Source organism: Ranitomeya variabilis, chromosome 2 (genome assembly GCF_051348905.1).
Source record: "Ranitomeya variabilis isolate aRanVar5 chromosome 2, aRanVar5.hap1, whole genome shotgun sequence".
Lineage (NCBI taxonomy): Eukaryota > Metazoa > Chordata > Amphibia > Anura > Dendrobatidae > Ranitomeya > Ranitomeya variabilis.
The window spans coordinates 51,092,046-51,164,134 of record NC_135233.1 but is presented as its reverse complement, the minus strand read 5'-3'; the positions used below and the strand labels follow the sequence as shown (position 1 = coordinate 51,164,134).

The following is a 72,089-nucleotide window of genomic DNA, read 5'->3' as shown; positions in this document are numbered from 1 at the left end:
GCTGCCTCGTTTCCTGCTAGGCCTGCTGCCTATTTAACTCCATCTGGACCTTTACTTGTTGCCTGCTGTCGTTGTATTCAGTACTGGTTCAGATCTCTCTGGGACTTCCCTTGTGACCTGTCTCCTCGTGGAGAAGCTAAGTTCATGCTAGTCCATTTTTGCTCATTGCTATTTGAAAATGTTTCTCAGTATGTTATGAGTTCAGTCCAGCTTGCTTATATGCTATTTGATTGCTAGTTGGAAGCTCTGGGGTGCAGAGTTGCGCCCCTCATATCGTGAGTCGGTGTGGGGGTCTTTTTGTATTCTCTGTGTGGATACTTTTGTAGTATTTTATACTGACCGCACAGATTCCTTGCTATCTTCAGACTATTTAGTTATTAGCGGGCCTCATTTGCTAAAACCTATTTTAATTTCTATGTTTGTGTTTTCCCCTTAAACTCACCGTTATTATTTGTGGGGGGCTGCTTACACTTTGGGGAAAATTTCTCTGAGGCAAGTGAGGCTTGGTTTCTCTCTAGGGGTAGCTAGTTTCTCAGGCTGTGAACGAGGCGTCTATGCCGAGTTTGGAACACTCCACGGCTGCCTATAGTGTGTGTTGATAGGATCAGGATTGCGGTCAGTAAAGTTCCCACATTCCCAGAGCTTGTCCTTATGTTTGGTTTACCCATCAGGTCAGTTCATGTGTTCCTTACCACCAGGATCATAACAGTACAGCAGGCCAGTAAAGTGTTAATGCATCGCAAAAGAGGGATAAGAGAAGCTCTGAGGGTTTTTTTTTCCTCTGCAGTGTGTTTAGCCTCTCTCCTCCCCTTAATCTCTGGGTGGTTGAGGACTCAGCTGCAGATATGGACATTCAAGGTCTGTCCTCTTGTGTGGATCAGCTTGCTGCAAGGATACAAAGCATTGAGGATTATGTAGTTCGCAGTCCTATGTCAGAACCTAAAATACCAATTCCTGAGCTGTTCTCTGGAGATAGATCTAGGTTTTTGAATTTCAAAAATAATTGCAAATTGTTTCTTTCTCTGAGACTTCATTCCTCTGGTGACCCTGCTCAGCAAGATAAAGTAAGTAAGTAAAGTTCCCACATTCCCAGAGCTTGTCCTTATTTTTGGTTTACCCATCAGGTCAGTTCATGTGTTCCTTACCACCAGGATCATAACAGGGCGCATTACACTATAAAGGCCTATGGGGAGAACATTATACTATACAGGCTTATGGAATGTGCTTTATACTATATTGAGGACTATCTGGCACATTATACTATATGGAGGCTATCTAGGGGGCCATCATACAATGTGGAGATTACAGTGAAGGGGCCATCACACAGTGTTGGGGCCATCAAGCAGTTTCGGGGCTACTAAGGAGGGAGACTCGGGACATTCAATATTAAGTGGCCACTTATTGTTATAGGGGAACTCAGGTTACTGCGACTATCAAAGGAGCACACTGGTCACTATTACTTTTTTTGGGGCAAAATATGGGCTCTGTTTTCTAAGGCACTTGCGCCCAGCATTACTATATTATAGAGGGTTGCTTTAGAATTTAGAAGGCACAGAGAACCACACAGCGGGAGCAGTAATAGGGTCACATACGGCAGCAACGGCTCAGTATTGGGGTATCAAGGGCAGTAATAGAGTCACATACGGCGGCAGCGGCTTAGCACTGGGTTTCCAGTAGGATGAGGAGTTTATGCAGGTTAGGAATAGATGGTGATGGGGCTGAAAATGTGAGATGTGAAATGTGTCTTTGTTGTAATTTCTGCAGACGAGTCCTGGGTGGAAGAGGTTGTGTCGGTCTGGGCCAGATGGAAAAGACCGGAAAAGTGAACGATTCCATCAAAAAGAACGTCAGCAGTAAGTCACCATCTGTAACTGTGCAGTGATCTGTTATATGTTCTGTAGGGCTGGTATCTACCACTGACCATATGGCGGTAATATCCATATTGGTCTTTATATAGAGATTATCTTCAGTAATAGCGCTGTCATCTGCTGAGGTTCTCCTCCAGTATTAGGGTGCGTCACCCAGTCGTAATCAAGGTTACCTGGTTAGGGGCCCACTCAGAAGCTTCGTCCCCCAGAACCAAAACCCTAGCTACGCCTCTGAGAAATGAAAGCTTTATTACATTAGCCTAAATTTATACATCGGTAGAAGCTTAGCTTAATAGATAATGCAGCCATCGTCTAAACCACGATTCTCTTTTTTTTTTACGCCAACATAGTTAAAGACCCATTACATTTTTATTGTTCTAAGGACTTCTTTTTTTTAGTATATTTTTTTCATTTTTTGGGGAATTTTATTTTTGTGGCGAGCAGAATGTGAGGTAAACAGCAATTTCATCATGGTTTTTCATAACGTCTTTATAGTATTCATCTTGAATTATAAATTGTGATTTCTGTTTTTTTTTCAAATGTGTCGATACCTAACATGTAGAGTTTCATTTATTTTTTTATTCATAATAGCCCATAATATGGTATTTTATACTGCAGAGAATTGAGAATTGATTTTTTTTATTTCGATTCTGACCATCTGATCGCTTGATTGCTTCTATGATACTTGCTTCTGTAGAGCAGTCTGTTATGCCTGTCAATGAACAATGACACAATTCCTATTAATGAAGCCTACCTCTGGTAGGGCCTAGTAGTATGGCAGACCTTAGGGTCTTCATTAAGCCATAGAAACTCATGAGCACCAATGGAATCGCAAAAAAGCCCCCTCTGGTTACCCACTTAAATGTTGTATTATCTAAGGAGTGGCCGTGATCGAAGCTCACTATTAGGCCGGCGTCACACTGGCGAGTTTTACGGACGTAAGAGCGCAGAAACTACGTCCGTAAAACTCGCATAACATACGGCACAATTATTCTCAATGGGGCTGCTCCTATTAGCCGTATATTACGGATCCGTAATATACGGCTTTCTACGGCCGTACAAAATCGCAGCATGCTGCGTTTGTCAGCGTACTGCGCAAAAAAATCGCCAATGAAAGTCTATGGGGGCGAGAAAAATACGGATTCCACACGGACCAGCAGTGTGACTTGCGAGAAATACGCAGCGGTGTTAGTGAAAAGTCGGTAATTCAATTGCCGGCTTTTTATTTCTCCTGCACAAACCCGACAGGATATGAGACATGATTACATACAGTAAACCATCTCATATCCCCCTTTTTTTTGCATATTCCACACTACTAATGTTAGTAGTGTGTATGTGCAAAATTTCAGCGCTGTAGCTGCTAAAATAAAGGGTTAAATGGCGGAAAAAATTGGCGTGGGCTCCCGCGCAATTTTCTCCGCCAGAGCGGTAAAGCCAGTGACTGAGGGCAGATATTAATAGCCAGGAGAGGGTCCATGGTTATTGGCCCCCCCGTGGCTAAAAACATCTGCCCCCAGCCACCCCAGAAAAGGCACATCTGGAAGATGCGCCTATTCTGGCACTTGGCCACTCTCTTCCCACTCCCTGTAGCGGTGGGATATGGGGTAATGAAGGGTTAATGCCACCTTGCTATTGGAAGGTGACATTAAGCCAGATTAATGATGGAGAGGCGTCAATTATGACACCTATCCATTATTAATCCAATTGTAGGAAAGGGTTAAAAAACACACACACATGATTGAAAAGTATTTTAATGAAATAAACACAGCGGTTGTTGTAATAATTTATTGTTCTCTCAAATCCATTTGCAGTCCCTCGCTTGGCAACATAATAAACGCACAAGATACATACCTTCTGATGTACTGTCAGGTCCAACGATGTAATCCATCTGAAGGGGTTAACTAATATTACAGGCAGGAGCCCTGCTATAATGCAGCTGTGCTCCGTGCTTGTAATTCCCCTGCGAATGAATGAAATGTAGGTCATTGACCTACATTTCATTCATTCGCGGTGAGGCGCCCTCTGGTGGATGTCCTCATATGACCTGGAGCGTGGGAAAAAGTTCCCAGGCTGCAGTTCATGAGAACATCCACCAGAGGGCGCCTCACCGCGAATGAATGAAATGTAGGTCAATGACCTACATTTCATTCATTCGCAGGGGAATTACAAGCACGGAGCACAGCTGCATTATAGCAGGGCTCCTGCCTGTAATATTAGTTAACCCCTTCAGATGGATTACATCGTTGGACCTGACAGTACATCAGAAGGTATGTATCTTGTGCGTTTATTATGTTGCCAAGCGAGGGACTGCAAATGGATTTGAGAGAACAATAAATTATTACAACAACCGCTGTGTTTATTTCATTAAAATACTTTTCAATCATGTGTGTGTGTTTTTTAACCCTTTCCTACAATTGGATTAATAATGGATAGGTGTCATAATTGACGCCTCTCCATCATTAATCTGGCTTAATGTCACCTTCCAATAGCAAGGTGGCATTAACCCTTCATTACCCCATATCCCACCGCTACAGGGAGTGGGAAGAGAGTGGCCAAGTGCCAGAATAGGCGCATCTTCCAGATGTGCCTTTTCTGGGGTGGCTGGGGGCAGATGTTTGTAGCCACGGGGGGGCCAATATCCATGGACCCTCTCCTGGCTATTAATATCTGCCCTCAGTCACTGGCTTTACCACTCTGGCGGAGAAAATTGCGCGGGAGCCCACGCCAATTTTTTCCGCCATTTAACCCTTTATTTTAGCAGCTACAGCGCTGAAATTTTGCACATACACACTACTAGCATTAGTAGTGTGGAATATGCAAAAAAAAGGGGGATATGAGATGGTTTACTGTATGTAAACCATGTCTCATATCCTGTCGGGTTTGTGCAGGAGAAATGAAAAGCCGGCAATTGAATTACCGGCTGTTCACAGATATCGCGCTGATTGAAATCTAAATACAGAATATATATATATGTGTCACAATGACATATATATATATATATATACTGTATATATGTTTTTCCGAACATTTGAGCACATAAATCCATTAGATGTCGGTTTTGCAAGCCTGCGCGAAAATCTCGCAGTACGGATGCCATACGGATTACATACGGAGGATGCCATGCGCAAAATACGCTGACACACCCTGACTACGGATCACTATTTTGGGAACATTTCTCCGTATTACGGCCGTAGTACGGACGTATAATACGTGGCGTATTGTCTTACGCCAAGTGTGACGCAGGCCTTATACCTGCTGTTAAAGGACTAAAATCTGCTGCTGCAGAGTAAGGCTATGCCCACATATCCATTAAATAAATCATCCTTTAGAATGGATCCAATCAGTTGACGAAAAAAATTGTGCACATTTGTTTGTATGGCTAAAAAACTGATTTCAACTGGATCTTTTTTTTTTTTTTTTAAATTGAAGTCTATGGAAAATGGATCTTTTAATTAATCATTCGTTTTTCTTACATTTGAAAAAGCTCCATTTTTTCCCTACTGGATCAGTTTCAAATGAACGCTACCGGATGGTTATTTAACTGATCCATTTTCAATAGATTTGAAAAAAACCAAAAAAACCCAGATCCGGTTCAAATCGTTTTTCTTTAACTGAATTAAAAAAAAGTTGTGTCTGCACAACTTTTTTTGCCAACGGATTGCCGCTGGATCCGTTCTAATGGATGATTACTGGACATGTGAAGATCGCCTTACATTACAAGCCGACTTTGTCCTTTGTGTGTTAAGTACCAGTTGCCAGCACCGTAAATTGACATTAAAGGATTGAATCCCTTGCATCAATGTAGATTTGAAGGCTATATTGCTGACTAATGAAGCCAACCACTAGAGGGAGCCACTGAGCCTGCCGAATACTTATTTTTTTAATCACTAAAGTCAAGTATTCAGTGAGGCTCTTAAAGGGAACCTGACAGGTGATACATGCTGACAGATCCACTGATAGCATGTATCAGGCATTGACTGCATGACTTCGCCCAAGCATGTTTAGTGAACATCATTTAAAAGTCCCCAGAAACCGGGCTGCAGTCAGAATAGTCGAATAAGTGGTTCCTGTTGACTTCTCCCCACCTGCTGCCAGTGACTGACAGGTCTCTTCCTATACATGCACACATGAAGAGACCTGTCACTCCAAGGCAGAGGGTGGGGAGAAGCCACGGGGGATCAACTAGTCTTCCCTGCAGCTTGGTCCCCAGCAACTTTTTAAAAAGTATGGTTCTTCTCCGAAATGCAGCAGAATTTCAGCGTCGAAACATGCCTGGTCATTGTCTTATATATATATATATATATATATATATATATGAAGAAAAAATTTCCAAATCTTGAAAAATATTATTTTAAGACATGAGATTAAAAATTCATGGTGATGGATGAGATAACGTTCAGACAAGTTCTTGATCACTGAGTATCATGTGGATCATGTAGCATGTATCAGCTCTCAGGTGCCCTTTAGCTCCCTCTAGTGGTGGCTGAAAGAAGCCTAAATATTATAATTTTATTACATGTAAATGTGGAGGATTTGGAGCTGTGTATCAGGAAATATAGCTCCGACTCACCCTTCCGTTTGGGTTTAAACTACATTGCGACTTTCAAAATCTAACTTTTGGCTTCCAATAAGAAGTCCATTAAAGATAACCATTTATGAATCAAGACACAGTAATTCCCATAGTCATTCCTTGTAGTAGGAAATACACAGTTCTTACCGCATAGAAATATCACGGTAGAAAATTGCTTGGCAAAATACATATTTATGGCTGTAATCTTTCCGAGCGCATCAGATCCTCCCATACTCAGCACTTAAAACAGGGCTGAATTTTAATCTAAATGATAATGTTATTATTTATAAATTCAGTGGCCTTTCCAGACAGACGATGATCAAGGGATGGCCTATTGTCGATCACAGGATCACCGTGTCACAAAATATTCTAGTTTACCTTTCATTCTAAAGTACTGTATTTAAAATTTTAATTTTACACGGGTTTTATCAGATTGCATATAAATAGCTATTCTTGCTCCACACGTTATATCAAGTGGAAACGACGTTCAAAGTTCAGGTAACCGGTATTGAAATGCGCGGAAGGCGGCTTTAAATTCTTATGAATAAAATTATAAAATTTGCAGAACACGCAAAGTTCCGCTGGCGACAGTTTGTATTTTTACAGCCTTGTAATTAGAACATTTTTAACTAATTTGTTTGCATTTTGCATGAGCAAGTTAGGCTTTTGGATTGACTGAGCATAATTGCAGCATTTTCTGCCAAATGCAAAATTACCCTTTCTAGTTTAAACTGGAGAGAAAAGTAAATATTTAATAGACATCAATATCATTGAAGCTTTTTGTGTGTTTTTTTTTTTTTTTTTGCTTTGTCTTACTCCCAACGGTTGCAGTAAATGAGATGTTCTCTAAAACAGAAGAAGAGTTAATGAATTGATTCTCTTTCGATTTAAGCAAAAAAGCAGAAAAATACAAATGGAAGTTAATCTTCTCTTAGTTTACATTTAGAAAATGCTGATATTCATTCATGTTTAAAGGGGATCTGCTTTTTCTCCTATCCTGACTGCTTATGTAATTTCTTATATTCACTATTAAATGCTGTTAATTAAATTGTAAAGTTATTGTGTTAGTCCTCCTGGAAACGTTTAAATAAACTGACAAATGGGTGTTACCATTTCCATTGTCAATAGGGTGTGTCCCTTCATATAGGAGCTAAAGTCACCGTGTTATTCCTCCCGGAAAAAATACATAAACTGACAAATGGGTGTTACCATTTCCATTGTCAATAGGGTGTGTCCCTTCATATAGGAGCTAAAGTCACCGTGTTATTCCTCCCGGAAAAAATAAATAAACTGACAAATGGGTGTTACCATTTCCCTTGTCAATAGGGTGTGTCCCTTCATATAGGAGCTAAAGTCACCGTGTTATTCCTCCCGGAAAAAATAAATAAACTGACAAATGGGTGTTACCATTTCCATTGTCAATAGGGTGTGTCCCTTCATATAGGAGCTAAAGTCACCGTGTTATTCCTCCCGGAAAAAATACATAAACTGACAAATGGGTGTTACCATTTCCATTGTCAATAGGGTGTGTCCCTTCATATAGGAGCTAAAGTCACCGTGTTATTCCTCCCGGAAAAAATAAATAAACTGACAAATGGGTGTTACCATTTCCCTTGTCAATAGGGTGTGTCCCTTCATATAGGAGCTAAAGTCACCGTGTTATTCCTCCCGGAAAAAATAAATAAACTGACAAATGGGTGTTACCATTTCCATTGTCAATAGGGTGTGTCCCTTCATATAGGAGCTAAAGTCACCGTGTTATTCCTCCCGGAAAAAATAAATAAACTGACAAATGGGTGTTACCATTTCCCTTGTCAATAGGGTGTGTCCCTTCATATAGGAGCTAAAGTCACCGTGTTATTCCTCCCGGAAAAAATAAATAAACTGACAAATGGGTGTTACCATTTCCATTGTCAATAGGGTGTGTCTCTTTATATAGGCACTAAAGTTACTGTGTTACTCTTCCTGGAAAAGTATAAATAAACTGACAAATGGGCGTTACCATTTCCCTTGTCAATAGGGTGTGTCCCTTCATATAGGCACTAAAGTTACTGTGTTACTCCGAAAAGTGTAAATAAACTGACAAATGGGCGTTGCCATTTTCCTTGTCAATGGCGTGTGTCCTTTCATATAGACACATCAGTGCCGGCAGTTTCAGAGTGTGTTTGGAACATTAACTATAGAAATTATAACATTAATTTGTCATTCAGGAGGAACAGTACAGCATAGAGATTTTTCACATGCAATTAAGGTAGTCACTGATACAAATATGTCAGGAGAGCTAGGAGATCCTTCCTAATTCATAATGTAAAAAATGATTTTGATAGATTTTAAGATGATAATTTCTAAATAATATCTATTTTTTTATAATTCCTAAGAGGTGATTAACAAATTATACATTTTCTTAAAGGGATTGTCCATTACTAGAAAGCTCTTCCTAATAACTCCACTCTGCTGCACAAAGTAAAACAGCTGCCCCCTTACCTCTCGTAACGGTGCCTTTCTCCCATGTCACGTCACCACTATGTCACAGTGACCGCTCATTGGCTGCAGTGATTGCGTGACATTGCTTATGTCACCTAACAATTTTTTTTTATTTTATGGAGCAAACTGGAGTTATTAAGATTTTTTTTTTTTCCAGTAGTGGACAACCACTTTAAAAAGAGAGAAATCTCCAGAAAGAAAAAAAAATGTATTCACTCTCTAAAATAACTCCATCCACTTTGATACCATAAAAGACTAAGCATGGGGATTGCATGAGGTGCTCCCCCATCCTAAGTAAGTCTCAGGGGGAATTGTATTAGTACAGTGTATAAAGGATTAGTCTGAATTATAGGCTGGTTTCACACATCCATAAAATATAAACAATTCTGACAATGGAGTACCCAATCCGACTGTGGGATGTCCCAACCAAGTGGTGCTTGAAAGTTTGGAAATTTTTCGCAATTTTTCACTTTCCTGCATAGATTTGAACTAAAAATACATCAGATTTTCACACAAATCTTAAAAGTAGATGAAGAGAACTGAGTCAAACAAATGAGTCGAAAATATTACATTTTGTCATTTATATTGATTAAAGAAACCAGATGTGACTGGGTGACCTGTTTTATTCAAAAAATAGGAATCTACCAAAGTCTGATCTTCACAACACATTTGTAGAGGTGTATCATGGCCCGAGCAAAGGAGACCTCAAGAAGAAGAGTTGTTGATGATCATTAGGCTTGAAAAGGTTATAAAACCACCTCTAAAGAGTTTGTACTTCCTCAATCCACAACCAAACTGATTGTGTACAAATGGAGGCAATTCAGGACCATCATTACTCTTCCGATTAGTGGATGACCAACAAAAATCACTCCAAGAGCAAGGCATATAATAGTTATGAGGTCTCAAAGAAACCCAAGGTAATCTCTAGTCAACTAAAGGCCTCTTCTTTCATTAGCTAATGGTAATGTTCATGCATTCATCATTTGGAGGACACTGAGCAACAATGGAATGCATTTCAGGATTCAGCCATTGCTCTTCAAAAATTACATCGCTGCCCATCTGCAGCAGTTTGTTGAAGATCACCTGGACAAATCAAAAGGCTATTGCAACAATATTTTACAGATGAATGAAGCCAACAGAGAGCTTTTTGATTTAGATGAGAAGCAATATATTTGGAGTTAGGAAAACACGGCATTATAGTATTATAATCTCATACCTTCTGTGAAACATGGTGGGGGTAGCATCATGGCTTGGGCCTGATTTACTGCAATTGGGCCAGAATTGATGGAACAATGAATTCCGAATTCTAGCAAATTCCAGCAAATTCTAAAGTAAAATGTCAGCATATCTTACCATGTGCTAAAACTCAAGAGAACGTGGGTCATGCAGCAAAACAATAATCGAAAGCACACAAGTCATTCTACCAAAGAATGGCAAAGTTAAGGATTTCATAGGATTACAAGTGTATTAGCAAAAAATTATACCAAACAGGTGATAATGCTAATCATTTTCATATGTACAGTACAGACCAAAAGTTTGGACGCACCTTCTCATTTAAAGATTTTTCTGTATTTTCATGACTTTGAAAATTGTACATTCACACTGAAGGCATCAAAACTATGAATTAACATATGTGGAATTATAAACTTAACAAAAAAGTGTGCAACAACTGAAATAATGTCTTATATTCTAGGTTCTTCAAAGTAGCCACCTTTTGCTTTGATGACTGCTTTGCACACTCTTGGCATTCTCTTGATGAGCTTCAAGAGGTAGTCACCGGGAATGGTTTTCACTTCACAGGTGTGCCCTGTCAGGTTTAATAAGTGGGATTTCTTGCCTTATAAATGGTGTTGGGACCATCAGTTGTGTTGTGCAGAAGTCTGGTGGAAACACAGCTGATAGTTGTACCGAATAGACTGTTAGAATTTGTATTTGGTAATAAAAAAGCAGCTAAGTAAAGAAAAACGAGTGGCCATCATTACTTTAAGAAAAAAAGGCCAGTCAGTGTGAAAAATTGGGAAAACTTTGAAAGTGTCCCCAAGTGCATTGGCAAAAACCATCAAGCACTACAAAGAAACTGGCTCACATGAGGACCGCCCCAGGAAAGGAAGACCAAGAGTCACCTCTTCTTCTGATGATAAGTTTATCCGAGTCACCAGCCTCAGAAATCGCAGGTTAACAGCAGCTCAGATTAGAGACCAGGTCAATGCCACACAGAGTTCTAGCAGCAGACACATCTCTACAACAACTGTTAAGAGGAGACTTTGTGCAGCAGGCCCTCATGGGAAAATAGCTTCTAGGAAACCACTGCTAAGGACAGGCAACAAGCAGAAGAGACTTGTTTGGGCTAAAGAACACAAGGAATGGACATTAGACCGGTGGAAATCTTTGCTTTGGCCTGATGAGTCCAAATTTGAGATCTTTGGTTCCAACCACCGTGTCTTTGTGCAACGCAGAAAAGGTAAACAGATGGACTCTACATGCTTGGTTCCCACCGTGAAGCATGGAGGAGGTGTGATGGTGTGGGGGTGCTTTGCTGGTGACACTGTTGGGGATTTATTCAAAATTGAAGGCATACTGAACCAGCATGGCTACCACAGCTTCTTGTAGCGGCATGCTATTCTATCCGATTTGCATTTAGTTGGACCATCATTTATTTTTCAACAGGACAATGACCCCAAACACACCTCCAGGCTGTGTAAGGGCTATTTGACCAAGAAGGAGAGTGATGGGGTGCTACGCCAGATGACCTGGCCTCCACAGTCACCAGACCTAAACCCAATCGAGATGTTTGGGATGAGCTGGACCGCAGAGTTAAGGACCAACAAGTGCTAAGCATCTCTGGGAACTCCTTCAAGATTGTTGGAAGACCATTACCGGTGACTACCTCTTGAAGCTCATCAAGAGAATGCCAAGAGTGTGCAAAGCAGTCATCAAAGCAAAAGGTGGCTACTTTGAAGAACCTAGAATATAAAACCTAATTTCAGTTGTTTCACACTTTTTTGTTAAGTATATAATACCACATGTGTTAATTCATAGTTTTGATGCCTTCAGTGTGAAGGTACAATTTTCATAGTCATGAATATACAGAACAATCTTTAAATGAGAAGGTGTATCCAAACATTTGGTCTGTATTGTACATGGGAGGGGGAAAACTTTTCAAGATGGGTGGTGGCCATGGCGGCCATTTTGAAGTCGGCCATTTTGGATTGTGTTGGATTGTCAATGCAGCCCTCTTCTCCCACTCTTGACACACTGATAGCAACACCGCAGAAGAAATGCAGCACAGGCTTCCAGTATCCATTGTTTCAGATGCTGCACATCTCATACCTTCACAGCATAGACAATTGCCTTCAGATGACCCCAAAGATAAAAGTCTAAGGGGGTCAGATTGGGAGACCTTGGTGGCTGACGACCAATCCACTTTCCAGGAATCTGTTCATGTAGGAATGCTCGGACCTGACACCCTGACAATCCAACACAATGGGCAGCAATTTGAACACATTTTATATGTGGTCATAAACTTGTGCATAACTCATGAAAGAATAAAGTTACGCTAAAACCAAGCACACTTCAAAATGGCTGCCATGGTCACCACCCATTTTTAAAAGTTTTCCCCCTCCCATATACTTATGTGCCACTAACAGGAAGTTGATATCACCAACCATTCCCATTTTTTTTAGGTTTATCCAAATGGCCCACCCTGTATATATATATATATATATATATATATATATATATATATATATATATATATATATAATAGTGGACTCCATTTTTAGATTACAACCAAAATTAGTTTCATTCAGTTCTTGCCTTTTCCCCTGCACTGACTTTCTGCACATTTCACTTGCACTGGCTGATTTGACATATTAACAAATACCGTTCCCGAATCTGTTTATCCATGCATTGGCCTGATTGCTAGTTTGGCCAAATAAATCCCTCCTTTGCATTTACAAAGAGGTTGCGCGGTCCCTGATATTACAGTCCTTTGTGACCGGATTCCCGACACCTTCCCTGCTGCCCAAATTAATATTCCACTTCGGAAATAAATAAAACAGTGATTTTTTTTTTATCCCTTTCCGAACTGCACAATTATCATGTTAAAATGCATCAGCCTCTCCAGCCGCACATCTCCGGTAATGATTTTATTTTACATATTGATAATAGTTCCCGAAGAAGGGGCCATTTTTTTTTACGTCCTGAATGCGATTACCATTTTAAAATTGTATTCATAGAAAACATATATTCTCTTCTAAATTAAACAAGGAGCTCTGATAACTTACATCCACATACTAATGAATCTCATTTGCTCCCTTGCAATTCCCCCGAGTTATCTGTGTCACGCAGCCCTCTCGTGAAAGTCATGTTTGTCCTGGAGAGAACGACGAGGGTACTTGTTAAAAGTGCCCACAGCTAGCAGACAAGGTAAGAGGCGAGAATGAAAAATTCATCTCTGTTGCCTGGATATTTTAATTCCAATAGGAAGAACCTATGTCAGTCGGAACTATAATTATACTGATATGGCATTCAGAATGGCCTCCAAATCCACTGTGCTTGTCACATATTTCTTTCCCCATCTTTAAACTATACGAAAATCAATTATCTCGACAAACCAGCTGTAAGGAGCGAATGCCAGCCACTTACTCCTGAAGTGAATAAATTATTCCAAATTCATTACTGATCTGAACAACTCTCCAAGTCTTAAAGCACCAGTCCATTTACCATAGTCAGATCCGAGCAGAATTTTAACAAGTAGAGCAATATCTCTATCTGATAACCGAGTCGCGAGGAGAACATCACATAGAAAAGGTGGTGGTAGTAGTAAGTAGAGCGACGGTATATGAAGTGCTGACTGACAAATGCCCATGAATTAATAGATCTTTACATTTAATGACAAAATTGTTTGTGATTTACCCCGGCATGACATACACGGAGCGAAGGGAAGACGTTCGAGACTGAAAATACCATTTGTGTGTCAAGGATGTTAGCAAGCGAGAGTGATGATAGGCACTGGTGTCTACAGGATTTGAAACCGAGTTGATGTGATGTCATTTTGGCTCTACTGTAATCTGGTTATCTGTTGCCAAGACATCATGTACGATTAGTCAGTTTTTAGAGGACAGCAAACCTTATCAGCTACACTTCATGACATTTCTGTCAAGTTTAGAAACGCGCTTATGAAATTTAAGACGAGGTGTCACATCTTCATATCAAATCCCATTGTGCCACCAACCTAACATCCTGAAGTCTCTTTCTAAAAACATTAATGAAAAAGAAATATGAAATTTCCACAAGATTTGACCTTGAAATACACATTTCCCTTTTCTTTTTTTTTGTGCTTTGTCATAGCAGCTTTTTGACTTCTGAACTGCTTTAGCATCTATACATTGTTTAGGACTGAAGGATGGCTTCTAAGTGCAGACTCTTGTCGTTTCATACAAATTCTGCTGTTTTCTCTTTTTGATAGACTGCCTTTCTGGAAAGACTTTCGGAGGCCTGGGAAATGCAACTGCTTCTCACAGTGGCCGATGTGATATTTAAAAAAAAGCATCTTAAAATATATTGTTGAAGTCTATGACACCGGGAATATGATTGTAAGGAAATTTATGGAGAGCAGAAGAAGAAATCTGTCAGTTGAACAACTCATGCGTAAAAGTCTGTCTACATGAACCGACCGGCGGTGCTAAATGAACGTTGATCAGATGCTTGGTTCCTGTTCTTCAGATGAACACTGAATGATGTTTAATAAATTTTTCAAGGTTTATACAGGATAATGCGCTGTCAAGAGAACAATGAGCTACCGTATGTTCACATAGCCAAAGGAAACAGTTCAGAAAAAGAAAAAATCTTTCAAAAACTCCCCAAATAACAACATTTCCTGTAGCAGTTTTTGCTTGAAAAAATTGCTATTTTTGAAGTCATCACCACTAGATCCTCAGAACATAGGTCACAAAGATGATGTTGATCCCCCTGCACTTGGGATAAATGAGAGTCGTCAAGTGATTATACATTTAGGCTATGTGCACACGTTCAGGATTTCTTGCAGAAAATTCCTGAGCAAAACCAGACATTTTCTGCAAGAAATCCGCATTAGTTTTTATCGTGTTTTTACCGCGTTTTTACCGCGTTTTTGGTCCGTTTTTGGTGAGTTTTTTTAGTGGATTTTTCCGGAGGTTCCCAATGCAATAATATAGTGGGAAATCCACAAAAAATCCGCAAAATTAATGAACATGCTGCGTTTTTTACCGCAATGCATTTTTTTCCGGAAAAAAACGCATCATGTGCACAAAAATTGCGGAATGCATTCTAAATGATAGGATGCATAATGTATGTGTTTTTTCACGTTTTTATAGCGAAAAAATTGGAAAAAAGCGAAAAATCTGCAACGTGTGCACACAGCCTTACTATCTATTCTGCGGTAAGAAATATATGGTTTTTATGTGACATTTTTGTTTGTAGCATATAGACAACAGAAGGGACCCTGACTGGAATGTCAGATTGGGTCCTATAGTCTGGTTATTTCATGTAATTTCTGTGACAATAACCTTCATAGTACAAAAAGTCTTTTATTCTTCCATTAGCAATTCAGGGAAGATGAGCAACGTTTTGACCTCAAAACATGGATAGGTCTTTTTCCAGCCATGACAGTAACAAGGCACAGCCCATATATTTAAACCCCCTCCCACCAATAGGATCAAGACATCAGTTGGTTAATCAAATAGAAGCATGTTCCGATTAATCACAAAGCGCGTGTCAAGACTGTAAAGTCACGTGCATGCGCATGTCCTGTATCTAACGGCATCACATGTGTCAGGGAGCAAATGGTTTGCCATTAACGCAGCAATCAATTGTGACACTTAGAAAATATGTCATTGGAAGTATCCCGCTAGATATCCTCATGTACTCCCGATATCATTCTGGAATTCGGATTGGAATGTTGGCGCCTTGTTCCTGTGCACAGTTTTCATGTCAGACGCCCATGCTAATAGGAATACATGGTTTGCCATGAACAAGTGCAATAATTGCTATTTTCCCCATATGCAGTAAGCATATTCCACTCCTTTTCACTACACTGTCTTTAAAGGGAACCTGTTACGTGAAAAAAAATGTTTTTACCTGCAGATATGGGATTAACCTGCTGCTTAGTAGCATTCTGAACCTGCCCGGCGGTCGCACTTTGCGCCCCGCTGCAGAGAGGTAGTGAATTTTATTCCTCCCAGCAGTGTTTGGCGTTTAGCCATGGGGGGTTCGCGCGTGCGGGTTCAGTCACCAATCAGTAGAGAGCAGTGGCTGTAACTGTCCCCGGCACTGACTGAGAGCTTTCTCTAATGCTGAGCTGCTATCAGTCAGTGCTGGGGGCGTGTGTACAGCCACCGCTCTCTATAAACAAAGCAGTGACTAAAATCGGGTCGGAGATGCCCATGTGACTAAAACAGCAAGGTTACCGGGAGGAATAACGTTAATTTCCTCCTGGAATCAGGGTTCAGAGTGCGGGCATGTATCATGTAGTCAATCATGAGGAAGAAGTAATTTTGTATTTCGAAATGCGTCAATTAAACCACTACCTTTTCAATCATTAGACCAGAATATGCGTCTCGGTTCATCTAGCAGCATGGAAACCATCCACAAATATCCTTTCATTTGATGTCTAGCGGTCACTGACTGAGCCGTGGATCCACTGCAGCTGATGCTCACATTCCATGCTTTTTCAATGGATATATATTCAATATATTATCTTGTATATCGGATAAGAGTTTATGTGCGCAGATTTCTCCCATAGTTCCTTGATCATGTATATGCCTATGATGCTGTTGAGTTTGGGTCAAAGGCCATAAATCACAGACTGCGACACTCGGATATATGAATGCAGCATTAATTTATAACATCTCCTGACTACAATATGCCATTATAATACAAGAGTCTTCTTATATAGAAGAGGGACCTTTGTCACTTCATGGTCGGGAACGACTTCTGCCTTTATAGATATTGTAAGATGGCCACCGGACAGGTCCTCAAGGAGAGATATGAATCATCAAGGCTGGAAGCCTTGGTGATGTAAGCTCAGGAAAGCAGGTTCCAGCACGTATAATGCTGAGAGAGTTAATACGGTGTATCAGAGCTCGGTTTACAAGTAGTAAAAGAAATGGGTGGGACTGGCTGCTCACATATCCCCACCCCAGGGGTGTGTTATGGCAAATAAAAAGGAGACCAGTTGTTTCATTCAGAGTCTGAGTTTGGAAGTGTGTAGACCTCCAGGGTTGCTTGTGTTTGCTAAATGACTCAAGAGCTGGATGAACTCGCATTATGCGTGGACTGTTTTCACTCTGTGCTGGAAAAGGCTGTCTTTTTGTTTGGTTATTCAGAGCAGCTTATGAAGTTTTAGTAAACTAGCCGGGTCAATTTACTGAAACCACTTCCTGTGCCTAAATCAAATGCCGTTGATTGAGTAGAAACCCTAATATTGGTGCTAGAAGCATGGGCACAAATCCTGAGGCGCATATGTGACTGCTGCAGTGATACTGTATGTCTTTGGTTAAAACGTCTGAGGGAGTGAAAGCAGGAAACATGGAGGAGTTGATAAAGCAAATGGTGCAGGCTAATCTCCAGCAGCAACAGTTATGGAAACAGCAGCAGTAACAGCAGCAGTGACAACTGCAGCAGCAGATGCAACAGCAGCACAGGCAGCAGATGGAGCTCCTAACCAAGGCGAGGCGATGACTTGCACATGAGGAATACAGAAAGGAGAGTCTTGCAAAAGATGAGCCCCTGATCGATCATGTCGAGGCATTCCTGACGGTTATCGAATTTGTGATGGAACGGGAGAAATTGTCCCCGTCGAAGAGGGCAAATATTCTGGCTCCTTATTTAAAGGGGGAACTGCCTTACAGGCCTTACAGGATGAAAAAGGATCTTAGCATGCTTAGGAGTGACTCTGACTGACAAACGACCTCCTACACTTGGTTCAAAAGTGATTCCAACCTGAATCTTCATCCCCAGCGCAAATGGTGGAGAGAGTTGTCATGGACATATCTATACACTCCCTTCTGAAACCGATGCAATCCTGGGTTACCCAGGTAGATCTTTGGAATGCTGATGACCTTGTGGGCCTAGTTTAAAGGTACCTGGCAGTTGAGAGTTCCTTGGAGAGGCAAAGAGTTTTAACATCTCTATACTGGGGTTCCCAAAGGAAGGCTGAAACCCAAAGGAAGGGGGCTAAAGTCACATCTGGGGGGCGTCCAAGGCCCCAGGAAGCATCTGAGTTGTTGCCAAAGGCCCCATTAAATAATGTGATTTGTTGACTGGGCCACACTCTGGGTCACATAGTTGCCCGTTGCCACTGAGACTATGGACTGTAGCATAGGATGGTGCTGCATGTATTCTGCATATCCTGCTTGCAGTGCTGTCCCTCAACCAGATGAGGGACCGCAGGCATGTGTGCAAATGATTGGTCTGTTGGACTTGGGATGTTTGTTAACACTAGTGAGGGCCACAATGCCTCACCAACTGATTCCTGGGAAAATGGTGGTTATCCGCTATAGGGGAGGCTAAAGACTACCCTGTGGCCTGAGTCATCATAGACACAAACTGAGGCACCGAGTCCCATGAGGTTGGTGTAGTCAAATACCTTTTAAACTCTGTTATAATAGGGTGGCACTTTGCCTTGTTTTGAGACTCGTCTGGAAAAGTAAGCATGCCTGGTTGCCTGGACAACAGTCAATTTGGTCCCAACGAAACCTCGTCACAGACAGAAGCTGACAGGTTTCCCTTTTGAGTCCTTGGCAACGAGGATGAAGCAGCATCCCTGGAGGCCAAAACTTTGGAACATCACAACTCAGGGACTTAACTCTAAAAGGGGCATTTGATAATGTGACTATAATTAATGCTTTTGCTCAAGAGCTGGGGTCTGACACCCAATATCCATATTTTGCCATCACCGAGCAGAGAGGGGAGGTGATCGAGCAGTTACTGGTGCCAGAGCTGTACAGATGCAGGGTGTTACACATGGACCATACTCATATGTTAGGTGGTCATCTGGGGGTTGAAAAAACCCCAGGAATGGATCCTCTAGCTGGCTTCCCCTGTGGATTACTTCTGTAGCCCCTTAGTAGCATTGCCCATTGTTGAGGTTCCATTTGATCACATAGCCATGGATCTAGTGAGACCCCTGGTCAAGTTTGCCAGCGTGCATCAGTACATCCTAGTGATCCTGGACTATGCTACTCGCTATCCAGTGGCCGTACCACTAAGAAACTCCACCTCCAAGTGTATAGCTTGGGAGTAGGTCCATACCTTTTCTAGAATGAGGTTGCCTAAGGGGAACCTAACGGACCAAGGGACTTCATTCATGTCAAAGGTTATGAGAAAGTTGTGCAAAACCCTGCAAATCACACAACTAAGGCCCTCAGTCTACCAACCACAAATGGATGGATTGGTGGAAAGGTTTAATAAAACCTTGAAGGCCATGTTAAAGAAGGTTGTAGAGAAGGATGGACGAGACTGGGACTGTCTACTGCGGTAACTTTTATTCTCCATTAGAGAAGTTCCACAGGCTTCTACAGGTTTCTCTTCAATTGAACATTTGTATGGCTGACTGTTGTGAATTTGGTTTTTGGGCTCCCCCGGTGGTCACTGGTGGTACTGGACTTGTGTGCTTCACTTTCTCTGTTCACCTGTTTCCATCAGGATATGGGAGTATCCTATTTAGCCTTGCTGCTCAGTTATTCTAGTGCCGGCCATCAATGTAACCAGAGCCTTTCTGTTGCATGTTCCTGCTTCTAGACTACTATCAGCTAAGTTGGACTCTTAGTCCTAAGTTTGTTTTGCATTTTTGTTCCAGTTCACAGTTATGTTATTTTTCTGTAGCTGGAAGCTCTTGTGGGCCGAAATTGCCACTCCGGTGTCATGAGTTGACACATGAGTGTTAAAGTAATTTCGGGATGGTATTTTAATAGGGTTTTCAGCTGACCGTGAAGTTCCCTATTGTATCTTCTTGCTATCTAGTAAGCGGACCTCGCTTTGCTGAATCTACCTTCATACTGCGTATGTCTTTTCCTCTGAACTCACCGTCAATATATGTGGGGGGCTTCTGTCTCCTTTTTGGGGGAATTTTCCTAGAGGTAAGCCAGGTCTGTCTTTTCCTCTATTAGGGTTAGTTAGTCCTCCGGCTGGCGCTAGGCGTCTAGGGATAAAACGTAGGTACGCCACCCGGCCACTGTTAGTTGTGTGATAGGTTTAGCTCACGGTCAGCTCGAGATTCCATCACCCAGGAGCTAGTCTGTAGTTTAAGCTCTCTGACGTTCCCTTGCCATTGGGAACCATGACAGCTGACACCCTTGTGAACTCCTGGATGTAGCGAGGGAGACCTGGGAAGCAGAGTCTACACCCCACAGGAGTGTAATCAAACATGTGGGCCAGATGCAAGAGAGAATTGGCGAGGTGATGTCCATTGTGAAAAAGCATCTACTCAAAGCACAAGAGGCACAGTTCAGTTTGTACAATAGATCGGCGAGGGTGAGACACTTCAACCCTGGGGATTGGGTACTGGTGTTGGTACCTACAGTGGAGAGCAAATTTCTGGCCAAGTGGCAGGGTCCTTATGAAGCAGTCGAAAAGGTTAGTGAACTATAAAATCTACCAACCAGGGAGAAGGAAGCCCTACCAGGTGTAACGTCAACCTGATTAAGTCATGGCGAGATAAGGAATCCATAGAAGCTCCATATTTGGTGGCTAAATCTAAAGATGATGTGAAAGAGGTCAAGGTGGCAGAGTCGCTGTCATGGACCCAAAGTCAACAGTGCCGAGAATTACTACATTGGAACAAAGAATGGAACAAAGACCTGTTCTCAGGTTGTACACGGATCATAGAGCATGAGGTCCCCAAGGAGCCTCATGTTTGGAGGAACTTGAAGCCATATCGGATACTCGAAGTCCGTCGAGAGGTGATCTTGAAAGAGGTGAAGAGGATGCTGAGCATGGGAGTCATTGAAGAGTCTAAGAGTGGCTGGTCCAGTCCCATAGTCTGAGTTCTAAAATCAGATGTAGAATGGCGGTTTTGCAATGACTGTAAGAAGCTTAATGAGTAGTGTTGAGCGATACCGTCCGATACTTGAAAGTATCGGTATCGGAAAGTATCGGCCGATACCGGCAAAGTATCGGATCCAATCCGATACTGATACCCGATACCAATACAAGTCAATGGGACTCAAGTATCGGACGGTATTCCTGATGGTTCCCAGGGTCTGAAGGAGAGGAAACTCTCCTTCAGGCCCTGGGATCCATATTGATGTGTAAAAGAAAGAATTAAAATAAAAAATATTGCTATACTCACCTCTCCGACGCAGCCTGGACCTCACCGAGGGAACCGGCAGCGTTGTTTGCTTAAAATTCGCGCGTTTACTTCCTTACGTGAAGTCCCGGCTTGTGATTGGTCGCGTGCCGCCCATGTGGCCGCGACGCGACCAATCACAGCAAGCCGTGACGTAATTTTAGGTCCTTCAGGATTTTAAAATTACGTTCTGGCTTGTGATTGGTCGCGTCGCGGTCACATGGGCGACGCGACCAATCACAAGCTGTGACGTCACGGGAGGCTGGACACGCGCGCATTTTAAAATGCGCGCGTGTCCTGCCTCCCGTGATGTCACGGCTTGTGATTGGTCGCGTCGCCCATGTGACCACGACGCGACCAATCACAAGCCAGAACGTAATTTTAAAATCCTGAAGGACCTAAAATTACGTCACGGCTTGCTGTGATTGGTCGCGTCGCGGCCACATGGGCGGCACGCGACCAATCACAAGCCGGGACTTCACGTAAGGAAGTAAACGCGCGAATTTTAAGCAAACAACGCTGCCGGTTCCCTCGCTGAGGTCCAGGCTGCGTCGGAGAGGTGAGTATAGCAATATTTTTTATTTTAATTCTCTCTTTTACACATTTTTACATTAATGTTGTTTCGATACCGATACCCGATACCACAAAAGTATCGGATCTCGGTATCGGAATTCCGATACCCGCAAGTATCGGCCGATACCCGATACTTGCGGTATCGGAATGCTCAACACTATTAATGAGGTCTCTAAGTTCAATAAATATCCAATGCAAAGTCTAGATGATACTTGATGCTCTACGGAAGGTGGGGTTTTCCATAAACCCGAAGACATGTGCCATGGGGATGGAGGAAGCTAAAAACTTGGGCTATGTCATAGGCAGAAGCAAAATAAAGCCTCAAATAAAAAAAGTTTATGTGATACAGAGTTGGACATGGCCCCTCTCAAAGAAGCAAATCAGAGTGTATTTGGGCATCGTGGGCTATTACCGTCAGTTTATCCCTAATTTCAGGCTAGTGTCAGACCATGTACCACTGAGGTGGATGCGGGAGAAGAAGGGGATCAATGCCTGAGTGAAAAGGTGATTCCTAGCATTTCAAGATTTTAGCTTCTATGTAGAGCATAGACCTGATAAACTGCATGGCAATGCTGACGCTCTGTTGAGGGTCCACTGTTTGATGGCAGAAGGTACTAATCCACCAGCTTTGGGCAGAGGGGGGTTATGTAAGACAGGTCCTAGAGAGAGATATATCATCAAGGCTGGTAGCCTTGGTGATGTAAACCTGGGAAAGCAGGCTCCAGCACATATAGTGCTGAGAGAGTTAATAGGGCACATCAGGGCCGGGCTTATGAGCAGTCAAAGAGAAGGGTGGGACTGGCTGCTCATATACACCCACACGGTGGAGTGGTATGGCCTATAAAAAGGACACCAGTTGTCTCATTCAGTGTCTGTGTTTGTAGGTGTGTAGACCTCCAGTGTTGCTTGTGCTTGCTAAAAGACTCAAGAGCTGTGATAACCTGAGAGAGTGAACCAGCACTACTGTATGGACTATTTACTTTCTGCTTTCACTCTGTGCCAGAAAAGGCTATTTTTTTGGTTATGCTGAGCAGTTTATGCAGTTTTAGTAAACCATCCTGGAAAATTTTACTGGAACTGCTTCCTGTGCCTACCTCAACCGCAGCTGAGTGAGTAGAAACTCTACAATATGTACACCTCTGATTCCTACACATAAAAGCCTTTGTGTCTAAAAACTGTGCATACAAGAAATTAATGTTTCCCATATCAACCATATACTGTATATATTTCAATTTCCTGTTTTACAAAGTAGGCCTGAAATTCAAAGCAGAGACTCAATTGATTGCTATTAGCAACATCTTCTGTCTACACTAGTTTTTTTTATATGCGACCTATAAAATTACGGTGTTGAACATAAAAGCAAATTAGTTAAATCCACTGGGGTATTGTGCCGGTATTATTTCTAATATTCATTTGGTCAAAGTCAACTAATGGTTTCCACTCCTGGCCTATGTTGGGATCTCATATAAAGCATAAAATATAGCACTCTCCTAGTCGTACAGATTATATGAATCTGATAAAACTTTTTTCTATATAACTTCAAGATCATACATTACACGCCACCTCACGTCAGTGTGATAGACTTTGCCCCATGATTTCCTTCAGGACATTATTTCACGACTTTTTGGAATTATATAATGTGTCATGGCGTCATCCCTTATTCTATAATTCCTAAATATATAGTTAGAAGCCGGATAAATATGACTTCTGCCATCTGGATGACAGATGCAATGCAGTTATTGATGACTTGACAAAGACATAAATGTCTTCTATTCATAGAGCATTCAGTTGGCTTCTCGTCCTGTCTGTGCCATTTTATTATATAGGAGCTCCATACTATTCAGGCTGCATCTGTCAGTAATGACAGGTCAGCCTTCACTGAACGGGATGGAGAAGTCAGAGAAAAGAGTGGTAGGGGTAAATACACATTTCATACCCTGCCATCCTCTTGCATTACCATCATACTGTAGGTACATAGCCAAATTTCTATGTTCAGCAACTCGAAATAGGTTTATTTTTCTACTGACGCATTTCGCATTGCGTTCATTCATGGTGTGTCCCTTCAGGAGCTTATTGGGAAGCAACTGGAGGTTAGATAGCCAAATATAATTTGATTTGTGGTTGGTCTTACTGAAGTGTTTCCAATTTCGCAACTCAGGCCCAATGTGTGACACTGTCATTTGGACCTTAAAGGGTTTAAGTGCTTATATTTTCTACTAAAATCTTTTTTTCAATTGGGTTTATTTACATTTTTAATACTGTTTGACATCTGTAACCTGTGTGTTTTACACTGTCTGTTGCTGGCTGCAGAATGGTCTCATGGTAGGATTTGCAATACTTTTATCTGTCTTTCTCTGAGTTCCTCCAACTGATTTCTGACCATCGACCACATCACAGTTAAGTATGCAGGGAAACAAAGAACCTGTGAATATCAAACAGGGCAAACATTATAATGAAACCCAATTGCAAAATTGAGTTTTAGACCAAAATACAAGAATTTAAGTATAAAAAAAGAAATTGTTACAAAAGTTGGAACACCCTCTTAACCAGTTCAAGATTGGGTCATTTTCCTTTGTTCATGACCAGGCACAATTTAATTTTTTTCTCTCCAGTTTTATAAAACTTTTTGCCTCTTTTTCGTATATACAGGTGCTTCACCCAAAATTAGAATAGTATCAAAAAGTTAATTTATTTCAATTCTTCAACACAAAAAGTGAAACTAATATATTATATAGAGTTATTACAAACAGACTGATCCATTTCAAGTGTTAATGTTGATGATTATGGCTTACGGATTGGTGAAGTAAGTATTGAGCTTTAAAAAAAATTGTGGACGTGAACAACCCCTTTTCTGCTTTCCACTGTGTTACACATTAAAAGAATCATACTTTCTACACAATAATTTCCCATAGCACATACTGAAAATGAAATGATTTTATGGTTGACAGATTACTCAGTACTAAAATTTCTATCCAGTAGGAATTGTCTCTAGTAATTGCGCGAGCCTTGGATCATCAGCTTGCTTTGGGTGGATCAACCTTGTCTGACTTGAAGTGGACAGGATTAACAGCAATGTGTCATCTTTAACAACTATTACTTAACATTTTTTTAGGCAATCCATAAAACCAAGTCTCTACTTAGAGATGTCAATCACTTTCGCTTAAGTTTCTTTTCATATGCAGTGAGGTCAGTGAATCGGTCAAAAGGCAAATGTCGCTGAAAATGAAAATTCATATAATTTCATTTCAGAGGCAACTTCAAGATTTGACTTTGACAGAGGTTCTTAATGTTAAGTGAAAACTATTAAAGGTCCGATGGAGAAACTCCTACTGCACATACGTATTTTTCATGGTTGACCACCAAATGTAACTTTTTCTTTTTTAAACGATGGCCATTCTCTGGTCTTTTTTGCAATATGCATCTGTTAAGGGTCAATCATATTTGAGAAGTTTGTTAAGGTCATCATTATACCACTTAGTTTGACTGTAAAAAGTATATATCCTTATTTTGCCAGGTTCTGAGCTACCACCAAAAAAGCCTCAATTATTACAATTATCACTATAATCTTGGCTGACCTAACAGCCTCCATACACATTAGAAAAAAGTCTATCAAACTCATCGGCTCGCAGGACTGGATGGTCATCTATTGTGTATTGGGGTCCCTCAAATCATCCAGACGATTTCAGAGGCGAGGAAGAATGGCATGATGAATTTCCTTTTCTCCTGGCGTGGCAGCGGCCATTCTCCCGATTGAGGAGATATACATGTTCTGCCAACAAGTGTTTGTCAGACAGATATCTATGGTGTTTGGGCATCTAAAGGTACTTGATCAAACTAGTAGTATAATAAAAAGACCAAGATAGCCTAAGATTAATGACTAGGTCTTAGAGCTCATTGTCTATCTATAAAAGATTATTGATCGCTGAGAGTATTGTTTTAGCTTCAATACAATAGAACATTTCATTTTAGTAGAATAATGGCTTTACTTGGAATCATCATTTATCTTAAAGGGGTTGGCCATGTTTGGGAAGAAAGTGTGCACCGTAGGAATGCGAATTGCATACATGTCAATTAGACATTCATGGCCCCACTCAGATCACTTGCATTGAGCAAAGCAGCTCATGTCTAATTGAAATGTGGCCAGAAATGTGCAAATTGCATACTTGTGGTCACGTAACATTTTCGCCAGACCGTGCAATGTGCACGCTGTGAGGATTCAGAAGTCTGCAGTCACATAGAGTGAATGCAGACTTTCATCTAAAACGTAGACAACCCCTTTAAGTCTAGACTTCTGGTAAGTTTAGCCACTGATGATCCTGTTCCCACATGGCACAGACAGGAATGATTTTGTTTATTTGGTGACTATACTTAATATTATTTGGGGCAGTTTTCTGATTGCTTGTTTTTTTCGTTTTGCTCTGTTTTGCTTTATTCTGCTTTATTCCTTTTGTTTTCTTTTTTTGTTTTCATTTCTTCTGTTTGAGTATCTCTTATTCTTTTGTATGTATTCATGTTTTTATTTTTTTATTTATTTTTTAAATCCCACATTATAATTTGGTGCCATGTGAGAGTTCCCAATTTGACCGTGACTTGGAGACACGACTTACGCACTTTTTAAGCTTTTTTTTTTTTTATTGTTTTTAACAAACTATTTTAATTGTTGCCTTACAAATTGCACTCATATGTTCAGTATAATAAAAGCTTCTTTTTTGTAACCTTGAATGTGCAGCCTTCTATTTGTGGGTGTTTGTTCTTTGTGGTACTAATGTGATTTATTGACACACGAAGGTCTAGGGCTCCATTTCATTATCTGTGGCATCTCTTTGGCTTTGGTACATTAGGTATTCTATTTCAAAGGTAATAAACATTTCATAACAAGCATAGAAAACTAAGCAAAGGCTGTTAAAAATTCATACATTTATTGACAAACCCAAAAAATAGGGAAATTTTAGCTTATGTCTGTAATAAAAAAAATTGGGGGGATGATCTGGGAATTTTTCAGAGCTGGAGACGTTTGTGGAGATTATTGTGATCATAAAATTATCATTTTATAGGTCACAGTAAATGCTTTATACTAGTATTCATACCTCTATTCCACATTAGTCCCTTTCTTTCCCCTTACACCTGTGAACACTTTTTCCTTATGTAATTGTTTTCTATTTGTTGGGTTTTGTTTAAAAAGTATGTATGCCTTTACCCAAATCACTCCTTGAGAAAGCTAAAGGCGAAACGTTCGTCTGAGTTCTCACTCTGTTCAACTACTCATTTGACACATGGTGTTTGCATTTCATAGCTACATCTACTGTACTTGTACCTCAACCCATTGTGGTGTAGTATAATGTACATACAGGGGTTGGACAAAATAATGGAAACACCTAACTTTTTGGCATCATAATCTTCGAACATGTGATAAACATGCAAACCGTGACATATGGTAATGTTTTGTAGTTGATTATTTGTGTTATGTGATATGTGTATGTAAATTAACTGTTTGTTTTGCATAATTGTAAGAACATTGATGAGAACCTGATACCAATGGCAGACCTCTCGGATTTTTAAAGAGGCCAAATTGTTGGTGCTCGTATGGCAGGCGCTAGTGTAACAGAAAGTGCCCGAATGCTTGGCGTGTCAAGAGGTACTGTCTCCAAAGTAATGACTGCGTTTGATAAGAGAAGGAAAAACGTCTGCAGCAAAGCACAGGTCCGGCCGAAAGTCAAGGTTGACTGAGAGAGACCGTCGGACTCTAAAGTGAATTGTGAGAGAGGATCGCAAGACCACAGCTCCGAAAATCACTGCTGAGCTCAATGAACACCTACAGAACCCAGTTTCCACGAAAACTGTTCGTCGGGAGCCGCACAAATCTGGATTCCACGGAAGAGCTGCAATTAGAAAACCGCTGCTCTCAATGACAAATGTTTCCAAGCGTTTAGATTGGTGTAGAAACCTCCAGAATTGGTCCCTCGAGCAGTGGAAACGTGATATTCTCAGACGAATCATTGTTTACCCTATCTCCGACCGAGTGTACGTTTGGAGACAGCCAAAAGAAGCATTCCATCCAGACTGCCTTCTCCCAACCGTAAAACATGGTGGAGGTTCTGTGATGATCTGGGGTGCTATTTCGTGGAGATCCGCTGGGCCAATGATATCCCTTCATGGAAGAATTAACAGCTGAGGTTATTTAGGCATTTTGGGCGACCAAGTGCACCCAATGGTTCAAGCACTGTTCCCGGAGGGGAATGCCATGTTTCAGGATGATAATGCACCAATTCATATAGCTAGAATCGTTAAAGCATGGCACGAGGAACATTCTAATGAAGTTGAACATCTTATCTGGCCCCCACAATCCCCAGACCTCAACATTATTGAGCATTTATGGTCGATTTTAGAGATTCAAGTTAGACGTCGATTTCCGCCACCATCGTCGCTCAAAGAACTGGAGGGTGTTTTAACTGCAGAATGGGCTAAAATTCCTTTGGAAACAATTCACACCTTGTATGAATCCATACCTCAGAGAATTGAGGCTGTAATCGCTACAAAAGGTGGACCTACACCATATTAAACTAACTTTTGTTGATGTTTCCAGGTGTTTCTATTATTTTGTCCAACCCCTGTATATTTATTATCACTCCATTCATAGATTGTCTATTGTACAGGCACTTTATTTAATATTGAGCATTTTTTAACCATTTATGTTATACCTCTATTTATGATCATTTTTTTCACAATTTTCCTCTATGTGACTCTTTCCATTTTTAACATCGCTCTTTATGTCATTTTTTGTATGTTCTAAATAAATTGAATTATAGTAAAAAAAGTTTTAGTTGCTATTTATTCTTTGTAGATTCCGACAGTCCAATAACCACTCACTTTCTAATTGATTGATCTAGTTTTTTGTAGGTAATATTCATGCCTATAGACATTTTTTCCTGTTTTTATAATTGTTTCAGACTTTTTGGTTAAGTTATCCAGAAAAAAATAAATTAACTAATCCAAATTTGGACATTGATGTTCAACATCACCTTTTTTACCAGGTGTAAACGCCACTGGTTTCTTAAATCTGGCGTTTCCTTTCTTTTGTTCCTGCACCTCTCCATTCTGTTTGACAAATCTTGCATTTTAGCCAGGTGGGCATGGTTAACAACTCTTCATGCTGGCCACTCCCAAATGGCTAACAAGACAAGATTTTTCTACAGGTTTACATACAGAGAAAAGAGGAAAATATCTTAGGAACAGAGAGGAGCAGGAGAAAAAAACAAACAATGACAGATTCTGGGAAACAGAACAATTTACACCAGGTTAAAGGTTAAAAAGAATACATGAATGAAGAATAGCAATGTATGCTATATTATGCTTGTTGTAAAAAATGCTGGAACAAACAGGAACCCTGCCCAAGAGTGAACAGTGATACAAGTGTCAATGGCCATCTGGGGTCTACTTAATTGATCTTATTGGATAACATTAAATAGATTGGCAATATCACAATATTTGTTTTTAAAGATTCTTCACATCAAACTAATTATATCATCACAAGACATGTCTAGTTGTCTGGATGTTCGAGTCCAGCCGAACAGTTAAAAAAAAGTTCAAGTTCGGGCACCAGAACAGTACCTGAACCCAAACCCGGATCCCATTCACTTGAATGGGTACCTGAGCATCCAGTGTTTGCCATGCTGTAATGTGCATAATAGTGCGGCAAACAATGCCTCTGATAGGAGGCAAAATCATTACTGACGGTAAGACAGCAGCGGTAAGACAGCAGCGGTTCCCATGCTGTCAAATGACATCGTGAGCCCGCACTGTGATCAGCGGTAAAATGTTTACCTACGGTCACTGGAATTGGGTAATTTGACTACTACTCCCATCAGCTTGCACTTGCTGCCGCTAATAACAGTGAAAGAAGGTGGTGCTGATGGGAGTGTACATCAGCCAGTGCCTGCGCTCTTAATAAATAATTTTAAAGAAACTGGGTTGATTTTTTTTATATCCAGCCAGGCAAAACTGACAGCTGCGGGCTGCAACCCTAAAGGTACCTTCACACGAAGCGACGCTGCAGCGATAGCGACAACGATGCCGATCGCTGCAGCGTCGCTGTTTGGTCGCTGGAGAGCTGTCACACAGACCGCTCTCCAGCGACCAACGATGCCGAGGTCCCCGGGTAACCAGGGTAAACATTGGGTTGCTAAGCGCAGGGCCGCGCTTAGTAACCCGATGTTTACCCTGGTTACCAGCGTAAAAGTAAAAATAACAAACAGTACATGCTCACCTGCGCGTCCCCCGGCGTCCGCTTCCTGTACTGTGTGAGCGCCAGCCCTAACAGCAGAGCGGTGACGTCACCACTGTGCTTTTACTTTCACTTTAGGGCCGGCGCTCAGTCAGAGCAGGAAGCGGAGGGCAGGAGACGCGCAGGTGAGTATGTACTTTTTTTTAGTTTTACGCTGGTAACCAGGGTAAACATCGGGTTACTAAGCGCGGCCCTGCGCTTAGTAACCCGATATTTACCCTGGTTACCAGCGTAAAACATCGCTGGTATCGTTGCTTTTGGTGTCAAACCTGACGATACACGCCGGTCTGACGACCAAATAAAGTTCTGAATTTTATTCAACGACCAGCGATATCACAGCAGGATCCAGATCGCTGCTGCGTGTCAAACACAACGATATCGCTATCCAGGACGCTGCAACGTCACGGATCGTTGTCGTTCTCGTTGTAAAGTCGTTTCGTGTGAAGGTACCTTAAGCGGTCAGCATTAGCAAGGCTGGTTATCAAGAATAGGGAGGCCCCCACACAGTTTTTTAAAATGATTTAAATAAATTACTTAAAAAAATAGTGTGGGGTCCGCCCCCATTTTTGACAACCAGCCAAACTAAAGCAGACAGCTGGGAGCTGGTATTCTCAGTCTTGTAAGGGGCCATTGATATTGGCTCCCCCAGCCTAAAAATAGTAGCTCGCAGCCAACCAGAAAAGGGGCATCTATTACATGTGCCAATTCTGACGCTTTGCCCTGCTCTTCCCACTTGCCCTGTAGTGGCGGCAAGTGGAGTTCATATTTGTCGGGTTGATGTCATCTTTGTATTGTCTGGTGACACCAAACCTATGACTTAGTACTGGACAGGCCTCTATACATAGATATGGGTTACAGCGTGGGACAGAACAATGGACAGGTGTGTGTTATGGTTGTTTTTTATTTTTGTTATTTTACAGTAGACCATGGAATTGGGCATTAGGTGAATATGACTGTTTTTGCTATTTTTAAATAAAAAAGTAAAAGTGTCTTTTTCTTATATCAAAAATAATTCTGGCTGTGTGTTTATTTACAAAATAACTAGAGATTTAGTAATGGATAAGCATATTATACATGCCTCTCCATTACTAAGCTGTGCGCTTGATGTCACCGGACAATACAAAGGTGACATTAACCCCACTTGCCACCGCCACAGGACAAGTGGGAAGAGCCGGGTACAAGAATTGGTGCATCTAATAGATGTGCCTTTTCTGGGTTGCTGCGGGCTACTATTTATATCAAATTGCCCCTTACCAGACTGAGAATACCAGCCCCAGCTGTCTGCTTTGTCTTGCCTGGTTGCCATAAGTGGGGGGATCCCAAGCCATTTTTAAAAATGATATATTTAAATAATTTAAAAAAATGACGTGGGGACCCCCTCTATTTTTGATAACCAGCCTTGCTAACGCTCACAGCAGAGTGCTAACGCTCACATCCACCCGCTATTGATTTGAATAGAGGCGGTTCTGGCCGCTATACAGTCTACTGAGCTGTGCAGCTCCACAACTGAGCTGTTCCAACTGCTGCTGACCCCAGGAACAGTTGATCAGTGGGTTTACAAGTATCGCACCCCCACTGATCAGAAATTGATGACCTATCCTAAAGGTATACCATCGATGACCTACCTTAAGGATAGGCCATCAATGTTAATGTCCCGGACAACCTCCTGAAAATCTCAATTATACAACAACTGAAACAAAATCAGGTTCAATTATAGAAAACCCACCACAAACACAGGGTAATGGATTTAGGGCTCTTCTTCATGCAACATTTATTATTTCCTTTTCAACCTATCAAACCTCAGAAAGACGCAGCTTTTGGAATAACAACCCGGAATGTCAAAATATTGCTAATTTCTGTTTACGTCTTGGTTTAATTGCTGCCATTCTTGATGATGATTTTAATTACTTACAGATGTTCGAGGGCTGAACTCATTTAGCTGATACCTAGTTTTCCTTCTCTAATGTTTTTTTTTTCCTTCCAGTATATTTTACACAGCAATTGCAAGGTTCTTTAATTAAAAAAATGTGCCTTTTGTCTCGGAATTACGCGGAACACACTGGTGCGGTACTGCGCAACGCCTTTAGGCTTATGACCAATTAATAAGCTATTTTAAGCCACTTCCTTGCAGTACCGTGATATGTAACAAAATTGGGCAACAGAACAATAATTTGTCTTCAATTTGGAAAATAGAGCGAGGGACAATAAGGTCACATATCTATTCAAAAAGACAGCTGTAGCCTACGAGATTTCTGTTTAATAATAATAATAGCCTGGTTATAGCAAACCACACCATGGCTAAAATGTGAAAAGGCCTTTTCTGATAAGCTAAAGAGATTAAGAGAAATCAGGCAGATTCTGAAAGAGAATGGTGTGTAAATGAGAGGTTTTATCTAACTCAATCTGGCAGCTCCATTTTTGTTATGGGAAAAATATCTGTATTATTTACTAAGGAGATTAAGACTGAATTGGAAGAGAGGCCGGTTGTTGTGTGGAGATACAGATAAGATAAGGGAACTTTACCTTCCCGCACAAGGCCAAATGCAAGACACACAGGGATGTTATCAGGCTGAGAGCCCTGGCTGCCATATTAAAGGACCAGTTTTATTCAGACTGAGAATTTTTTTTCTCCGAACTAAAATGCCTTTGCTTTCGCTGCTATATCCAGATCATAAAAGTGAGTTTCCATTCTGAAAAAAAAATAGCAAATATCATACAATGGAAAGCAATATAACTCTGGGTATTATATAATAGAAACAACATCAGAATGTTAACAATTTCCAGTAAAAAAACAAACAAACAAATTGGGAATCTATCATCAAATTCTGATGCTTTTCTTCTATATTTTTTAATTGTTTAGTGTTTGCTTTTCATTTTTTCTTTTAATTTTTTTTAATAAAGCAAAAATTAGTTAAAAAGCTATTCATATTTTTTACATTTATTGCTATGGATATGGATGGTGTGAGGCAGTGAGGGGGAACATATGCGAGGGTCGATCCCTAGGATGCGGACGGAGTCCTATTAAACCCGCTGGAGTGCCTTGTATTCACAGCAGAATGCCTGTTAATCACAAGGCAAAATAAAAGAAAGAGAGGATTGGGTCCAAATAGTTGACCCAGTCAGATTTTTAGGAAAACTCATCAAGGGCTTTTATTTTTAGAGGAATTTACAGGTTTGGTAGTGGGGCGAATCCCTCTCTCCACTCCGGGTTTTGGAAGTGGCTCGGTGGCTGCCATTTCATTTAAATATGTCAGTTTTGACTTGGGTGTGTCAGTTTAGAGTTTGCAAGCTGCAGAGCAGGAGGCTCTGTGCACCCAGGCCTTTGTGGAGCTAACATTGGAACTTCAAAGTGGCTGATACACCCAAGAAACACGACGGTGCAATTTCCCACGGCAATAGGTTTTGAACACGGACTGTATTTGTGGAAACTCTGCTGTGATCCTAAGGATATCACTCCTGGTATGTGAGCCTGAGAATAAAGACACTGTTTATGTTGATCTTTTTGTGGTCCCTGCCTATCTGTCGCACTGCACCATCCCTGCTGCACTGCAGTGAATTTATGGATATGACATAAATGCATTGATCTTCATCTACAGGTGCTTCTCACAAAATTAGAATATCATAAAAAGTTAATTTATTTCAGTTCTTCAATACAAAAAGTGAAACTCATATATTATATAGAGTCATTACAAACAGAGTGATCTATTTCAAGAGTTTATTTCTACTATCGATGGCCTACTGAAATGTATGTTCAGTAAATGCACGGAGGTGATCAGACTGTGGCACTGCTGAGGTGCTATGGAAGCCCAGGTTGCTTTGATAACAGCCTTCAGCTCGTCTGCATTGTTGGGTCTGGTGTCTCTCATCTTCCTCTTGACAATACTCCATAGATTCTCTATGGGGTTAAGGTCAGATGAGTTTGCTGGCCAATCAAGCACAGTGATACTGCTGTTTGTAAACCAGGTATTGGTACTCTTGGCAGTGTGGACAGGTGCCAAGTCCTACTGGAAAATTCAATCTCCATCTCCAAAACGCTTGTCGGCAGAGTGAAGCATGAAATGCTCTAAAATTTCCTGGTGGACGACTGTGCTGACTTTGTTCTTGATAAAACACAGTGGACCTACACCAGCAGATGACATGGCTCCCCAAACCATCACTGATTGTGGAAACTTCACACTAGACCTCAAGCAACTTGGATTGTGGCCTCTCCACTCTTCCACCAGACTCTGAGACCTTGATTTCCAAATGAAATGCAAAATTTACTTTCATCTGAAAACAACACCTTAGACCACTGAGCAATAGTCCAGTCCTTTTTCTCCATAGCCCATGTCCTGGATACGTCTGTTTGTAATGACTCTATATAATATATGAGATTCACTTTTTGTATTGTAGAACTGAAATAAATGAACTTTTTGATGATATTCTAATTTTGTGAGAAGCAACTGTACCTACCTTAAAGGACCATGTATCGGGCTCCATCACCCTCTGCTGTCAGTGGAGAGGTGGCCGTGCATGAAGGACTCGCTCTACTTGCTCGGCAATTTTTGGATTTCCCAAATAATCAATGAAAACAGTTACACTCGGCCGCCAGCCACCTCTTTACTGGTAGAATCTGGACAATAGGGTCTTTCTCGTGAGACAGATGTGGTCCCCAGTAGTGAAACCCTTGTCTATTACACATTTATGACATATTCTGTGTACAATATATGAGTAATTATATATTGCCAAATTTAGTGTTTTCTCTCCCTCTACAGTGAATAATGGCCACTGAAACAGCAAAAGAAAAGTTATCCTACCTCTCAATATTTTATAGTGGAACGATGCATGGACCAATGTCTTCATTGATAGTTGGCCAAGAAGTAAGATCTTTGATTAGGAAAGATCTTGGTACCGTGTTAGCCAGTAGATAGAAAAATGTTTATAATTGAGAGTCCTCAGTGGTTGATACCTTTTAATGGCTAACTGAAAAAAGATGGTAACAAATTGCAATTTGTTACCATCTTTTTTCAGTTAGCCATTAAAAGGTATCAACCACTGAGGACTCTCAATTCTAAACATTCTTCTTTGATTAGACATTAATCATTGGCATATCCAATCAGTTAGCTCTTAAAGAGCTATAAAAATAATTTTCCTTTAACAGAGCCATCTGCATTAAAGGTTATAAAAGTTTGAATACTATCCCATTGAAATTGAGGGCACAGGACCACCACTCTTGTGACTTTTGGGGATTGGAGCTGTCACACTTTTATCCGCTATACTATGGATAAAGGTTATTATTATCTATTATTATAGCGCCATTTATACCATGGCGCTTTACATATGAAAAGTGGTATACATAATAAAAAACAAGTACAATAATCTTGAACGATACATGTTGTGAATTTGGATTCTGGGCTCCCCCGGTGGCTACTGGTGGAATTGAACTGGTGTCTTCATCTTCTCTGTTCACCTGTTCCCATCAAGATGTGGGAGTCGCTATATAACCTTGCTGCTCTGTTAGTTTCTTGCCGGTCAACAATGTTATCAGAAGCCTCTCTGTGCTTGTTCCTGCTCCTAGACAACTACTAGATAAGTTGGACTCTTGTCCATGTTTGTTTTTGCATTTTTGTTCCAGTTCACAGCTGTAGTTTCGTTACTGTGTCTGGAAAGCTCTTGTGAACAGGAATTGCCACTCTGGTGTTATGAGTTAATGCCAGAGTTTTAAAGTAATTTCTGGATGGTGTTTTGATTAGGGTTTTTAGCTGACCATGAAAGTGTCCTTTCTGTCTTCTGCTATGTAGTAAGTGGACCTCAAATTTGCTAAACCTATTTTCATACTACGTTTGTTGTTTCATCTTAATTCACCGCCAATACATGTGGGGGGCCTCTGTCTCCTTTTGGGGTATTTCTCTAGAGGTGAGCTAGGACTAATATTTTCCTCTGCTAGCATTATTTAGTCCTCCGGCTGGTGCTGGGCATCTTGAATCAACGTAGGCATGCTACCCGGCCACTGCTAGTTGTGTGTTAGGTTTAGTTCATGGTCAGCTCAGTTCCCATCTTCCAAGAGCTTGTTCCTATATATGCTTATGCTATGATCTCTTGCCATTGAGATCATGACAGTGGCTATTCAGATCGATAGGCGTTTGCGGGAGTGCAAACCAGTGCACCATCTGGCGGTGTCCACTGAGAAATCGCCAGAGAGTATGCAGTGTGATAGAATTCTGTCCCGAAGCGAGCGGCAGAATTTTAGACGGAAAAATGGGTTGTGTTTCTATTGTGGTGATTCTACTCATGTTATATCAGCATGCTCTAAGCGCACTAAAAAACTTGGTAAATCTGTTTCCATTTGCACCTTACCGTCTAAGTTTATTCTATCTGTGACCCTGATTTGCTCTTTGTCATCTATTACCACGGACGCCTATGTCGACTCTGGCGTCGCTTTGAGTCTTATGGATTGGTCCTTTGCCAAACGCTGTGGGTATGATTTAGAGCCTTTGGAGACTCCTATTCCTCTGAAGGGGATTGACTCCACCCCATTGGCTAATAATAAACCACAATACTGGACACAAGTAACTATGCGTATTAATCCGGGTCACCAGGAGATTATTCGCTTTCTGGTGCTGTATAATCTACATGATGATTTGGTGCTAGGATTGCCTTGGCTGCAATCTCACAACCCAGTCCTCGACTGGAGAGCTATGTCTGTGTTGAGCTGGGGATGTAAGGGGGCTCATGGGGATGTACCTGTGGTTTCCATTTCATCATCTATTCCCTCTGAAATTCCTGAGTTCCTGTCTGACTATCGTGACGTCTTTGAAGAATCCAAGCTTGGTTCGTTACCTCCGCACCGAGAGTGCGATTGTGCCATAGATTTAATCCCGGGTAGTAAATACCCAAAGGGTCGTTTATTTAATCTGTCTGTGCCTGAACATGCTGCTATGCGTGAATATATAAAGGAGTCCTTGGAAAAGGGACATATTCGTCCATCGTCATCTCCCTTAGGAGCCGGTTTTTTCTTTGTGTCAAAAAAAGACGGCTCTTTGAGACCATGTATTGATTATCGGCTTTTGAATAAAATCACTGTTAAATATCAATACCCATTGCCGTTGCTGACTGATTTGTTTGCTCGCATAAAGGGGGCCAAGTGGTTCTCTAAGATTGACCTTCGTGGGGCGTATAATTTGGTGCGAATCAGGCAGGGGGATGAGTGGAAAACCGCATTTAATACGCCCGAGGGCCACTTTGAGTATTTAGTGATGCCTTTTGGTCTTTCTAATGCTCCGTCAGTTTTCCAGTCCTTTATGCATGATATTTTTCGCGATTATTTGGATAAATTTATGATTGTGTATCTGGATGATATTCTGATTTTTTCGGATGACTGGGACTCTCATGTCCAGCAAGTCAGGAGGGTTTTTCAGGTTTTGCGGTCTAATTCTTTGTGTGTGAAGGGTTCTAAGTGTGTTTTTGGGGTACAGAGGATTTCCTTTTTGGGATATATTTTTTCCCCCTCTTCCATTGAAATGGATCCTGTCAAGGTTCAAGCTATTTGTGATTGGACGCAGCCCTCTTCTCTTAAGAGTCTTCAGAAATTTTTGGGCTTTGCTAACTTTTATCGTCGATTTATTGCTGGTTTTTCGGATATTGCTAAGCCATTGACCGATTTGACTAAGAAGGGTGCTGATGTTGCTGATTGGTCCCCTGATGCTGTGGAGGCCTTTCGGGAGCTTAAGCGCCGTTTTTCCTCTGCCCCTGTGTTGCGTCAGCCTGATGTTGCTCTACCTTTTCAGGTTGAGGTCGACGCTTCTGAGATCGGAGCTGGGGCAGTGTTGTCGCAGAAAAGTTCTGACTGCTCCGTGATGAGGCCTTGTGCCTTCTTTTCCCGTAAATTTTCGCCCGCTGAGCGGAATTATGATGTTGGGAATCGGGAGCTTTTGGCCATGAAGTGGGCTTTTGAGGAGTGGCGCCATTGGCTTGAGGGGGCCAGACATCAGGTGGTGGTATTGACTGACCACAAAAATTTGATTTATCTTGAGACCGCCAGGCGCCTGAATCCTAGACAGGCGCGCTGGTCATTATTTTTCTCTCGGTTTAATTTTGTGGTGTCATACCTACCGGGTTCTAAGAATGTTAAGGCGGATGCCCTTTCTAGGAGTTTTGAGCCTGACTCACCTGGTAACTCTGAGCCCACAGGTATCCTTAAGGATGGAGTGGTATTGTCAGCCGTTTCTCCAGACCTGCGGCGGGCCTTGCAGGAGTTTCAGGCGGATAGACCTGATCGTTGCCCACCTGATAAACTGTTTGTTCCTGATGATTGGACCAGTAGAGTCATCTCTGAGGTTCATTCTTCTGCGTTGGCAGGTCATCCTGGCATTTTTGGTACCAGGGATTTGGTGGCAAGGTCCTTCTGGTGGCCTTCCCTGTCACGAGATGTGCGAGGCTTTGTGCAGTCTTGTGACGTTTGTGCTCGGGCCAAGCCTTGTTGTTCTCGGGCTAGTGGATTGTTGTTGCCCTTGCCTATTCCTAAGAGGCCTTGGACGCACATCTCGATGGATTTTATTTCAGATCTGCCTGTTTCTCAGAAGATGTCTGTCATCTGGGTGGTGTGTGACCGTTTCTCTAAGATGGTCCATTTGGTTCCTCTGCCCAAGTTGCCTTCTTCTTCCGAGTTGGTTCCTCTGTTTTTTCAAAATGTTGTTCGTTTGCATGGTATTCCTGAGAATATCGTTTCTGACAGAGGGACCCAATTCGTGTCTAGATTTTGGCGGGCATTCTGTGCTAGGATGGGCATAGATTTATCTTTTTCGTCCGCTTTCCATCCTCAGACGAATGGCCAGACCGAGCGGATTAATCAGACCCTGGAGACATATCTGAGGTGTTTTGTGTCTGCTGACCAGGATGATTGGGTTGCTTTTTTGCCATTGGCGGAGTTCGCTCTCAATAATCGGGCCAGCTCTGCCACTTTGGTGTCCCCGTTTTTCTGTAATTCGGGGTTTCATCCTCGATTTTCCTCTGGTCAGGTGGAATCTTCGGATTGTCCTGGAGTGGATGCTGTGGTGGAGAGATTGCATCAGATCTGGGGGCAGGTGGTGGACAATTTGAGGTTGTCCCAGGAGAAGACTCAGCTTTTTGCCAACCGCCACCGTCGTGTTGGTCCTCGGCTTTGTGTTGGGGATTTGGTGTGGTTGTCTTCTCGTTTTGTCCCTATGAGGGTCTCTTCTCCTAAGTTTAAGCCTCGGTTCATTGGCCCGTATAAGATATTGGAGATTCTTAACCCTGTTTCCTTCCGTTTGGACCTCCCTGCATCCTTTTCTATTCATAACGTTTTTCATCGGTCATTATTGCGCAGGTATGAGGTACCGGTTGTGCCTTCCGTTGAGCCTCCTGCTCCGGTGTTGGTTGAGGGTGAGTTGGAGTACGTTGTGGAGAAAATCTTAGACTCTCGTGTTTCCAGACGGAGACTCCAGTATCTGGTCAAGTGGAAGGGATACGGCCAGGAGGATAATTCTTGGGTGAATGCATCTGATGTTCATGCCTCTGATCTGGTTCGTGCCTTTCATAGGGCCCATCCTGATCGCCCTGGTGGTTCTGGTGAGGGTTCGGTGCCCCCTCCTTGAGGGGGGGGTACTGTTGTGAATTTGGATTCTGGGCTCCCCCGGTGGCTACTGGTGGAATTGAACTGGTGTCTTCATCTTCTCTGTTCACCTGTTCCCATCAAGATGTGGGAGTCGCTATATAACCTTGCTGCTCTGTTAGTTTCTTGCCGGTCAACAATGTTATCAGAAGCCTCTCTGTGCTTGTTCCTGCTCCTAGACAACTACTAGATAAGTTGGACTCTTGTCCATGTTTGTTTTTGCATTTTTGTTCCAGTTCACAGCTGTAGTTTCGTTACTGTGTCTGGAAAGCTCTTGTGAACAGGAATTGCCACTCTGGTGTTATGAGTTAATGCCAGAGTTTTAAAGTAATTTCTGGATGGTGTTTTGATTAGGGTTTTTAGCTGACCATGAAAGTGTCCTTTCTGTCTTCTGCTATGTAGTAAGTGGACCTCAAATTTGCTAAACCTATTTTCATACTACGTTTGTTGTTTCATCTTAATTCACCGCCAATACATGTGGGGGGCCTCTGTCTCCTTTTGGGGTATTTCTCTAGAGGTGAGCTAGGACTAATATTTTCCTCTGCTAGCATTATTTAGTCCTCTGGCTGGTGCTGGGCATCTTGAATCAACGTAGGCATGCTACCCGGCCACTGCTAGTTGTGTGTTAGGTTTAGTTCATGGTCAGCTCAGTTCCCATCTTCCAAGAGCTTGTTCCTATATATGCTTATGCTATGATCTCTTGCCATTGAGATCATGACAGATACAAGTCAGTGACTAGTACAGGAGGAGAGAGGACCCTGCCTGTGAAGGCTCACAATCTACAAGGGATGGCTGACAATTCAGTAGGTGAGGGTAGAGCTGGGCATGCAGCAGTATGATAGAACAATGATTACTGTAGGTTGTAGACTTATTGGAAGAGGTAGGTCTTCAGGTTCCTTTTGAAGGTTTCCACGGTAGGCGGGAGTCTGATATGTTAAGGTAGAGAGTTCCAGAGTAGGGGGGATACACAGAAAAAATCTTTTATGCGATTGTGGGAAGAGAAGATAAGAGGGGAGTAGAGAAGGAGATCTTGTGAGGATTGGAGGTTGCGTGCAGGTAAATACCGGGAGACGAGGTCACAGATCTATGAAGGAGACAGGCTGTTGATGGCTTGGTATGTCATAGTTAGAGTTTTAAACTGGAGTCTCTGGGCAATGGGGAGCCAGTGAAGGGATTGACAGTGGGGAGAAGCTGGGGAATAGCGGGGGGACAGGTGGATTAGGCAGGCAGCAGAGTTTAGGATAGATTGGCGCGGGTGTAATAGTAAGGGAGGCCACAGAGCAGAAGGTTGCAGTAGTTGAGGCGGGAGATGATTAGGGCATAGACTAGAGTTTTTGCAGATTCTTGATTAAGTATTGCATGGATCCAGGAAATATTTTTCAGTTTGAGTTAGCAGGAAGTGGAAAGGGCTTGGATATGTAGTTTGTAAGAGAGTTCAGAGTCCAGGGTTATGTCGATGCAACAAGCTTGCTGGACTGGGGAGAGTGAGCAGCTTTGACTTTGATGGAATGGTCTGTTGGGGTGGTTGAGTGAGATGGGAAAAGATGATGAATTCTGTTTTGTCCATGTTAAGTTTTAATAAATTAGCAGAGAAGAAGGAACAGCAGACAGATATTGTGGGACTCTGGCTAGTAAGGAGATTATATCGGGTCCAGAGAGGTAGATCAGCATAGCGGTGATGGTAAAAGCTGTCAGAGTCTATGAGCTGTCCCAGGCTGAAGGTGTAAATGGAGAAGAGCAGGGGCCTGAGAACTGAACCTTGGGTTACACTGACAGATAGGGGGCAAGATGAGGAGGTGGTGTGAGTGGGAGATGATGAATGTCTGGTCTGTTAGGTATGAAGAGATGCAAGATAGGGCCAGGTGTGTGATGCTAAGGCATGCAAAGAATCTGTAGTTAGAGGGAATGGTCAATTGTGTCAAAAAGAGAGAACAGAGTAGTGTCACTTGGATTTAGCAGTTAGTAGGTCATTGGTGACTTTAGTCAGGGCAGTTTCAGTGGAGTGATGCCGTCAGAAGCAAATGGTCAAGTAGGGAGCAGGAGGAGAGGTGGAAGGACAGTTCAAGATGGGCTTGCTGTTCCAGTAGTTTTGAGGCATAGAAGAGAAGTGATAGAGGGCGATAGCTGGACACAGAGGATGAGTCAAGAGAGGTTCATTCACACTGCACAATTATCATGATCAAGTGTTTCCAAGAATGCTCGTTTCACAAAAATCATGTAGTCTAAGCTAAGCTGCCAATATCCCAAACGTACAAGCAAAGCGCCCAAAAGGCATTGCTCTCGCATCACATCAACTTGTGTAAATAAGATCTGTGCTACCGAGAGCAATGTAAGCCAATGTGCGTTGGCTGATTAATTACAGAATCAGATGGTGGTCATTTAGTGCCGCCAGTCATTAGTCGTAAATGTACTTTAAAGTGGCTGTCGGAGACTTTAACATCGGTGGGGGTGCGACACCCCAAACCTATGCCTATCAGCTAAGGATAGGCCATCAATATTAAAGCTCCGGACAACCCGTCTGTGCTGTGGTTGTGGGACAAGCTCTTAAGGTAAAATTTGTTTTCTAAAGAAGAAACTGTCTGAGCATGATAGTGTGTATATACACATAAATGTGTGTATATATATGTACATGCCACATATTTATTTTTTTTCTAATTCTAACCCTTCATTACTAGTTTTAGTTATCATTACAGCTTCACAACCATATGCCGCTCTTATCAGTTTATATGCCGCCAATACATGCTGCAATAATTGAAGCACTGTCAGGCAATTGTCCTGATATTGTAGTTTGTGGCTGTCACAGAGACCATTGATTGAAAGTGCCAGAGTTAAATGGTGTAAAAACTGGATCATCATCCAGACGGATCCTTAGACAACACTTGTTAATCAGTTCAAAAGAACTTCACCTATCATTTGTAATGTTGGCAGCTGGATATTCATAAGGAGCTTCACTGCTGCGATGATGGAGACAATCTCTTTTTTTTGGGCAGAATTTCTTTAGGTCAATGGAAATGAATGTATTTGTATCATGTATTACATTATGTTCTGTTCTGTTATATTGAATTTTGCACTATATCTATTTATTTTTGGAATTATGTTCCATTACAATTGTTAATCAGCAGATCATTTTCTACGTGGGCAATGATGAGTAAAATGACATTATTAGTGACAAAACCTTATGCCTGATCTAACATCCAGAAAAATCTTTAATAAAATAAATCTTTCACTTAAAAAAAAGACAAATTTAGTCTTAAAAGGGATTGTAAAACCTCTATATGTAAGCATATGAATGTAGGTGGGACTCTTCAGGGTGATTGACAGTTCTGATCCAAGATCCTGTGCCATGCTTGTCCTATTCTACCAGACATCGCTGTTATAAAAGACAAAGAAACATAACTGGATACAAACCATTAATAGGTGTCTTTCACAATTAGGTATCCATAATTATCAGTTTGTCTATTGTTCATCCACGTTTGTTTAGTTTTTTGTTAAAATGTTGATATTTTTTATTGTTTTTACAATGTACCTGATGTTATAGATGGATTAAATGCTTACCTGCAAAGTTAGCAAAAACAGAACTTGACCGTTTAAAAGCAATTAATGGACTTCAGTGGTTAATAAACATGAGCCAAACAGATTCATTGGAACTTTCTGTTTGTGCAGGTATATGCCATGAGCTAAAGGGCTCTTTCAGATGTCAGTGTGTCTGGTACGAGTGGTGACAGTTTTCACACATATCGGAGACACTTACACATGTAGACCCATTCAAGTGAATGGGTCTGTGCACATGTGAGTGTGCTTCCAGGGACCACGTGTCATTGGGTAAAACACGCTAACATGTCCGATTTTTAACAGCAGCACGGGTCACCAAACGTTCAGCACTAATGCACACTGATGACACACGGTTGTCATCAATGTGACACGTACCGGCTCCCGGCAATCAGCGGTACTGTTGGAGCTGTTCCCAGGCACTGGGTGCTGAAGGCAGCAGTCATCATTTTCACCTGCTAACGCTACGATCAGCGGTAGCAGTGGAGAATGTTGAGAGTTGGATTCAACTGATAATAGCCTGCACTATAAATAAATAAATTAAATTAACGGCATGAGTTCCCCTGTATTTTTGATAACCAGCCAGGAAAAACCGTCAGCTGCAGGCCGCAACCCTCACCTGTCAGCTTCAGCAATACATTTTTTTAAATAAATAATTTAAAAAAAACAACGTGGGGTCCCCCCATTTTTGATAACCAGCCTTGCTGAAGCAGACAGCTGGGAGATGGTATTTTCAGGCTGGTAAGGGGCCATGGATATTCCCCCCCAACCTAGAAACAGCAGCCCGCAGTCACCCAAAAAAGACACATTTATTAGATGTGCTAATTCTGGCGCTTTGCCCAGTTCTTATAATTTGCCCAGTGGCGGTGGTAAGCGGGGTTCATATTTCCGGAGTTAATGTCACCTTTGTATTGTCTGGTGACATCAAGCCCACGGATTAGAAATGGAGAAGCGTCTATAAGACACCTATCCATTACTAAGTCTATGGTTGTATTGTAAATAAACACACAGCCAGAATAAAGTCTTTTACTTTAAATAAAAATAAAACACACTTTTCCATTTTTAATTAAAAATAACAAACACAGTTATACTCACCTAACTTCTATTCCACAGAAGCCCTCGTCCTCCTGTAATAAAGCAAGAATAAAAAACAACCATATCCCTCACTTGCCTGACGTTCTGTCCCACACCGTATTCCATGTCTGGGGATAAACAGTTTTCAGCCTGAGCAGTGACAAGATGCAACAGTCAAGGCTGAGACCAACTGATGAATGAGATGCTGCGATTTGCCTCACTAGGTTACCCTCCCCTGATGAAGCTGGCTTGACCAGCGAAACGTGTGGTGATTAATCTCTGGCATTCCTTTATACTGACTTGGATCTCACATTATGAGTTTGACAATTAATACCAGAGTTATACTTTATCCTACAGAGTATATAACATTATATTATTATATTATTGACCAATAACCAGGTTCTTTATTATTACTATTTTCATTAAAATCAATACAACAGAAACACCTGAGAATCCCACCCTCATATAAAATTTAAATAAAAGACTATATATACAGTATGTGTATACATATAGTGATTACACAGGTGCTCTGTGAAAGTGAGTGAGGACCACTCAGATAATAGGGAACCAAGAGAAAATACCCAAGACAGTTGACTACCAGGAAATAAGAGACCAGGAATATTCTAATAAAATTACCTTTATTTCACAAAATTGGCAAACAGTAGTACTACATAAAAAGTATGTGCACGTATTAGGATTATAAATAAAAAAATATACAAAAAAGTAAAAATGTATGTATAGATCCAATACTATAAATGGCGGACCAAAGGAATTGGACACATATAAAACAATAATTAGTTAAAAAATATACATGATCTCATACAGGGCCCCAAAACAACTGATTCAAAAATACATATAAAAAAATATGTAAAATATATTTATATAAGGAAAGCCACAAAGGTGACCACAAATAATAGTGATTCACATCATCAAAAATGTATATCTAGGGAAGTGAAAAATAAAAACTGCCAAAAGAAATAATCAGAATAAACATGTGGGGAGAGCTCACTCTCCAATAGAAACGATTTAAAGTGCAAGATGCAAAAACAAAAGAGAGGCTAATGTAGCACATTAAGTGCTTTAGGTGCAACAAGTGAAAATGCAGAATCAATAGAAGGGGCTGTATACCTTTAATGGTCCGCCGGTTCCTAATAACTCCCACACTCCTACGCGCGCTTCGGAATTAATTCCTTCGTCATTCCCCTTTGACCAAGTTTCCTGTGCCTTTGTAGCTCACACATCCTCAAAATATCAGTGATCCACATCTGTGCTTTACAGTCGAAATGGTGTTCCTTTCATCATAGGCCTTGTTGACCTCTCTCCAAATGGTTGTGGCCAAAAAGTTCAATTTTGGTCTTATCACTCCAAATTATCCTGTTCCAGAAGTTTGGAGGCTTGTCTCTGTGCTGTTTTCCATATTGTAGATTAAATACTTTGTGGCATTTGTGTAGTAATGGCTTTCTTCTGGTGACTCGATCATGCAGCCCATTTTTCTTTAAGTGCCTCCTTATTGGGCATCTTGAAACAGCCACACCACTAGTTTTCAGAGAGTCCTGTACTTCAGCTGATGTTATTTGTTGGTTTTTCTTTACATCCCGAACAATTTTCCTGGCAGTTGTGGACGACATTTTTGTTGGTCTACCTGACCGTGGTTTTGTTTTTACAGAGCCCCTGATTTTCCATTTGTTAATCACAGTTTGAACGCTGGTGACTTTCATTAACCCTTGAATCTGCCCTGTCATTCAAACCGCACATCCAAGCTCTGTCCACCTCCTGTCGCCTCCAGCTCAAAAATATCTCCAGAATCCGTCCTTTCCTCAACCCCCAATCTACTAAAATGCTTGTGCATGCCCTCATCATCTCCCGCCTTGACTACTGCAACATCCTTTTCTGCGGCCTCCCTGCTAACACCCTTGCACCTCTCCAGTCCATCCTTAACTCTGCTGCCCGACTAATTCATCTCTCTACTCGCTACTCCTCCACTTCCCCCTCTGAAAATCTCTTCACTGGCTCCCATTCCCTCAGCGTATCCAGTTCAAATTACTAATACTGACCTACAAAGCCATCCATAACCTGTCTCCTCCATATATCTCTGAACTAATCTCCCGATATCTTCCCTCACGTAATCTTTGATCCTCCCAAGACCTCCTTCCCTCCTCCACACTTATTCGCTCCTCATCCAACCACCTCCAAGACTTCTCCAGAATATCCCCATCCTCTGGAATGCTCTGCCCCAACACGTCCGACTATCAACCACATTCGGATCCTTCAGACGGAACCTGAAAACCCATCTCTTCAGGAAAGCCTACAGCCTGCAATGCCTCCTCACCACTACCGGAGCTACCGCCTCTCCAACACCGGAGCTCCTTCAACCCTCAACCTAATGTCTCCTTCCCCATAATCCTGTAGAATGTAAGCCTGCAAGGGCAGGGTCCTCGCCCCTCTGTATCAGTCTGTCATTGTTAATTTGTTTACTGTAAATGATATCTGTAACTTGTATGCAACCCCTTCTCATGTACAGCACCATGGAATCAATGGTGCTATATAAATAAATGATAATAATAATAATCAATTCCTTGGATATCTTTTTGTATCCCTTTCCTGTTTTAGACAATTCAACTACCTTTACCCTTAGATCCGTTGACAATTCTTTTGCTTTCCCCATGACTCACAATCCAGAAACGTCAGTAGCTGGATGAAAGATGCAAGAGTCTGTCTGAATCCCAGAAACTCACTCAGCTTTTATGCACACCCACTGATTACAAGCACAGGTCACAGGTGAGGATGTTACCTTTAGTAGCCATTCAAACCCATTTGTGTCAACTTCTGTGCATGTTATCAGGCCACAATCACCGGGGTATGTGAACTTTTGATCAGGGTCATTTGGATGTTTTGGGTTGTCATTATGATTTAAAAAGAGAAAACACAGTAGTTTGACAATAAATGGCTTCACCCAACCACTAACCATGAGTGGAGAAAAAGTTTTGGTGTTATTATTCATATTCTCTGAAAAAAGGCCAAGAAAGCAAAAATTCTGCTGGAGTATGTAAACTTTTGAGCACAACTGTGTGTATATATTAATATATTAAAAATTAAGAATAATATGTATGAAAAATATAAAATATTTGTAACTGCCGTGTGAAAATATTTGCAATGTTCACACTGGCCACTGGGGTATTTTTTCAGACTCCAACTTCCTGTTGGTTCAGGAAATGTACATTAACCACAATGAACAGAGTCTGACACTATCTTTCTTGGACGCTTAAAAAAGAAGCATCTAATGATCGTGTGCAAAGGTCATTAAGTGAAGCTGAACTGTGACATAATCTATTGTGATTGGTGGATCCTGTATCATCAACTATGTAAAGAGGTGCTGTCATTGTAATCCTGCCTCTGATGATAATGAGACTGCTGAAGACCCTTCCTTAAAGGACAGGAAGTATGAGTCTAAAGAAGTCTGAAATTGGCAAGTTTAATCATTTTTTTCTGAAAAATTATGGTATAAAAAAGATATTACCATTTTTTTTTAAATATACGAGTAACACACAAATCTGATTTAAATAATAGGTCATTTTTTTTTAAATTATAGCTTCCCTTGAATTATTTTTAATGTTTTGGTAAATTGGGTGTATTTTTCTGAACTCTGTTGAGCTCAGAAAGGTACAGTAAAATAAGTGACAGACGTGCCATGGAGATAAATATGTAGTAAATAGGTGAAGTCCATCTATAGCATTTATCTGTAAATATCTTGAGATTCCTACTAAGCACCAGCCAGTCACAGAGTATCAGACTGTCCTGATTCCTTGGCTCTATAAGCCAGTCTGAGCATGTATGTTACCTCACTGTAGAGATCAGCGGGGGGATTAGTGCAAAATGTCAACATGAACCATGTTTCAAGGGCTATAAGTGATGTTGAAGGGAAACTCGGGATCACAACTTGATCTGCAGCATCTATGGAACATGAAAGACAATCATGATGAAACAGCATTAGCAGCAGAAGTCTTAGGATAAAACTGTTCCTCTATCCTACAATAAGTAACTATTTCTGCTGAAATAATAATGACAATATTTTCCAAAAAATAAACAAAAATCTCAAGATTTGTGAATTTTCCACCAACGTTTAGCAAGAAGAGTAAAGTTACAAACAAAATAAATATGTAAAGTGTTAAAAAAAACTAATAAACGGGGATATGAAATATAGCTTAGGTCATATTGATGCCATAGAGTTACATGTAATATTACATATAAGAAAAGTATGTCCTGTTTTTAGCTCAAGGATTTGTGAAGTCAGACCTGAAGCCAGACTTTATAAAGAAGAAAAAATATGAAGGATAAGGCATGCTTTCTGTGAAGAAGATTTTCATTTCTTATTAAGAACATTTTAATCCTTAAGGAGGTTGTCTGAGATATTTCAAAAATTGGCCAGGAGAAGGGAATGTGTTAAAGGGAATCTGTCAGTAGGATGAAACATTGGTGGACATTGGTCATTCCTGTGACCTATAGGAAGTTGAATAAAATTATATCTTGATATTTGCAATTCCATGTTTTATTCAAGAGTAACCCAAATTTTTCTTAATATGTAAATGAGCAGTTAAGATCTATGGGTCGGACATAGATCTCCCTGAGAATCTGCCTCCAGAGCTTATTTTTAGTGAAAAGGGGAGTTACCAGTGTGAGACATGTAATGACTGACAGTCTTTTCTGCTGATCTACATGTCTTACATTCGTAACAACTCCTTTTTGCTTAAAATAAGCTCTGGAGGCAGATTCTCAGGGAGATCTATGTCCGACCGTAATATCAGCTCATTTATATATTAAAAAATGTAGATTAAGTAAGGCATCAGATCACACATATAAAGGTATGATTTTCTTAAAGCTTCAATAGCTTACATTACCATAAGGATGGTTGTGGAGAGTTGATCCTACTGACAGATTCTCTTTAAATTAATAAAAGTACTTGCTTAACACCCCACTGGTATAGTTGACCCACTCTATAATTTTGGTGGTCGCCACCGATCCTGCAGTATTGATGTCACATCAGTCATTCATGTGGCTGTGGCAGTCAATCAGTGGCCACAGCAGTCATGCTGGCATGTATAACTCCTGTGAGCTGAGTGAAGTCAATGTAACGTGGTGCAGGGCAGTAGCTGTGGGCGAGGTACTCGTCTTCCAAGCCTCAGCATGCTACTGTATGTGTGGCTGCTATTACCTAGGCGATATGTCTCTGCAGACTGCATGGTGCCCCTATATCGGGCAGGCCAGGTCCAGATGTTAAAGAACGAATTGAGGGATACAAAAGTCCAGCATTAAACCTGTTTTTACTGAATATGAACTGGAAAATAACTATGTAGATCAGATAATAGTCATGTTTCATCACAAAGGTTTGTCTTGATTTAAGCAGGCATGGACACTTCTCAGTTACAGTTAATAACACTTCGTTTCTTTTGCACTTCACAGTTTTGCGTCTCATGTTTCTCTCCATCACGTTTCCTTGGTCCTTAGGACATATTATCTGATGTCCTTGGGTCTAACCTCTTCACACACAACTAGTGATGAGAGAGTATACTCATTGCACGCTCGGGTGGTCTCCGAGTATTTGTTAGTGCTCGGAGATTTAGTTTTCGGGGCCACAGCTGCATGATTTGTGACTGCTAGACAGCTTGAATACATATGGGGATTCCCTAACAACCAGGGACCCCCCACATGTACTCAGGCTGGCTAGCAGTTGTAAATCATGCAGCTGCGTCAACAAAAACTAAATCTCCGAGCAGTCATGAACACTCGAAGACCACCTGAGCGTTCTCGGGAAGACCAGAGCAACGAGTACACTCGCTCATCACACAACACACTATGACATGTCAGTCTGCCAGCTGTCAAACTTGGGTTCTAACTAACTCATTGTCAGAAAGTCATCTTCTGTCTCCTCACATAGCCCCTTCCATTCTGGGCTAGTCCCAATTATTAATGCTACCTATACTCCAACTATGTGCACACAAATTGCTAAACAGACAAAATCACATTTATAACAGAAGTGCAATATATTATATAGCAACACATATCTCTCTAAGGGGTGTGAGCAGTACCTCCACTTCCTTACATCAATATACCTGATTCGATCCTTTCATTCTCAAGAGAGATAAGCCACTGGTAGATGAACACTACCTTCTGGTCATTGAGAACACATGCATGGGTATGAAATATTGTAAAGAATAACCACTGACCGATCTAACATTCAGTCTACAGAAGTCTAAGGCTAGGTTCACATTGCGTTAGGGCAATCCGTTTAGCGCTAGCGCTAGCGGATTGCGCTAACGCAATGTTTATTTAGGGGCCACGTTCAGGGGTCGCGTTAACGTCCCCGCTCTCGCAGATCCCCGATCTGCGAGAGCGGGGAACGGACCTCGGGCGCGCCGCGGACGCTGCTTGCAGCGTCGAGGCGCCTCACAGAAGAACGGCACATCACTAGCGCGAGCCGAAAAAGGCACGCGCTAGTGATGCGCTGCAGGCGAAATTTACATTGCTGTCAATGGGTGCGATAACGGACCCGTTGCACGGCGTTAATTGCGACATTTTCGCCGTGCAACGCTGTCCGTTAGCGATCACCCACTAACGCAATGTGAACCTAGCCTAAGGTGGGTGACCAGCCTTTAGGAGGACTTAGATAGTTCTTCTGCTCCAATGCCTAATGAGCAGAGATATGCCTGAAGGCAATAACATCCATTTTTTTTCTCGTATTAAGTAGTTATTTTTGTGCCTGGCTTGCTTTGTTTTGTTCCAAACTGACTTAGACTCCACCTCATTGGAGTAGCAGTTGCACATTATGAGATGAATTATGGATGAAGAAAACTTTCTCATCATTTGCTCAAGCCAACTCTAGGCTAATTACCAGGATTTCAGTACAAAGTGATATTAAAACTCTGTACAACCTCCAATGTGTACAGGGCCAATATACGGTAACATTAGCTCTATAGTATGCCTCAGATCATGCAATGCGCTACAAGATGTCAGATCATAGAGGAATTCTTCCTTAGGAATTTTACGTCCAGGGGTATATTTACATAATATGGTCGCTATTCTGAGACACCATACGGCAGCACCATTGGTGTCTATAGAGTTCTTGGCAAGGTCAATGCCCTAGGCAGATAAAGAAAGTTGTGTTCCCTCAACTCTGGAATGAAAGAGCAGCCCGCAACGCATGAGGCACTGCACAAAATTCTTCCTTGCAAGTTGTCCATTTAACACACAGCATATACAACCGCATTGATTACACCCCAAAATTAATATATTGCACATTTATAATAATAAAGCAGGATACAGAATACTGTACACTGTATAATATGGTGCTATGTGAGTGTTTTTTGAAGGTGAAAAGCTCACATTTTTATTGATGACATTCGGCTTGTATGTGATGTTCTAATCTTCTTGCATTTCTATTTTCTTCTTGTTTACTAATCGTGTTAATTAATTTTATATCTTGATACATTGAACTATAATAGACTCGGAGATACCAGATACTGATAAATGGGTGAATGCAACTTCTATAAAAAAAAATTTTTTCCTATATTTTTAAAAGCTTTATTTTTGCATTTGTATTTTTTAGTCTTCTTAGGTTAGTTAAACCTGCCATCATCTGATCGCTTATATTGCAATATGACATAGGACATATATACTGCAATATGACATGCAACATTTTTGACACATGGTAAGGTTTAGTAACAGTGTTTAGTAAGTACAGAATGTTATTTATATGCACTACTGCTTTTTACTTACCTCTTTTTTCTTCCCGGCACGCTACATGAAAGTGAGGGACCTGGCTGGGTGTGGATTTCTCCTGTCATGGCGATATGTCTCTGCAGACCAAATGGTGCCGTTGCATTCGGCTGGCCATGACTGGATGCTATGGAGATTAGTGAGGGAAACCACAGTTCAAAAATACACTTCTTTTTACTGAAGAATAGTAGAAATACGTTTCTTTAAAAACAAGCGGTATCATCACACACATGTTTTCTTTCCTAGAAACACTCTATCTTCCTCGGTTACTTCCTCTACTCTTTGCACAGCCCAGCAGACTACTTCAGAATCTTCCCTTGTTCTCAATAATGTTACTACAGTCCAGTAAGGAACAGTCCTTAACTCTAACTCTAACCCTCATCCCTTTCTCTGTAGGAGAATTTTCTGAGCCAATATGGCGGCTACTCAGCTTCTTTTTCTACTGATGCCTCTGGACTACCACATGGTGCATTTTCCCTTCATCTCTCTTCACTTTCCATTTTTGTTTCATTATCTTTCTAGCAGATAACTCCTTACAGACCTGCTTGACTTCCTGCCCCAGGCCCCAATACTTCTCCCTTCGCTTTCTCACTATTTCTGTCCCAACTCCAGACTGCTTCTCACTTTTCTTCCAATTGTCTCTTCTCTACAGGGTCTTACTACCTGGCACCTTTCTCTCCCTCTTGCCACAGGGACATCCACTTCATGTTGTTCTAGTAACTAGCCAGAACTGAGGTCTGCTATAGCTGCAAGCTATCTGACGCTCTACCAGGAAGTCTCCCCATATCTTTTCACATAGCCCCCCCCATCCTGGGCTAGTCCCAACTGTTAACTCTGTTGATTCCTACTCACTACCTGTCAGAGGGCAGAACACAGCTTCATCGCATGACAATGCAAAATAGTAAATGTGCAAAACAATGCATTATATCAACACAGATTCTTCAAGGGGTGTGAGCAGCATGTCCACCGCCTTACAGCGAAGACATAAGCAGATCGTTGAGCAGTGTCAATGACCCTGCTTACCTGTCTAGTTGCCCTGTGGCCATCATTGGGCTGTATGCACAGGATCTGGAGGGGATTCAGAGCAACGACATTAATAATGACTTTTTTTAATTGAGCTCCTCAATGTGCTGTGAGGTTGCCTACCTCCGCCTATCCTTCGTCCCAGCCCTGGTTGTTGGCCAACAGTATCAAGCCTAAACCATAGTGTCTTAACATGTGTTTTTATAGATATAGGACAGTTCTAGGAAGAAAATACATTCACTACAATCCTTCTCCTCAACTCATTACATAAACCCCTAAGAGTTCTCAGTAGTAACCACTGAGAACTGATTTATCAAAGCATAAAAATTAGTTACTAAAGTAAAAATCAAGAGTCATTTTCAGTTCATCTTAGAAACTTTTCTGCTCCTATTTGGGTGATGTATACCAAAATGACAATGCAGTGACTTAGTGACTTAATATATTGGAATATTTGTGATTGACTAGACAAAAAAGTGGAGGGGAGTGCATCAAAACATTCTTACTTGTTGATGTCTTGGAAATGTGGCGTACATGAGCAGAAAACACATTTTTCTGTATCATTCTCCGCTATGTTTTCTATTCTGACCAACGCAAACATTATGTTTGCAAACAAAGAGGAGCTAGACTTTAGAACATATGCTTCTGACTCGTTCTAAGAAGGTAACAAAGGATATATTCTATTTTCTTGTTGACCTTTGGAAAATGAATGGCATAAGAAGCATTAATTATTTCAGTTGCTATTGTGTCTGCTCTGCAGAAGACTTGTAAGAGCCCTTTAGGCAGACTCTGCAGCCTTCAGCAGATTAAAATCACCAGCCTTCCCATCAAGCGTTGGAGCAGCGAGCCCTTCACATTAATGGGGTCAGGGGGGATGTTGATGAATACATTGCACCTTACATCCAAACTACAGCAAAATCATATTCACTCAATCCCTAGAATATTCATCATCAAAAGGCTAGTCTGGTCATCTGGTCAAAAAAAGCACAAACAAGAATAATTCAAGAATAATTCATCTAACGCTAAAGCTACATATCAGATATATTTAGGGTTCCAGGGAGATTTAAAGCAGATCTGTTAGTAGATTTCACAATACAAACTTTATACACTTTCTTGCAAAAACGAATCATTTGCATGCTTTGCAGCCATATAGCTCTCTAAGACCTGATGAGCCCAGTCTACTTTTAAAATTTTTGTAAGTATAGCTGTTCAATCCTGTATAATCCTGATTTTAAGACAGGCACTTGAATTGGTCATATCAAATCAAATAGATATTGTTTAACCCCTTAGTGACAGAGCCAATTTTGCACTTAACCCCTTCACCCTCAAGGGTGGTTTGCACGTTAATGACCAGGCCAATTTTTACAATTCTGACCACTGTCCCTTTATGAGGTTATAACTCTGGAACGCTTCAACGGATCTTGGCGATTCTGACATTGTTTTCTCGTGACATATTGTACTTCATGATAGTGGTAAAATTTCTTCGATATAACTTGCATTTATTTGTTAAAAAAACGGATATTTGGCGAAAATTTTGAAAATTTCGCAATTTTCCAACTTTGAATTTTTATGCCCTTAAATCACAGACATATGTCACGCAAAATACTTAATAAGTAACATTTCCCACATGTCTACTTTACATCAGCACAATTTTTGAACCAAATTTTTTTTTTGTTATTGAGTTATAAGGGTTAAAAATTGACCAGCAATTTCTCATTTTTACAACACCATTTTTTTTCAGGGACCACATCTCATTTGAAGTCATTTTGAGGGGTCTATATGACAGAAAATACCCAAGTGTGACACCATTCTAAAAACTGCACCCCTCAAGGTGCTCAAAACCACATTCAAGAAATTTATTAACCCTTCAGGTGTTTCACAGGAATTTTTGGAATGTTTGAAAAAAAGTTAAATGTTCATTTTTATTTACACAAAATTTATTTCAGCTCCAATTTGTTTTATTTTACCAAGGGTAACAGGAGAAAATGGACCCCCAAAGTTGTTGTACAATTTGTCCTGAGTACGCTCATACCCCATATGTGGGGGCAAACCACTGTTTGGGCGCACCGCAGAGCTCGGAAGGAAAGGAGCGCCATTTGACTTTTCAATGCAAAATTGACTGGAATTGACATGGGATGCCACGTTGTGTTCGGAGAGCCCCTGATGTGCCTAAACATTGAAACCCCCCACAACTGACACCATTTTGGAAAGTAGACCCCCTAAGGAACTTATCTAGATGTGTGGTGAGCACTTTGACCCAACAAGTGCTTCACAGAAGTTTATAATGCAGAGCCGTAAAAATAAAAAATCATACTTTTTCACAAAAATGATTTTTCGCCCCCATTTTTTTATTTTCCCAAGGGTACGAAAAGAAATTAGACCACAAAAGTTGTTGTGCAATTTGTCCTGAGTACGACGATACCCCATATGTGGGGGTAAACCACTGTTTGGGCACATAGCAGAGCTCGGAAGGGAAGGAGCGCTATTTTACTTTTCAATGCAAAATTGACTGGAATTAAGATGGGACGCCATGTTGCGTTTGGAGAGCCCCTGATGTGCCTAAACATTAAAACCCCCCACAAGTGACACCATTTTGGAAAGTAGACTCCCTAAGGAACTTATCTAGATGTGTTTTGAGAGCTTTGAACCCCCAAGTGTTTCACTACAGTTTATAACGCAGAGCCGTGAAAATAAAAATTCCTCTTTTTTTTCACAGAAATGATTTTTTAGCTCCCAGCTTTGTATTTTTACAAGGGTAACATAATAAATTGGACCCCAAAAGTTGTTGTCCAATTTGTCCTGAGTACGCTGATACCCCATATGTGGGGGGGAACCACTGTTTGGGCGCATGACAGAGCTCGGAAGGGAAGGAGCGCCATTTGGAATGCAGACTTAAATGGATTGGTCTGCAGGCGTCACGTTGCATTTGCAGAGCCCCTGATATACCCAAACAGTAGAAACCCCCCACAAGTGACCCCAAATTGGAAACTAGACCTCCTAAGGAACTTATCTAGATGTGTTGTGAGAACTTTGAACCCCCAAGTGTTTCACTACAGTTTATAACGCAGAGCCGTGAAAATAAAAATTCCTCTTTTTTTTCACAGAAATGATTTTTAGCCCCCAGCTTTGTATTTTTACAAGGGTAACATAATAAATTGGACCCCAAAAGTTGTTGTCCAATTTGTCCTGAGTATGCTGATACCCCATATGTGGGGGGGAAGCACTGTTTGGGCGCATGACAGAGCTCGGAAGGGAAGGAGCGCCATTTGGAATGCAGACTTAGATGGATTGGTCTGCAGGCGTCACGTTGCATTTGCAGAGCCCCTGATGTACCTAAACAGTAGAAACCCCCCACAAGTGACCCCATATTGGAAATTAGACCCCCGAAGGAACTTATCTAGATGTGTTGTGAAAACTTTAAACCCCCAATTTTTTCCCTACAGTTTACAACGCAGAGCCGTGAAAATAAAAAATCCTTTTTTTCCCACAAAACTTATTTTTTTAGCCCCCAGTTTTGTATTTTCCCAAGGGTAACAGGAGAAATTGGACCCCAAAAGATGTTGTCCAATTTGTCCTGAGTACGCTGATACCCCATATGTTGGGGTAAACCCCTGTTTGGGTACACGGGAGAGCTCTGAAGGGAAGGAGCACTGTTTTACTTTTTCAACGCAGAATTATCTGGAATTGAGATCGGATGCCATGTCCCGTTTGGAGAGCCCCTGATGTGCCTAAACAGTGGAAACCCCCCAATTATAACTGAAACCCTAATCCAAACACACTCCTTACCCTAATCCAAACGGTAACCCTAACCACACCCCTAACCCTGACACACCCCTAACCCTAATCCCAACCCTATTCCCAACTGTAAATGTAATCCAAACCCTAACCCTAACTTTAGCCCCAACCCTAACTGTAGCCTTAACCCTAGCCCTAACACTAGCCCTAACCCTAGCCCTGACCCTAGCAATAACCCTAACCCTAGCCCTAACCCTAGCCCTAACCCTAGCCCTAGCCCTAACCCTAGCAATAACCCTAGCCCTAACCCTAGCAATAACCCTAGCCCTAACCCTAGCCCTAACCCTAGCCCTAACCCTAGCCCTAACCCTAGCAATAACCCTAGCCCTAACCCTAACCCTAGCAATAACCCTAACCAGCTATTCATGAATTTCTTTTGGGGTAGGCGTTTATACCGTTCCGCGTTTGGTAAAATTGATAAAGCAGTTTTATTCTTTGGGTCAGTACAATTACAGCGATACCTCATTTATATAATTTTTTTATGTTTTGGCGCTTTTATACTATAAAAGCTATTTTATAGAAAAAATAATTATTTTGGTATCGCTTTATTCTCAGGACTATAACTTTTTTATTTTTTTGCTGATGATGCTGTATTGAAGCTCGTTTTTTGCGGGACAAGATGATGTTTTCAGCGGTACCATGGTTATTTATATCTGTCTTTTTGATCGCGTGTTATTCCACTTTTTGTTCGGCGGTATGGTAATAAAGCGTTGTTTTTTGCCTCGTTTTTTTTTTTTTTTCTCTTTTTCAGTGTTTACTGAAGGGGTTAACTAGTGGGACAGTTTTATAGGTTGGGTCGTTACGGACGCGGCGATACTAAATATGTGTACTTTTATTGTTTCTTTTTTTTATTTAGATAAAGAAATGTATTTCTGGGAATAATATTTTTTTTTTTCTTTATTTAGGAATTTATTTTTTATTTATTTTTTTACACATGTGGAAATTTTTTTTTTTAACTTTTACACTTTGTCCCGGGGGGGACATTACAGATCGGTGATCTGACAGTGTGCACAGCACTCTGTCAGATCGGCGATCTGCTGTGCAGGGCTGCAGGCTTACCAGTGCCTGCTCTGAGCAGGCACTCGGTAAGCCACCTCCCTCCCTGCAGGACCCGGATGCCGCGGCCATCTTAGATCCGGGACCTGCGGCGAGGAGGGAGGTAGGAGACCCTCAGAGCAACGCGATCACATCGCGTTGCTGCGGGGGTCTCAGGGAAGCACGCAGGGAGCCCCCTCCCTGCGCGATGCTTCCCTATACCGCCGGTACACCGCGATCATGTTTGATCGCGGTGTGCCGGGGGTTAATGTGCCGGGGGCGGTCTGTGACCGCTCCTGGCACATAGTGCCGGATGTCAGCTGCGATATGCAGCTGACACCCGGCCGCTATCGGCCGCGCTCCCCCTGTGAGCGCGGCCGATCGCGTATGACGTACTATCCCGTCGGTGGTCATACGGGCCCACCCCAACTCGACGGGATAGTACGTCAGATGTCAGAAAGGGGTTAATGACCAGGACAATTTTTACAATTCTGACCACTGTCATTTTATGAGGTTATAGCTCTAGAACGCTTCAACGGATCCCACTGATTCTGAGAATGTTTTTTTCGCGACATATTGTACTTCATGTTAGTGGTAAAATTTCTTCAATATGACTTGCGTTTATTTATGGAAAAAAAAATGGAAATTTGGCAAAAAATTTTAAACATTTTGCTATTTTCAAACTTTAAATTTTTGTGCCCTGAAATCTGAGAGTAATATTACACAAAATAGTTAATAAATAACATTTCCCACAAGTCTACTTTACATCAGCACAATTTTGGAAAGATAATTTTTTTTTGTTAGGACATTTTTTTGTTAGGACGTTTAAGTTGACCTGCAATTTCTCGTTTTTCCAACAAAATGTACAAAACCATTTTTTTAGGGACAACATCACATTTGAAGTGAGTTTGGGAGGTCAATATAACAAAAATACCCAAAAGTGAAACCATTCTAAAAAATGCACCCTTCAAGGTGCGCAAAACCACATTCAAGAAGTGTATTAACCCTTCAGGTGCGTCATAAGAACTAAAGCAATGTGGAAGGAAAAAATTAACATTTTACTTTTTCACAAAAAGTGTTCTTTGGGGCCAAACTTTTTTATTTTCACAAGGATATCAGGAGAAAATGGACCACAAAATTTGTTGTGCAATTTCTTCTGAGTACGCCGATACCCCATATATGATTGGGCGAGTGCCAGGGCTCAGAAGGAAGGGAGCATCATTTGACTTTTTGAAAGCCAAATTGGCTGGAATCAATGGCAGGTGCCATGATGCATTTGGAGACCCCCTGACATGCCTAAACAGTGTAAACCGCCCCATTCTAACTCCAACCCTGACACAGCCCTAACCCCTACCCTAACTCCAGCACACCCCTAACCCTAATCCCAACCCTAACACAACACTAACCCCAAGACCCTAACCCCAACACAACCCTAAGCCCAACAGAACCCTAACCCCAAAACAACCCTAAACCAAACCATAACCTTAGCCCAAAACCTAACCCTAGCTCTAACCCTAGCCCCAACCCTAACCCTAGCCCAACCCTAACCCTAGCTCTTAACCCAACCCTAGCCCCAACCCTAACCCTAGCCCAACCCTAACCCTAGCTCTAACCCTAACCCTAGCCCCAACCCTAACCTTAGCTCTAACCCCAACCTAAACCATAACCCTAGCCCCAACCCTAACCCTAATGGAAAAATGGAAATAAATTAAAAAAATGTATTTTATTATTTTTACCTAACTAAGGGGAAGATAAAGGGGGTTTGATTTACAATTTTTTTTTATTTTGATCACTGTGATAGGGTCTTTCACACTGATCAAAATGAACCAATAGGAGAAATCTCCTATTGTTGCCGGGTGCCAGCAGGCAGATCTCAGTGGGTGCATTGCGCATGCACCCGCCATTTTCTTCCCAGAAGCAGATGCCGAGGGCTGGGGGACATCACCAAGGTATGCAGGAGGTGCTGGAGGGGGCTCGGGGGACCCCATTTCTCTTTCCTATGATGTGCTAGATCATATCAGAGGAGAGTGAAATAAATAGGAAATCAGACTTTTTTTTACGATCCCCATTATTCTGTGAATAATGGTGATCGCAACACTTGGGATGGTTAAAACCAATCCGAATCATGTTCCGGGGTAGCTGAGATCCTGGAGAATTTCCATTGCTGGGGGCGCTATAACCTTATTTCTCAGCGCCATTAAAAAGCGGCGCTGTGGAATAAGTACCTTTAACTGCTGCCATTAAAAGGCTCATTGGTGGTCTTTAAGGGGTTAACACTCTACGCAGTTTATATTGTGAAATATTTTGACTTGAGATGAGCAGATCACTTCATGGAGGATTGAGTTTGATTCAAATTTCCTTAAATTTGCTGTTTCACGAGAATTTGAATAGTTTGAGATTTGATTTGAATAGAAAAAATACTTGCTCGGCCCCATTTCTCAACCTGTGGAAGCATCTGATAGTGGGATTATATCTTTTTGTGTGGCCTCCCCATGATGTGCTACAGCTATGACATCCAGCTGATTATCATTCCTTGGACAGTGGTGGTCATACTGGGGCTATCACACATCAGTGGTTCCCAGCGGAGCAGTCTGTACTACAGTCGTTTTCCTTCTGCAGAGTCACTGGGTCAGTCTCTCTCTTGTAGAGTGTAAGATTTTATGATCAGTGGGGGTCTTCTTGCTCTCCTGTAGAGTGTACGCTCTAATGGGCAGCGGGGTCCTGACTTTCTTTCATGTAGGGTGTAAGGTATTATGGTCAGTGGGGTCCTTTCTCTCTCTTGTAGAGTGTAAGCTCTAATAGTCAACTTGGTCTTCTCTTTCCTATAGAATTTAAGCTCTTATGGTCAATGTGGTCTTCTCGCTCTCCTGTAGAGTGTATGCTCTAATGGCCAGTGGGGTCCTCACTCTCTTTCCTGTAGAGTGTAAGCTCTTATGGTCAATGAGGTCCTTTTTTTCCTGTAGAGTGTAAGCTCTTATTGTCAGTGGTGTATTCTCTCTCTCTCGCCACCCCCCATCTTGAGCTCTACAAATCCTTCCCTAATGCTTATTAAAAGTTGTTGCAGCTGTATCCCTATCCTAGACATTTGTGGCATAACCATGGAAAGAAACAAGAGTCTCACAGATGTGGAACTCACACCTATATCTAGAATAAGGTCTACTGATTCCTATTTTATGTACTCTGTAAAGAGGGAGTTTTGGAAAGCAGATAGAACAGAGAACGCTATTGTTAGTATGGCTTCTACAATATGGAGACACTATGCCCCTTGATCTCTTCTGCTACTTTTGGGATATGCCACAAATGTCCAATATGGGAATGAGTCTTAAAGGTAAGGGCTACAAAGCAAGATTTTGTGGTACAGAATTTGATTCTCCATTGAATTCTTCAAATAAACACTAATGATGAACGAGTATACTCGTTACTCGGATTTCCCTGAGCATGCTCGGGTAGTCTCCGAATATTTTGGCGTGCTTGAAGATTTAGTTTTCATCGCCGCAGCTGCATGATATGCGACTGCTAGACAGCCTGAATACATGTGGGAATTCCCTAACAAACAGGAAACCCCCACATGTATTCAGGCTGTCTATGTTGTGAATTCTGCTCTTGGGCTCCCTCCGGTGGTTATAAGTGGTAGCGCTGCTGTCTTTGGATCGCAGCATTCATCAGGTGTGTCCACTTATTGCGATTCTGACTGGGCTATTTAGTCTTGCTTGACCCTTTAGTTAGTGCCAGTTGTCCATTGTTTCCTGGAGGATTCACTTCCCTGCCTGGTCTCTCTTGCTTGCTGTTCATTTCAACAAAGATAAGTTCTGGCTTTGTTTTTTGCAGTCCACATGCTGTGGGCCTGATCGTTTAAGTTATTTTCCATGTTTTGTCTTGTCCAGCTTGGTCTGTATAAGGATTTGTTCATCCAAGCTGGTATCTCTGGAGATGCAGATATACCCTCCATGTCTTAGTTAGATGTGGAGATTTTGTATTTTCTGTGGTGGATATTTTCTAGTGTTTTAATACTGACCACATAGTATTCTGTCCTATCCTTTCTATTTAGCTAGAAGTGGCCTCCTTTGCTAAATTCTGATTTCAGTCTGCGTATGTTATTTCCTTCTCCTCTCACAGTCAATATTTGTGGGGGGCTGTCTATCCTTTGGGGATTTTCTCTGAGGCAAGATAGTTTTCCCTTTTCTATCTCTAGGGGTAATTAGTCCTCCGGCTGTGTCGAGATGTCTAGGGAGTGATAGGTACATTCCATGGCTACTTCTAGTTGCGGTGTTAAGTTCAGGGTCTGCGGTCAGTACAGGTACCACCTTCTCCAGAGTACGTCTCATGCTGCTCCTAGGCCACCAGATCATAACAGTACAACTGGCCAACAATGAGTTAATTGCATCTCAGAAGAAGGAAAGGAAAGTGCTGAGCCATTTTTTTTTCTGTAGTCTGTTGTGCCTTTTCTTTCCTCTTTACCTCTGGGTGGTTCAGGAGTTTGGCGCTGGTATGGACGTTCAGGGATTGGCTTCTCGTGTGGACCAGCTTGCTGATAGAGTACAGGGTATTTCCGATTATATCGTTCAGACTCCGGTTTTAGAGCCTAGAATTCCAACTCCTGATTTGTTTTTTGGGGACAAGTCCAAATTTTTGAGCTTTAAAAATAACTGTAAACTGTTTTTAGCTCTGAAACCCCGTTCCTCTGGTGATCCCATCCAGCAGGTTAAAATAGTCATTTCTCTGCTGCGCGGTGACCCTCAGGATTGGGCGTTCTCCCTGGAAGCTGGAAATCCTGCTTTGCTTAATGTAGACAACTTTTTTCAAGCGCTAGGGTTATTGTATGATGAACCTAATTCAGTGGATCATGCTGAGAAGACCTTGTTGGCCCTGTCTCAGGGTCAAGAAGCGGCAGAATTATATTGCCAGAAATTTAGAAAATGGTCTGTGATAACTAGATGGAATGAGGATGCCTTGGCTGCAATTTTCAGAAAGGGTCTTTCGGAATCTGTTAAAGATGTTATGGTGGGGTTTCCCACGCCTGTGGGTCTGAGTGATTCTATGTCTCTGGCCATTCAGATTGATCGGCGCTTGCGCGAGCGCAGAGTTGTGCGCGCTGTGGCGTTGTCTTCCGAGCGGAGTCCTGAGCCTATGCAGTGTGATAGGATTGTGTCTAGAGCTGAACGACAAGGATTCAGACGTCAGAATAGGTTGTGTTTTTACTGCGGCGATTCTGCTCATGTTATTTCTGATTGCCTTAAGCGTACTAGGAGAATCGCTAGTTCTGTTACCATCAGTACTGTACAACCTAAATTTCTGTTGTCTGTGACCCTGATCTGCTCATTATCGTCATTTTCTGTCATGGAATTTGTGGATTCAGGCGCCGCTTTAAACTTAATGGACTTAGAATTTGCCAGACGTTGTGGTTTCCCCTTGCAGCCTTTGCAGAGTCCTATTCCTTTGAGGGGCATTGATGCTACACCGCTGGCTAAAAATAAACCTCAGTTTTGGACACAGCTGACCATGTGTATGGCGCCAGCTCATCAGGAAGATTGTCGTTTTCTGGTGTTGCATAATTTGCATGATGCTATTGTGCTGGGTTTCCCATGGTTACAGGTGCATAATCCGGTATTAGATTGGAAATCTATGTCTGTGACTAGTTGGGGTTGTCAGGGGGTTCATGGTGACGTTCCTTTGATGTCAATTACCTCCTCCCCCTCTTCTGAAATTCCTGAGTTTTTGTCAGATTTCCAGGATGTATTTGATGAGCCCAAGTCCAGTTCCCTTCCACCGCATAGGGACTGTGATTGTGCTATCGACTTGATTCCAGGTTGTAAGTTCCCTAAGGGCCGACTTTTTAACCTGTCTGTGCCAGAACATGCCGCTATGCGGAGTTATGTTAAGGAATCTTTGGAGAAGGGGCATATTCGGCCATCTTCTTCACCATTGGGAGCAGGTTTTTTTTTTGTTGCCAAGAAGGATGGCTCCTTGAGACCCTGTATTGATTATCGCCTCTTGAATAAGATCACGGTCAAATTCCAATACCCTTTGCCTTTGCTTTCTGATTTGTTTGCTAGGATTAAGGGGGCTATTTGGTTTACTAAGATTGACCTTCGAGGGGCATATAATCTTGTTCGTATTAAGCAGGGTGACGAATGGAAAACTGCGTTTAATACGCCCGAAGGCCATTTTGAATACCTTGTGATGCCATTCGGGCTCTCTAATGCCCCATCTGTGTTTCAGTCCTTCATGCATGATATATTTCGGAATTATCTTGATAAATTCATGATTGAATATTTGGATGATATTTTGATTTTTTCAGATGATTGGGAGTCTCATGTGAAACAAGTCAGGATGGTATTTCAGATCCTTCGTGATAATGCTCTGTTCGTGAAGGGGTCTAAGTGCCTCTTTGGAATACAGAAGGTTTCTTTTTTGGGCTTCATTTTTTCTCCCTCATCTATAGAAATGGATCCGGTTAAGGTTCAGGCCATTCATGATTGGATCCAGCCCACTTCTGTGAAGAGCCTACAGAAATTTTTGGGCTTTGCTAATGTTTATCGCCGTTTCATTGCCAACTTCTCCAGTGTGGTTAAACCCCTGACCGATTTGACGAAGAAGGGCGCTGATGTGGCGAATTGGTCCTCTGCGGCTGTTTCTGCCTTTCAGGAGCTTAAATGCCGATTTACTTCTGCCCCTGTGTTGCGTCAGCCGGATGTCTTCCTTCCATTTCAGGTTGAGGTTGATTGGGGCAGGGGCCGTTTTGTCTCAGAGGAATTCTGATAGTTCCTTGTTGAAACCGTGTGCCTTTTTTTCTCGAAAGTTTTCGCCTGTGGAACGCAATTATGATGTCGGCAATCGTGAGTTGTTGGCTATGAAGTGGGCATTTGAGGAGTGGCGTCATTGGCTTGAGGGGGCCAAGCACCGTATTGTGGTCTTGACTGATCATAAGAATCTGATTTACCTCGAGTCTGCCAAACGGCTGAATCCTAGACAGGCTCGATGGTCCCTGTTTTTCTCCCGTTTTGATTTTGTGGTCTCGTACCTTCCGGTTTCTAAGAATGTTAAGGTGGATGCCCTCTCTAGGAGCTTTTTGCCTGATTCTCCTGGGGTCCTTGAGCCGGTCGGCATTCTGAAGGAAGGGGTGATTCTTTCTGCCATCTCCCCTGATTTACGACGGGCTCTTCAGGAGTTTCAGGCTGATAAACCTGATCGCTGTCCAGTGGGGAAACTGTTTGTTCCTGACAGATGGACTAGTAAAGTGATTTCTGAGGTTCATTGTTCTGTGTTGGCTGGCCATCCTGGGATTTTTGGTACCAGAGATTTGGTTGGTAGGTCCTTTTGGTGGCCTTTTTTGTCACGGGATGTGCGTTCTTTTGTGCAGTCCTGTGGGACTTGTGCGCGGGCCAAGCCTTGCTGTTCCCGCGCTAGTGGGTTGCTTTTGCCTTTGCCGGTCCCTGAGAGACCTTGGACGCATATTTCTATGGATTTTATTTCAGATCTTCTGGTTTCCCAGAGGATGTCGGTTATCTGGGTGGTTTGTGACCGGTTTTCTAAGATGGTTCATTTGGTACCTTTGCCTAAATTGCCTTCCTCTTCTGATTTGGTTCCGTTGTTTTTTCAGCATGTGGTTCATTTGCATGGCATTCCGGAGAATATTGTGTCCGACAGAGGTTCTCAGTTTGTTTCTAGGTTTTGGCGAGCCTTTTGTGCTAGGCTGGGCATTGATTTGTCTTTTTCTTCCGCGTTTCATCCTCAGACAAATGGCCAAACCGAGCGAACTGATCAGACTTTGGAAACTTATTTGAGATGATTTGTGTCTGCTGATCAGGACGATTGGGTGGCTTTTTTGCCATTGGCCGAGTTTGCCCTTAATAATCGGGCTAGTTCTGCTACCTTGGTTTCACCCTTCTTTTGTAATTCTGGGTTTCATCCTCGTTTTTCTTCAGGGCAGGTTGAGCCTTCTGATTGTCCTGGGGTGGACTCTGTGGTTGACAGGTTGCAGCTGATTTGGGCTCATGTTGTGGACAATTTGGTGTTGTCTCAGGAGGAGGCTCAGCGTTTTGCTAACCGTCGTCGGTCTGTTGGTTCCCGGCTTCGGGTTGGGGATTTGGTCTGGTTGTCTTCCCGTCATGTTCCTATGAAGGTTTCTTCCCCTAAGTTCAAGTCTCGGTTTATTGGTCCTTATAGGATTTCTGAGATTGTCAATCCGGTGTCTTTTCGTTTGGCCCTTCCGGCCTCTTTTTCCATCCATAATGTTTTTCATAGATCTTTGTTGCGGAAATATGTGGTGCCTGTTGTTCCCTCTGTTGATCCTCCTGCCCCGGTGTTGGTTGATGGGGAGTTGGAGTATGTGGTTGAGAAGATTTTGGATTCTCGTTTTTCGAGGCGGAGGCTTCAGTATCTTGTCAAAAGGGAAGGGTTATGGCCAGGAGGATAATTCTTGGGTTGTTGCGTCCGATGTTCATACTGACGATTTGGTTCGTGCCTTTCATTTGGCTTGTCCTGATCGGCCTGGGGGCTCTGGTGAGGGTTCGGTGACCCCTCCTCAAGGGGGAGGTACTGTTGTGAATTCTGCTCTTGGGCTCCCTCCGGTGGTTATAAGTGGTAGCGCTGCTGTCTTTGGATCGCAGCATTCATCAGGTGTGTCCACTTATTGCAATTCTGACTGGGCTATTTAGTCTTGCTTGACCCTTTAGTTAGTGCCAGTTGTCCATTGTTTCCTGGAGGATTCACTTCCCTGCCTGGTCTCTCTTGCTTGCTGTTCATTTCAACAAAGATAAGTTCTGGCTTTGTTTTTTGCAGTCCACATGCTGTGGGCCTGATCGTTTAAGTTATTTTCCATGTTTTGTCTTGTCCAGCTTGGTCTGTATAAGGATTTGTTCATCCAAGCTGGTATCTCTGGAGATGCAGATATACCCTCCATGTCTTAGTTAGATGTGGAGATTTTGTATTTTCTGTGGTGGATACTTTCTAGTGTTTTAATACTGACCGCATAGTACTCTGTCCTATCCTTTCTATTTAGCTAGAAGTGGCCTCCTTTGCTAAATTCTGATTTCAGTCTGCGTATGTTATTTCCCTCTCCTCTCACAGTCAATATTTGTGGGGGGCTGTCTATCCTTTGGGGATTTTCTCTGAGGCAAGATAGTTTTCCCTTTTCTATCTCTAGGGGTAATTAGTCCTCCAGCTGTGTCGAGATGTCTAGGGAGTGATAGGTACATTCCACGGCTACTTCTAGTTGCGGTGTTAAGTTCAGGGTCTGCGGTCAGTACAGGTACCACCTTCTCCAGAGTACGTCTCATGCTGCTCCTAGGCCACCAGATCATAACAGTCTAGCAGTTGCAAATCATGCGGATGAGGCGATGAAAACTAAATCTCCGAGCATGCCAAAATACTCGGAGACCACCCAAGCATGCTCGGGGAAACTCGAGTAACGAGTATACTGACTCATCACTAATAAGCACAACTGCAAAATTACATCTTATGCAAAGTTGCAAAGTTTCTAGCTTTTTGAGAAAGCCAAAAGATTATTAACAACCTTGTATGGAAACATTGAAGTTGCATTCAAAGCAAGGCTAATGCTGTGATGCTATGACGGCTTCTGCATTACCAATTGCCACTTGTAAACCCAGCCTAACTGAATATAAATTAAACTATGCAAATTACTGAGCAAAGAATAAATGTGCAACCTTACTGCTTTTAAATGATTCTGCTACCTTTAGATAACATTTTTAGTTGTAATCTGTAGCATCTCCAGGTTTATGAGCAAAAATAATGAAGCCAAAGTAGTATGAAATTAGAATATTATAACGCTGTCTGGGTTAATTTCCAATCTATATTTGAACGCAACGTTTGAGATGTTTTATAACATTGAGTGATGGAATAAAATATGCTCCTGGATATGAGGATAGTAAGAGCTTTGTATTGAGCTGCAATGAAGTTTGATTAGAGGTGTATGAACCTCCCATCTCATACAGAAGCATAGAAAGGTGTTTTCATTTGGAGTCTGTACAACTTCAAGAGAAGAAATTAAAGTATATGAGTGTGGAAGAAAATATCCTTCCTAGTAACCTTACATCTAGGGAGGAATATCTACATACAGAATCTGACAATGGCAATATGGCATCTCATCAGTGGCGTAACTAAAGTCTGATGGGCCCCGATGCAAGATTTCGACCGGGCCTCCCCATCCTGATTATACATGTCCTCCATCATGGTATATATGTCTCTTATTCTGATATACACTGCTCAAAAAAATAAAGGGAACACTTAACCAACAGAATCTAACTCCAAGTAAATCAAACTTCTGTGAAATCAAACTGTCCACTTAGGAAGCAACACTGATTGACAATCAATTTCACATGCTGTTGTGCAAATGGAATAGACAACAGATGGAAATTATTGGCAATTGGCAAGACACCCTCAATAAAGGAGTGGTTCTGCAGGTGGGGACCACAGACCACATCTCAGTACCAATGCTTTCTGGCAGATGTTTTGGTCACTTTTGAATGTTGGTTGTGCTTTCACACTCGTGGTAGCAGGAGATGGACACTACAACCCACACAGGTGGCTCAGGTAGTGGAATGGCACATCAATGTGAGCTGTGGCACGAAGGTTTGCTGTGTCTGTCAGCGTAGTGTCCAGAGGCTGGAGGCACTACCAGGAGACAGGCCAGTACACTAGGAGATGTGGAGGGGCCGTAGGAGGGCAACAACCCAGCAGTAGGACCGCTACCTCCGACTTTGTACAAGGAGGAACAGGAGGAGCACTGCCAGAGCCCTGCAAAATGACCTCCAGCAGCCCAAAAATGTGCATGTGTCTGCACAAACGGTTAGAAACTGACTCTATGAGGGTGGTCTGATGGCCCGATGTCTACAGATGGGGTTTGTGCTCACAGCCCAACACCATGCAGGACACTTGGCATTTGCTACAGAAGACCAGGATGGGCAAATTCGCCACTGGTGCCCTGTGCTCTTCACAAATGAAAGCAGGTTCACAACTGAGCACATGTGACAGACGTGACAGAGTCTGGAGATGCTGTGGAGAGTTATCTGCTGCTTGCAACATCCTTCAGCATAACTGGTTTGGCAGTGGGTAAGTAATGGTGTGGGGTGGCATTTCTTTGGAGGGCCGCACAGCCCTCCATGTGCTCACCAGAGGTAGCCTGACTGCCATTAGGTACCGAGATGAGATCCTCAGACCCCTTACAAGACCATATGCTGGTGCGGTTGGCCCTGGGTTCCTTCTAATGCAGGATAATGCCAGACCTCCTGTGGCTGGGGTGTGTCAGCAGTTCCTGCAAGATAAAGGCATTGAAGCTATGGACTGGCCTGCCCATTCCCCAGACCTGAATCTGATTGAGCACATCTGGGACACCATGTCTCGCTCCATCCACCAATGTCACGTTGCACCACAAACCATCCAGGAGTTGGCGGATGCTTTAGTCCAGGTCTGGGAGGAGATCCCTAAGGCGAACATCCACTGCCTCTTCAGGAGTTGTAGGAAGGTCATACAGGTATGTGGAGGCCACACACAATATTGAGCATCTTTTCCTTGTCATGAGGCATTTCCAGTTGAGTTGGATCAGCCTGTAATTTGATTTTCCACTTAGATTCTGAGTAATTGTTTTATTTTCTGAACACATTCCACTATGCAATGAATAAAAATTTGCAACTGGAATATTTCATTCAGAGATATCTAGTATGTGGTATTTTAGTGTTCCCTTTAATTTTTTTTTGAGCAGTGTATATGTAAGGGGTTGAAAAGTCCATCATCTATCACTAACCCCTTGACATCCTGGTTGTATTTATTGCTGCTGTATGTATATACATTGTATATCTATGTAATATATATGTGTAATGTCATTGTACTGGTAGGGTGAGTGTAGTACCTAAAGTTAGCCACAAAATGGGGTACATTATAAGTGTAGTTATAGCGTTGTAATAGTTAAAATAGGAGGGGCATGTTGGTTAAGTCAGGAAGAACTTCCTTATAGATCTCAGTTGGGGCCAGGGCGACCGTGAAGTTCACTTGGGCTAACTAGCCCCGGGCAACACCATGTCACGCAACATTGGAGCAGTATAAGGCCCAGCCATATAGCATCCCTGACCAGGACTACATCAGAAGGAGCAACAGCAACAGTGCTAGTGGTGCAGTATTAGTGGGACTGAAGTTGCTAGAAAAGGCTAAGCAGTATGAGCAGGTCGCTCATCATGTGGCAGCTTATTGCGTGGACTAACGCCCTCAGAAGCGGAGCGAAATGGGGCTGAGAGAGTCCCCAAATGGAGTAAGGCTGAGCAGAGCGGACGCTGAGGGATCAAAAGGTACAGTCTGTTGCGGAAGCGAGCTTAGTGACAGAGAGAGAAGGACAGGGACAGAAGAAGAGTTCCATGTTGTAAAACCTGATGTTGATGCTGGAAAGAATGTGGATATGCTGCGTACAAAACCAAGTAAAGATGTTGTTGTTAAAGTTGAACAGGACTATATCTCCATTTGTGCGGTACCGTCTACCAAAAGCTTCCGACGGCCCAGAGTGGAACCAGATGTTGCGGAGACCCAGATCACAGGTATGCAGAAGAATGGACATTGTTGTATTGTGAGGGGAGGCCATGGTGTGATACAGGTTTTTTTTCTCAGCCATGACTACCGCCCTGACCCACCCTAATATATATATTTATATACGTACAGTTATGCTCAAAAGTTTACATAGCTAGGAAGAATTTTTGCTTTCTTGGCCTTTTTTCAGACAACATGAAGAATGATAACACCAAAACTTTTTCGCTACTCATGGCTAGTGGTTGGGTGAAGCTATTTGTTGCCAACCCAAAACATCAAGATGAACCTGATCAAAAGTTCACATACCCCATTTCTTAATACAGTGTATTGCCCCCTCTAACTTGAAGTCTTTTGTGGCAGTTCTTTATTTTATCAGATGTAAAGCTGCCCATTCTTCTTGGTAAAAAAGCCTCCAGTTCTTGTAAATTCCTGGGCTGTCTGGCATGAACTGTGCACTTGAGATCTCCCCAGAGTGGCTCAATGATTTTGTGGATAGTAGACTGAGATAGCCACTCCAGAACCAGAACCTTCACTTTGTTCTGCTGTAGCCAGTAGCGTAGCTACCAGGGGGGCAGAGGGGGCGGTCGCCCCGGGCCCTGTGCTCTGAGGGGGCCCACCCGGAGCTACGCTACTGTCAGGGCCGGCGTTAGGGGCCCCTGCCTCCGGTCAATGATTATCTTTCATTTCCCCTGCGTTTGTACTGTGTATGTAGCTGAAGTAACATGCACGGTACAAACACTCACAGGGAGTCAGCAGAGAGATGGAAGAGAAGGCCTCCAATCAGAGTGCAGGGAGTGAGTCATGTGATCGCTCTTCTGCAGTCTGTGGAGGAGAGGGGGGAAGGGAGGTCACTCACCACTCACCCAATCCCGGCTGAGCGCGCTCTGCTCAAAGCTCCTGTGCTGCAGAGAAGTGATCAGCTCCAGCAGCAGCAGCAGCCGCCGGGGACGCAGGGGGACTCTCTGCCTCTGACTGACCTGAGCTCACTGCCTGCACATGATGTCTGCAGCATCTGACTGGGAGGAGCCTGAGGAGCAGCCCCCAGGACCAGAGGACACTCTCCACACAGCATGATGAGTATCTTGGCACATGTCATTTGCTTTTTGATATGTCTGATCTGTTGCCTTGAATACATACATACAGGCACAGTATATAAAGCAATGAAGGGAATGTCTTGTTTATCCTGCAATCTGGACAGACACTGAACACTGACATGTGATCGTTAAGTGTCTTGGCACATAATGTATTTACTGCTGATTAGCTTATGAGAAGGAGAATGATTATTTTCTTAAGTTTGCGAGCGGCTGGAATCTTGCAGGACGGCTTTTACATGTGGGAGCCTGTCATCATATAAGGTCCGGCCAGCATCTGTACGCCCTCACATAGTGTTCTAGAATGCTCTCTATGTCCCCAATCCTCTATGCAAGGCACAAAAAAGAGCTTTTATTATACTCACGGATGGCATGGTCCGGGCATCACTAGTCTTGATCCGGCGCCGACCCTCTTCCTGTGATCGCTGTCCCTCTTCGTGTGGAAGATGCGTCCTACATCATGCATTCAGTGTCCTCTATCGCACTCCCATGCAGGTGCACTTCTCTTTG

General features: G+C 42.1%; 1 long non-coding RNA gene across 1 annotated transcript; it reads right to left on the bottom strand.

Annotated features, from left to right (window-relative positions):
• Positions 1-32,671: 32,671 nt before the first annotated feature.
• LOC143809077 (uncharacterized) lies at positions 32,672-52,234 on the bottom strand. Its single transcript, XR_013222062.1, has 3 exons — positions 52,108-52,234; positions 48,176-48,288; positions 32,672-32,794 (listed from the first exon to the last, which is right to left on the bottom strand). It is a non-coding gene; the product is annotated as an uncharacterized LOC143809077 (long non-coding RNA).
• Between the last annotated feature and the right edge of the window lie 19,855 nt (positions 52,235-72,089).